The sequence below is a fragment of the Pipra filicauda genome, unplaced genomic scaffold (genome assembly GCF_003945595.2).
Source record: "Pipra filicauda isolate LSUMZ 115617 unplaced genomic scaffold, ASM394559v2 scaffold67_size6003252_pilon, whole genome shotgun sequence".
Taxonomy (NCBI): domain Eukaryota; kingdom Metazoa; phylum Chordata; class Aves; order Passeriformes; family Pipridae; genus Pipra; species Pipra filicauda.
The window spans coordinates 3,803,923-3,876,011 of record NW_024104842.1 but is presented as its reverse complement, the minus strand read 5'-3'; the positions used below and the strand labels follow the sequence as shown (position 1 = coordinate 3,876,011).

The 72,089-nt window shown below is 36.3% G+C and overlaps 2 long non-coding RNA genes across 4 annotated transcripts in view; both read left to right on the top strand.

Moving 5' to 3' along the window:
- The first annotated feature begins 45,231 nt into the window (after positions 1–45,231).
- On the top strand, positions 45,232–54,071 carry LOC113989451. 3 transcript variants are annotated; one of them, XR_003541274.2, is made up of 6 exons: positions 45,232–45,338; positions 47,073–47,143; positions 49,487–49,567; positions 52,660–52,715; positions 53,371–53,433; positions 53,825–54,071. It is a non-coding gene; the product is annotated as an uncharacterized LOC113989451 (long non-coding RNA). The 3 variants fall into 3 exon arrangements; XR_005566257.1 differs by lacking the exon at positions 52,660–52,715; XR_005566256.1 differs by lacking the exons at positions 52,660–52,715; positions 53,371–53,433.
- Positions 54,072–70,412: 16,341 nt separating this feature from the next.
- The window catches only part of LOC120324731, a 3,123-nt gene continuing 1,446 nt past the window's right edge, over positions 70,413–72,089 (top strand). The window contains exons 1-2 of the long non-coding RNA XR_005566258.1: positions 70,413–70,766; positions 71,271–72,089. The exon at positions 71,271–72,089 is cut by the window's right edge and continues 1,446 nt beyond it. This is a non-coding gene — a long non-coding RNA (uncharacterized LOC120324731). The remainder of the gene's footprint in view (positions 70,767–71,270) is intronic.

Below are 72,089 nucleotides of genomic sequence, written 5' to 3'. Positions count from 1 at the left end.
GATAGCATCAGGCTTTTCTGAGTTCTTGGCTATTTAGGATGAAATACTTTATGTGTGGGCTTCTCCATTAGCCTGTGCACAGTGGTCTGCTGGCAGCTGGGGGTTCTGGGCTTGGGGTCCATGAAGGCAACACACATAGTCAGGGCTGCTGTGTAACACATAATGATTATGTTTGCACTGAGCAATATGGGGGGGGGGAATGCTGTTGCAGACAGAATGGAAGCTACAGACAATGCTTATCAGGGTGACCCTCCCATTGAGTCAAAATGTTCAGCAAGGATGCCCTTGCTTCCTAAACTCCTTCTTAGAAAGGAATCTAGCTGTGGCTGGGCCCAATCCTAGTCCATGGTTTATGTCTAAATGATTATATAGGTATAACTGAGCTTTTATATGACTTTGCCCTGTGGGACGAAATATATACATGCTGTGTAGTAAATAATTCTGATTAAAGTATTTTAGTCTAATCATCAGCATCATCAATTTAAACAAATAGTTTATTTTATTCATATAAATATATTTGGGTTGTCATCATTAATTGTATATTATTATATATATTACATATAAATAATGCACTATACTAGTAGTTATAACTATCAGAATTATTTACTACACAGTATAGATAGTTATAACTATTAGTATAGTGCACTATTTATTAAATCAATAATTTCAAACCCATAATAATAATTATTAAGATTGATGTTACTCACTCAGACCCATGATTGTGGGCAAATCACTTTTATTCAGCCTTGAGGAGTAACCTTGAGGGGCGTCCCCACTCAAGGGAGGAATCTCCATACACATGCCTACAAGAGGTGTGCTAGAAGTCTCTGCCATTAAAAAGTGGGACTGGTCTTTTCTAGTATAAAGTGCCTGACTGTAAGTCATATGTTTCTAGGCTGGCAGCTTTAGATAAGCTATCAGTATGATCACTTGTTGATTCCTTTATCAGGAACTTTGTCTGCCACAACCTCACCAGTGCCAGTTTCTGTCAAGAAACATTGGTTTTTACACCCTAAAATTTTAACTTTGAGATTGTTGAGTCAGCCGGTCTCAGCATTCTTCAACACCAAAACCAGTATGACCCTCCTTCTCTATCATTCATTGAAAACTTTTGCAAATAGGGTAAAGTTGGAGATGTTTTCCCCCATTTAGGCAGATCATTCTGCTACAGGTGGGAAGGAAACTATATAATTGAAATGTAATATATTTTTTGCATCAACTACCTTTTTTTCCATTTTCAGCACTCAATGAATGTAAAATACTTGTTGCTTAGGACTTATCATATTGTCTTGGCGACAATACAAAAGACAAATGTGTGCTAATGTACACTCCACCAGAGAAAGCAGAAAATTTGTTCCTATACCTTCAGACAGAGCAAAGTTTAATGTAAAGTGGGATGCAAAATGGTTTTTATGAGTCTTGAAAACTTTGAGATTTCAATATTTCCATTTTTTTCAGCGGTAGATAAATAGAATGACTGGAACACTTTAACTGAAGATGGTAGCTGTCTCCTCAGTCACCTCTCTTTCCTGATATTTAAGACTCTGAGATCCTTACCACTAATACAGTGAGTAGCATTTTTATTCAGTTAATATGATCTGTTTAGAAAAGTAAACAAATATTAGACAAACTGCCTCCATTAAATAGTGCCTCCGAACTGGCCTGCCTTCATGTTTTCCCCTTGGCTCGCTATCTCTGTCTTACTTTTTCTCAGTGAGTTATTTCAGATAAGATTATAAACCCTTAGAGAATTAATCTTCATTTCCACAACACATCTAATACAATGAATCTCTAATCCTAACTGCAGTTGTTTATGATTATTTATAAATAATACAATAGCTTTAAGTTGATACAGTCAGTTTAACCAGCAGGAAGATTGCACCAGATGACCCACTGTGGTCCCTTCCTGCCCCATTCTGTGACTCTGTGAATCTCCATCCTTTACTGAATGCAGAGAGAAATCTAGTGACAAAAGATAGGAAAAGGGTGAAGTACTTAATGCCTTCTTTGCTTTAGTCTTCAAAAGTAAGACCAGTTGTCCACAAGGTACCAAGCCTCCTGAGCTGCAACACAGGGGGCAGAATGAAGTCCCCATAATCCAAGGAAAAATGGTCAGCGACCTGCTACATCACTTAGACACACACAGCTCCAGGGGGCTGATTGGGATCAACCCAAGGGTACTAAGGGAGCTGGCTGAAGTGCTCAACAAGCCATTTTCAATCATCTACCAGCAGTCCTGGCTAACTGGGGAGGACCCGGGTGACTGGAAGTTGGCAAATGTAATGCACATCTACAAGAAGGGCTGGAAGGAAGATTCGGGGAACTACAGGCTTGTCAGCCTGACTTCAGTGCCAGGAAAGGTCATCATTAGTGATATCATGTGGCACATACAACACAACCAAGGGATCAGGCCCAGCCACGGTTTATGAAAGGCGGGTCCTGCATGACCAACCTGATCTCCTTCCATGACAAAGTGACCCACTTAGTGGATGAGGGAAAGGATGTAGTCTACTGGGACTTTAGTAAAGCCTTTGACACCATTTCCCACAGCATTCTCCTGGAGAAACTGGTTGTTGCTGTCTTGAATGGGTGCGCCGTTCACCGGGTAAAAAAACGGCTGGATGGTCAGGCCCAGAGAGTGACGGTGAATGGAGTCAAATCCAACTGGCAACTGGTCACTCGTGTTGTTCCCCAGACCTTAGTGCTGGGGCCTGCTACCTGTTCAAGATAAGAGGTAGTAAGATTTTAGAAGGGAAAAGGATTTTTTAAAAACTAGCCAAATAACAATCAAATTTGCTTATGAACCACACTAAGGAACATAATATAAAAATATTAGACAAATCAAATATGTACTAAAATATGTCATTTTTCAAATGTAACATTAGTCAGGATTTTATGGATAGAACTCCCAACTTTTATTAAATGTTTCAAGTACTCTTACAGCAAGAGGTCATTTTGAGTTCAGCTGGATAATCAAGTAGAAATCATCTTTAAGACTTCTCTTGTCATAAGGGTATGCAGGCATAGTAACTCAGAAATGCTATTTTCTCATTGAAATTTATTTCATTTCCTGAAACACTGTTCTTCTCTTAATTGTTTTCCTTCTGTTTTCTTACATTCTATAAGCATCAGTTTGTATTTCCTATAGTCAGTTTCCCATTCGCAGAACAAAAGCTGTTGTCCATACTCTGTCCATTGTACCACTTCTGTCTATTACTTAGATAAGCTAAATGAAGATAAATTGTCCCCATTTCAGAATGATATGAGATATAAGAGCTTAGCTGCTTTTTGTTTGTAACTTAACTTCTGATAATTTATTTTTAATAAAATTCTGTAAACATCCTACAAATTATAAATGTGACCAATAAATGTTTACAGACATTTTAGGAGAAAAGGTGAACTTTCCTTTATGAGCGTAAAACTTTAAGAGAGTACTTGTAACCTCTATTGGCCAGGGACAACAAAGTGATCTATCTCAGAGCACTGATAAAGGATAATTCTCAATGGTATTTTACTAAAAAAGTTAGCATGTTAAAAGTTTATGGCAAGTAAGATGGTTTAGCATATCAGGATACCATTTATCCTTAATACATTCATGGAGGCTACTTGAAGGGCACTTTCAGTGCATAGGTCTGTATATGTAATACAGCTTTTTATTGTTGACAGAGTCTAGAGCCCTGTGAGTATTTTTACAGTACATTATTTTTTAGAACCAATAAATTACTCATCTGAACTATCCAAGTATAAACATGATTACTTTTTTTCAGGCTTGACTATGATACTATTACAATGAATTATGGATTTTAGTGGTTATTTGGTTTTGATGTGGTGCGATAAATCATGATCATCTATGATTGGTTCTGAACTTCATACAGGCTTTTTCATATAGTCTGTCTTGGTTCCTCAGACTCATACTTTTAAAGATGGTAGACAATTTCAAAATAGCATTAGACTGATTTAAAATTCTTTTAATAATTTTAAACGTATTTTCAGACCTCCTTTCTATTCCATATATGATTCTAAAAAACCCCACAAATAAAGAAAACTCAAAATTCCTAAGTTTTTATTAAAGAACAGGAGACAGTGATATTTAAAAAAAATAAAAATTTTTTAAAAATTGTCTATATGCTCCAGTTACGCAAACTAAATTGGCAGCTATTAGCAGAAGATTCATCTAAGAGCCTCTGGAATTAAAAAATCCAACGAAATAAAAAAAAGGCAAGATATCTTTAGGCCATATGTGATTGTAGCTATACTCCGTATCACAAACATACCCTAAAGGAAAAAAAAAAAAAGAAATCTTCTTAATCTTACCTTCTTTATATGCAGTCTGTCATCTTTTCCTGTATCCTTTGTGTTATCCAGAAATGGCATCACTGCATTAGGAGTTGAGCCAGTCCCTTAGTGGAACTAAGACTTTACCTTAACTCTCATTTACTGTGAACAATTATTCTCCTGTTCTTCTATCTAACATCGAATTTATTTTTTTCTTTTTTTTTTTTCTTTTTTTTTTGTTTTTTCTCCTGACCTTATATATTATTTCTGTCTGGCAGGATGTATCATTCTTTGCTTTAATTTTTTCTTCCTAATTTCTCTACCTTCTCCTGTATTATACTGTGTTTTGTTATGTATTACTAATGGGTTAGGCTCTTCCTCCTCCAGAACACTCAAGTCAAATTTAAGGCATATATCTACATTATAAGGTCACTACAGTAGATGAAAGAAGAATTTTTTTTTTTTTTTAATGTCAGTGTAGCATTAAGTATTCATAATAAAAAGAATATAAAACGTTAAGTAAGTTTTTTCAGAACTAAAATAAAATAATTGCCTTCTCACACCCCCAGATTGATCAAATTCTTGTATGTATTTCAAGTATGTATGACACATAGGACATAGCAGGAGTGAGTTCAGTCCCTAGGGAAGCATTTCTGCAGGCACAAAACAAAATATTTTCTCCTTGTCTCTCATCTTAGAATTTGCAATAAAAATAATTTTTTTTTCAGCACCAGTAGTATCCATCTCAGGTGTTTTGATGCCCTTATTCTCAGAGAGTATTGAGTGACGTAGTCACCATGACAATCTTGTTGCATGCATCTGTGTTCAACACAGTTAAGTGCACTGAATACAGATTAGCAGTTTCTCGGTTACAGTTTACCCCTGCTTTACTTCTACTTTACATTAGCATAAACTATCCATGGAAACACACTGCCTTCAAGTTCTGCAAAGTGGAATTCTTTAAATAAGAAAAAGATGGGCCTTTTCTCAGTTTCCTTCATGACTCAGCATTCTCCTGGAGAAACTATGGCGTGGACAGGTGCACTGTTTTCTGGATAAATAACTGGCTGGATGGCTGGTGCCAGAGAGTGGTGGTTAATGGAATAACATCCAACTGGTTGCTGGTCATGAGTGATGTTCCTCAGGGCTCAGTACTGGGGCCAGCCCTGTTCAATGTCTTTACCAACAACCTAGATGAAGGAACCTCAGACACTTCACAGATGACACCAAATTGAGCGGGACTGCTGGAGGATTGAAAGGCTCCACAGAGGGATCTGGACAGGCTGAATCAACTGGTGGAGGCCGACTGTATGATGTTCAACAAGGCCAAGCGCTCAGTCCTGCACTTGGGTCACAACACTACAGACTTGGGGATGAATGGCTGGTAAGTGGCCCAGATTACTTTCTACCTGGAGCCTATTTTCTGGTAGCACAGGAAAAGTACCGGCAAAAATAAGCATATACTCTATTCTAATGCTTTCCACTGCTGAATATTTAGCACAAAACCACCAAGAAAACAAAACATACTGGAAGGAAAACTCATCCAAGCAGACTCCAATCTCAACAGAAAGACAGTCAACATGATCATTGCCTCCAACCTGCAACCAATGCCTTACTGCACTGTTGCGGTAAACCATCTGGTTGCAGGGAATAATCTCTGCTGGGAGATAGCAGAGGCTGTGAGCTTCTGCATCCTAGTGAGCCAGGTGTTTAGTCCTTCCCAGCTGGAATATGAGACTCACAAGAGACACAGCTGCTACCTATCAGACACAGGCTAAGAAACCAAGTCAAACACTCAATGGGAGTGGATGAATCTACTGTAATTATTGGCAAACTATTCAGCCCTTCACCTGTGTAGGCTTGAAGTCTGTCAGTCGTTCAACACCCTTAGGTTCAAACCTGAGGAATTTAATGTTTCTTTTTAAAGTCCTAAGTGCCTAAACAATTATTGAACAGTTTGATTGTCATTTAGATTATTCTATGATATTTTCTCTTAGAGAAACTCCAAAATCTTATTTTGCTAGCTTGAGTAGAACCAAGATGGACCATTCTTTAACTGATAGTCCTTCGCAGCATGTTTCTTAGTATGACTAATTCTGTCTCTATTTATTTTAACAGTCTCCCGGATTCAACTCTGCATTGTCAGGGAGATATATCAAGTAGATGATTAGAAATGTTTGCGATACTTATAAAGCATAATAAGAACTTCTCTTATTTTCTTCATGATGTCATCAGGCTTATTGTAATTTCTTGACAGGTTTGTAAAGAATTAAGTTCCAGAAAATCTGAATCTAAGAAGGTACTTGGCCTCCAAATTTAATTTAAAAATTCCTGTAAAATAGTTTTGCCCCTGTTTTTTCATCCATAAACAACAAACACTGCAACACTCTCCCCAAAGTAGCACTTAAACATGTGACTTGCTTTGGCTCATGATTTTATCAGATTAAATATTTAAATCTGACAATAAGCTACTGTCAATAATTTCTTAGAAAGCGGAGATTTTATATTACGGTTTGTATTACCAGGACCTCCAATTCCCAGCCTGAGCCTTCCTGATGTGTGTTGCCAAATACACAGCATCTGTACCTCTGACAGTCTCCAACAAATACTACCATCAAAAATTGCTTGCAGCTCACATCTCAGATCCAGTATGAGTTAGGAAAAGAGCTGAGAGTTTTTTAGCATTCTGTTGGCACTTGCAAAATATAAAACCTCTAAATCATGACATTCCCTTTGGAAGAAAACATGTAGATTACTTCAGTTTTCAGTGGCTATGGCAATACCTCAAAGGAGAGTTTAGAATTAGAAGAGCTCTCACTTCACACAGCGCCAAAAGATGTTTGCTATCTCCTAAATAAATACAGATAATCAGATTTGTATAGTATGTACCTTTTGAATGTTGTTCTGAATTTGTTCTTGTTTGCTAGCAGGTAGCCTAAGGAATGCAAGTGTGCCAAGTCTACTTCATCTCCAGAGGCTGGATGCTTTTACCAGCCTTCTTTTTCTCTATCTGACTGGAAATTAAAAAAAAAACAACAACATCTTAATCCCACATGAGGGTATGGAATATACCATGAACAAATAGTTATGGAAACAAATGACTAAATCAGTTACTGGGTCAGCATATCTTAGGGCCAATAGGGGCCCTCTCTGGTACTACAGGCTCACATTAAGAGCCAGGGCCAAGATTTTATCTCCTTTATGTGCCTGCAAAAACTAATGCATGTGGGAAAGGCTGGTTTTCCTCCCCTTAAAAAAGAGTTGCTCTTGCTTTTGGAAAAATGTCAGAACCTGAAAGCACACCTAAGCAGAGAAACATAAACATGAGCCAGAAGAGCTGAAGCCTTGCCTTCTAAGGATCTATCACATGTCAGTTTAACCCTGTAATGTATGGCCAGCTCTTCAATGAGCCGGGCTGATTTCAGAAATATGTATACATTCCCCATTGTGCCTGATGTGGAAGCTTAATTTTTTCAGACTGCTGCCTGAAGCTCATTTTGTTTGTGGTAAAAAGACTACATCAAACACATCCTGAAAATGATAAGGTGAAAAATATGCAATGTGATATAGATAATAAAATCCACTATTTTGTGTTGCTTTTATGTATCTATAAAAGGCAGGTGATACTATTTGCATTATATATGTATATATATATGTGTCTATATATAATGAATGAAAATGAATATATATGTATACATATATTATATATGTATAAAAAGTTTATAACTGAAGCAAGCTCTAAACAATATTCCAGAAATGTAGATATAGTAAAAAAACTTTATTAAAACTTGAGAAGGAGTTCAAAAGAAGTTTGAAAACTCAGACATTGCAGAACACGTTAATCCCAGTTGTCAAAGTCACAGCCACGAGTTTCCTGGCAAAATCTTTCCAACTCACTAGTCAACACTGTCACTACAGACAAACAGCTTCTTGATGATAAATTCTGAAGTGCTAAAGCTAAGAATAAATATACTATGCTCTTTTCAAACCATTATGGCTGAGAGGTTCTTGCTCAGTTTATACTCATCAGCTCTCCTAGTGGCTTCCATGGAAATTAGCTCAAGTAGGGTAAGTAAAGACCAGGCAACAATTTCAGAATAATTAGCATCTTTCAATACTGAATGGCAATGATAAATTACGAACAAAAGGACATGCTCCTTGTCCCTAAATCCTTCAGTGACTCATGAAGTAGAAAATGTTTTGCAAGTGAGCAGAGAACAGGTGCAAGCAAAGGAAGCAATATGAAAGAATTACTGCTTTAGAAAGTTAGGGGAACATTGCGGCTTCCCAGCAGCATAGTAAGTGAAGTTATTATTTCTGTTACCAATAACATGCTCTATCAGAACAGGATTCTGCCTTCAAGCTATTCTTCATAAGCAGAAAACTTTTCAAGAATTTTGGTTTTATTGTTATACCAATAATGGCCCAAATCCTAGAGATACTGGAGACACTGAATTCTCAGGGGTCAAGTTATATGCTTACCTAGGAATTTAGTACCTGTAACATTTTGCACCCATGTTCATACAGGAAAAAGCAGTCATGGCCCCCACATTTGTAGCTATTTTCCTTCAGGAAAAACATTTTTAAGCCCCCTCATGGAATAAGTAAGAATATAAGATAGTACATTAACTCATTTACCAGATTTCTTTTAACTTGTCCTTTACTTCCACACCAGGAATTCATTGTGTGCTACTAACCACACATTTTAGCTGACAGCTGTTATATTTAGTAAAACTTCCTTGTGATTTATTATTCATATCCTCAGAGATAAATTCCAATGAAGCTCAAGGATTCATCTGAATGGCTTCTGAAATGGCATTTCATAGTACAGGATTGTGTTGAACGTGTTCAGATAAATCAGATTCTATGTTATTATAATGCTCTTAAAACACTTCTAAGATATTCTTTTACCAGTAAGATGCATATTATGCAAGACTGTCATCCAACATTATCTTCAGAGGAAAAGTTAGACTCCAAAGTATGACAGATCAAACCGATTATCTGCAAAAGTTGACTAAAAACCCATGGAAGACTAGCAAGATGTTCTAGAACCCAAAGACATAAGATGCAGCCTTATCAATCAGAATTAGTGAGTGATGGGGAAGAAAGCAATTCCTATGAAACAAAACAAGCTCTCTATATTCAGAGCTGACACTGTGAAGTGGTGTGACAAAATTAATGTAATTTTTTTTCTTGCTTTGTCTTTTTCATGGCTTTTCTATCTGCGAAGTCTTTATCTCTCACCAGCAATTTCTGTGGATGGGATCTATAAGAGTATCATGTATGTACAAAATGGTATCTCGTGTTTCTGTCAATGGAAGCCTGCAGAGAAGTATAATTCTGTTCATGTTCCCATGTTTATCATGCTTAAAGGATAGGAATTTTAAAATCTCTGTAAAGGACTTCAGATATTTTTTAACATTCATAGGCCTCAGGTTTATAATATATTCAATAATTTCTTCAGTACCCAGAATAATCTCTGTGTGTGCTCTCCAAACATACATGGTTGACCTCACTTATAAATATAAAAGCTTTACCTTCTGTCATCATAAATATGGACAAGCATATGACTCAGTTCAATCTTTGAACAAATGTTCTCATTATTACTTCCTGCATCTGTGGATGAATCATGGCCCTTGCTCTTCCTTTGCATTGGACAATGAAGACTGGGAATAGCATTCAGTGTGGTTAATGGTGTAAGAATAAAGAGAAACAACTTTTGCAGAATTGTGGTTTTGAAATTTTCTGAATTGTCACCTTGAATATGGCAACGAAAAACGAACAACGCATGCAATGGCAGCCTGGAGGCTGCAGCATAAGAAATCACAGTATGCATTTTATGCAGATTTCTGTACTTAGGCAGCTTTAGTAGTATCACCAGAAACTTACACATAAACAAAATAACAATGATAAATTATGTAATATTTGTCTTTTTAATGTTATTGCCATGACACAACTGTAAACCTCAAGAAAAAAAAATTATTCTTTAGCTACTTATTTCACTAACTTCCTACTTGAAATTATTTGTATTTTAGAAATTACTCTGTAATTATTCCAATTTGAAAATTTTATGGGCAGAGTGTGTTTGGTCCACTCAAACTTCTCCTGAAGTCTATGGCAGACTATTTTTAGCACTCTATAAACCCAGTCTTTATCAAGCTGTTACTGAATGGTAACTGCCTGAGGAGTATTTGTTTATGTAATTGTACATGCCTATCTACAATTGTATTTCTGTTATAAGCACAAGTCAGCAGAACAATTAAAATGTTTCTAAATACATCACAGAGAATTGTGTTCTTCTTTTATTGGAAATCTATTCCATGTAATTTCTTTAGTGCTATTCACTCCCTGCTTCCTCTTAGATACCTCCATGTCCTGCGCCTGCGGTGCAAGAAAAGTATTTTAATTTAGTTTAAAATGTTGACTGTTGGCTGATAATCTCACTTCCCAGAAATATGGTCTAAAGAAGCATTTTTGGGTGAATATATATACTGTCAAGACCAGTTCTACACTGCTTCAGATCCCATCTTTCAGATTAAAAAAAAAAAAAAATCTCTGATTCACATGGATTCATGAATAAACCACTTTTGAATTACTTTGGAAATCATTCTGTTTAAAATCAATTGAAAGTTTAGTGTACAGAGCAATGATGCTAAACCCAGCTCTCCAAGACCAATAAATTACCATTAATCAGCACTAGATCATATGCCCCAGAGGATGGAACATGTTTCAAGTGGAGCAAGGTCTGTCAAGCAATGATGAAATTGTAGATAGATAATAATAAGTGAGTATTTTGGGACAATCCCTCCCATTTATATTGTTAAAACGGGAAAGGTGCAATAGCATCCTGCAGTAGCTGTGGGGTCTCACAATACCTTCATTATGAGAAAAGTGGGCTTTTTTCACCAATCATCTCTAATGTCACTACTGACAATTCATTGTCTATATCTAGACAACTCAATTATGAATCTACCTTAATTGCACTAGTCATAATAAGATCAATTGATAATCATAGACTAGTCATAATTACTTCTAAAGAATTTTCCTTTTAATTCAAAATTCATTAAACTGACATAGATGGGGACTTTGTGTAAAGTACTTTTGCTTAATAATGAAACCAAATCCTTCGATTTTGAGAAAGACTGTCTCTTTTTCCAACAGTTTATTTCAGAAATGATGGGTTTGCTTGTACTGAACATGTTGTTATCAAGAAGTTAGAAGCAACGTGGTGGATATTCAGAACCTCAAATAGACATTTACAGAAAAAGCACTTGTGTTTTTGCCAGAAAAAAAAAAAGTATTTGAGAGAGAAGAATGTAAAACAACAATAAAAAAAAATGTAGATTCTTTTTGGCCACAGTCTATGTTTAAACAATATCCCTGACCTAAGGACAATCATTAAAGGCACATAATTAAGAACATTTTTGATATTACATTATGTTACGTTACATGCTTACCGTGCCCTGTAGAGTAGCATTTATGTTTTTAAGCTTGAGACAAAAGCATAATTTTTAAACTAAAGAAGGCATCTATAGACATCTCTTTTGCTGGCATAGGTATATTTCTTAATGGAAGTGTCTGATCATGGAAATACCTGAAGCAGTGAAAAAAACTGTTGCAAAGACAGCTACTAGCCCAACAAACAATTCAGCAATCAAAATACCTAAACATGTTGAAGTGAAACTCTGATGATTTCTGGAACTAGATAGGAAAATGTAGAGATAGATTATATCTGTTTAGGAATTAAATTGCCTGAAAAAGTTCTGGAAGCTCTCTAATGAGTGAGAGTGGTGTATTCTTTTTGATTTAATTCAAGCAAGCAGAAGTAGCTATCTGTAAGTATTTATAGAGAATATTATTACTATTTGCTCTGGAGGTAGACTGAAAGTACAAGGATCAATTCTGTATTGATGTCTAGTACCTACTCTTTCTTTCAATGGCAGTATAATTATCTGCTTCTGTTGAGAATATTTCTTTTAATCTTATTATGAAACTCAGTCTAAGCATGAGATTATAAACCCGGTTGCATCTGCTTTAGGAAATTAAAATGTCTTTCATAAAGTCATAGAAGGAAAAGTTTAACCTTAGACAGAAGCCTTCAGAGGGATTAAATTTTAGGCAGGTAAATGTCTTTTCCTGTTCCCGAGAAGTTCTGGAGGTAAAAAAATCCTCTAAAATTCAGACTGAAAAGATGAAGAAATATTTCATTAGGAAGAGTAAAATTAAAGACCCCTTCTCATAAAGCACTCTTTTAATTAATTTGAGTCTCAGTGTAAAAATTCTGGACCATTACCACAAAATCGACAATAAACTGTAAATCTTAAAACATTAACTTGTATCTCAGTTCTTTTCTTTAAAAATGTGTTGGATTTACTTTGAACTTATATTTAAGTTACTATTAAGAGAAGTAAAAAATAATGGTAACTGGGAAATGAGAATGGATTGAAGATTGAAAAGTCCCAGTCAATTGATAGTGCAGATAGTGATTTATAATTTATCTTTTCCAGACTGGTAATTCTCTCTCTTTTCCTGAAAACACTGTTGCCTGACTGAGGCCCTTTGTTCATAGGATCACAGAATGGTTGAGTCTGGTAGGGACCTTTGGAGGTCATCTTGTTCAAACCCCTTGCTCAAGCCATCCAGAAGCAGTTGTCCAGGACCATATCTAGATGCTTTTACAGTATCTCCAAGGATGAAGACTCTACAGCCTCTCAACCCCGTGCCAGTGTTCTGTCATCCTCACAATAAAAAGTGTTTCTTGAAGTTCAGGCAGATCCTTTAGTCTGTGCCCATTGCCTTTGACCCTGTAACTGAGCATCACTGAAAAGAGCCTGGCTCTGTCTATTGTAAACCCTCCCTTCCAGTATTTATAATAGTGTTGGGCATGTATGCCAGAGGAGCAACACCAGAGTCAGTACACCAGTGGTCTCATCACCTGCCTGACCAGCACAGCAAATCTTGCATTGCCTGGTGATGCTGAGGCCAGGTGACTTCACAACTGGATCTGAAAATGTTTTATTAGTGGAAAAGTCACAAAGGCACTTTCAGAGTCTACATGAATCCGAAAAAAATTTAGAAATATATTGATGGAAGCAGTCAAGGAGACAAATCCTTTAAACTGGAAAGGTTTAAGCATCTTTGGTTTACTATGGCAAGGAAGAAAAGTTTTTCTTCCATATTATTGGGAAAAGTGGAAAAAAAATTAGAAGCAACGAAAATTTGACAGGAATTAGGATTATCAAATCCAGCCCCTGTTCCTTTTTGCAACCATGTAATACAATTATTTCGGAAAATTACTTCTTTTTAAGCTTAAACCTCCTATGCTTCTTACCCATAGAAGTTAGTTATAGAAGGATTTACAACTTATTTATCATTATCTTTAACTATTGCTGCATAGAAACTCCTTATAGATTTCCTTAACTTAAAGAGTTGTCCCATCTTTAATCACTCCTACACTTTATTTGTGAATCTAGTTGCCTTCTGTTAGACCCTTCATATAAGATAAATTTTCTATTTCTCTTATCAACCTAGCAACATCTATTGCAATTTTAACTCATCTTTCTTGATCATCAGTGATCAAAGTTTATACTTGATATTGAAATTAACAGAAAAAGACGGGCCTGAAACTGGAATGTTTGGACAAGAAATTCTGAATTAAGCTTTTCATATACATATAAGAAAAGATCAATTATTCTGAAAAAAATGCTGAGACACCAGCTCTACAGAAAAAGGATTACATTATTATTTGTTCTCCCGTCAGCTATGGACAGCATATGGAAAAACTGTGACTAGGACTTAAGCAATTAGTGAGAGGCAAATTAGATGGAAGAAGAATATCAAAGGAAGATCATGACTGTAATAAAACCAGCTTCCATAGTGCATAAATGCATCACATGATCATAAAAATGGTGAAGACATTGGCACAGGATAGCACAAAATCTGTCAATAGCTCTTAACAAGCTCAGCACAGGTGCTGTTAAGTTGCATATTGTTACAGTAAAAAAAAAAGAAAGAGAGTTAAAACTATTTAACTTTTTGACATTCAAGCTGTTAAAGATGATTAAATATAATGTAGCAATAGCTATAGGGCACGTAGAGATCATAAAAAGATGAAAGAGACATGGCATGATAACCCAACAGTGCATCAGCAGTAATGGCAGAACAGTAATAGTCTACATATTCTTCATACAGCTCTCTTGCTGCTCAAAATCCTCTCTGTCATGGACTAGATTAATGAAACTGAGAAGAACTTTATAAAGGTAGCACTTTGCTGCTAAAAACTGTTAACTATCTAATCATTCTCTGACACTAATGCTACCTTTTTACATTGTAAATTCTTTCCTAGAAGAATTCTTCATTTTCTGTGTACCTAGAGACCTTGATTATTATAAATTACTTGTGCTCTATACCTGGTAATTTTGTTTAATCTTAGGTACTTATTCTTCTGTAAGTTTACACAGAAAAAAATCCCACACAAACCAAAACCAGAAGAAAGCCACACAAAGGAAAAGACACACAGGACTAGATTCTGATGGCTTTTACTCTTCCAGCCAGAAAGTTGCAGCCTATTTCTGTGAAATGACTTCAGTTTTCTGCATATCTATCTCTCTCTCAGAATTTAAATGAAAACAATATGTCCCCATTGGATTACTTGAAAATAGTCCCTGTCACTTTTTCAAAACCTTATTTAGAAATAATTTTTTTACAAAAGTTCATGAAATTCATGGCATACATGAATTTCATAGATTTCTCAAAAATTAATCATATAATCTTTAAACGTAATTAATTCTAATATGCCACTGTGGTAAACAAGTAACATTCATAAATCTCTTAAATGTCCTTCAATACCTGCTCAAAATCCGTATAGGTTCATGGACTCTGACATGAGCAGTTCTTTTGACACCAGTGGAATTACTAGTACAAAGGCACTCAAGAATCCAAGTTTTGCAGTACTGGCCATAAATTCTTGTAATACTAAATCTCACTAAATACAGAAGGCATTTAAGGGATTGATCTCAAGAACAAAAATAGAGAATCAGAATTGTCTTCTGTGAAGAACTGAATGTCAGTATTTTCTTTTCACTTAATTCTCTCCTAGAGTCAGCATCTATTCCACCATGTTTTTTTATGGAGATCATAATCTGATAGAAGATTCTTCATTTCATGTGCTTTGTCCAACCTTCTCTACCCCAGTATTTGACTTTCCTATAAAAGCCTTATTTACATACATTTTTTCTTAGGGAAGCATGTATGTTTGTTCCTTGTGAGAACTCACCTGTATTGTACATTACTGCCAACTTCAGCTAGAGATGCAGGAATTATTGTGATTCGGAGAGATGGACTGTTGAAGCCCTGAAAGGAACATGGTCTTCCATTAATTTGTATCTGAGTCCTTCCATAATATAATCCTTTTTTCAGCACCTAATGGCACTTTCTATGAAAATACTGTATTTTGTCAGGAAAGTGTAAGGATTTTCTTAACTAAGTTATGAATGAAACCTATCCTTCCAAACATTACCACTTTTATATTAAGTTCACAAGCATTTTTTTTCTGAGAAGATACAAAAGAAGCCAATTATTTAGTCTGAGTTAATGTAATCTAAAGGTGTTCAGTACTTTGGAATCATTTGTTGATCCCTACTATCTTTATAACAGAATAACCCCATGTTTCAAAATGAATGCTTACTGAAAGTCTGTGCTATGGCAACATCTCTCTCTCCATCCTCCCCTCTCTCCCCTTGCCCTCCCCATCTCTTTGTATGTATATTACAACTACCGCTAATCCAGGCTTTATTCTGAGTGAAAGTTTTTAAAGAATAGAGGGCAAACTGTGAAAAAAGTACATTCTTGTATCATTTTTCCAGTACTGATCAGTAAAACCAGGTTAGCAATTCACAGAGATCCTACCTTCCTTCCAGAGATAACTGTTTAAAATCAGTTGGAAACAAAGTTATGCTTTTCAGCTGAGACTGGAACCTGAACTTCTGGAGTTATCACTATTTTATGTCAATCCATTTTTACCTTCTATATGTCACGTAATAAATTTTATTGTAAAATAAACTTCCAAATGAACTTTTGCTTTAGAAAAATTCGTATCTGAGCTTGCCAAGGTAAATGTTGTCAGCTGCAGAACATAGGGGCTGTCCAGAATTGAAAAATAACTATATTTATAATATCTTTTTCATGTTTCACAGGCCGTAATGCCACTCTCTTTTGCCTACAGCTCCAAAGTTACCACTTGACTTACAGTTTCCTTTTCAGATTTACATTTTTATTAACTTTAAGGTGAAAACCTGTCATTTATTGTGTTTTCTAGAAATAATTGAAGTAGTAGATTGACCAACTAAAAGATAAAGATAAACAGAGGCCTATTTGGACTGCTGCCACCAGTGAATTCTCCGTTTGTTTTGTTTAGAGAGAAAGAATGTTTTTTTTTGTGTCACAGTAGCTGTGTATGTGGTCACCTGAGGTGCTGACTAACTAATACCATGCAAGAGGAAAACTACATTCTTATTACACATTTGGGATGTGAGGGGTGGGGGGGGTGGGTCAGGGGGTTAGGAGAAATAAATTGCCATGAAATGTGAAGAGCCTGAAGAATATGTGTTGCAGCTTCATTTGACAAGGGACATTTGTCAAGCTGTCAGTTGTACCAATTAACCAAACAACCACACAGTGTCACTTTTTACCTTTCCTTTTAGTAGAAATCATTATTTTAAGTAGCATTTTTAACCAATGCTCGCTGTTAAAGAGTTCACATTGAAGAAGATTAAAAAAAACCCCACCCAACCCAGAAATTATTCAAGGTCTCTTTGCTTGTATTTCTTGATGTTATTTTTCTTCAGAATTAAGAACTGTGCCAGTTTGCACCAGCTGCAACAAGCACGCTCAGTCTTGCATACTGCACAGTTTATATATGAGATACAGAAACACATAGAAAGGTGGTGTTTTCAAAATGGAAAACAGATAACACAGAGCGTATTTATAGTATGCAATTATGATTCTTATTGCCTCTTCCTTTTGGTGCCCCATCAGCTGTCTCTCCACAGAGAATATAGGTAGGCACTGTATTTTCAAATTGCCCATTTGTTATCAGGTTTAATGTCAAGATAAATAGAGCCTGATCAAGGAATGTTATAATTCAACTGCTCAATAAATTAAATTTTTTCCCATTAGATTTCAACACAGTTATGCAAAAAATAGTCCTTTATTACATTACTAGAGCTGCTGTCACTTACCTCAGTGTTTAAAACTGTTGAAAAATTACAATTGCAATGAGCCAGCAGCTACCTAGAAGTTGCCTTCTAACAGCCAGCTAACACATACATCAATGCCTGTACTAACTAGTCATCCCACAAACCACACCGAGTACCCCTTCTAAAAATTTCTAATACCTATTTTTAGAGACATAGCAATGACAGACAATATAGGTCGTTTCAGAATGCAAGTCTGAAGTTATTTTGATAGTGTTTTGATTTGTTGACCTCAAAACCGGTGGATGTTTCTGAACTAAAGTCAGCATTTCTTTTCATTCTGGCCTTACTGCTGTACTTACACACAAGAACATTTCCTGCAGGCTGGTTTATCTGCACTGATACAAATTTTATAAATCTGTCTAGTGGGTCATCACAGTTGTGACAGCTATAATGTGCAGCCATCCTTTAGTAACCATGCACCCCTCCAGCAATTGCAGCAGTAATGGGAACAATAAACAGAAAGAGTCACTTTTACAGAATCCCAAAAAGTTTTGACTTCTAGTGTAATTAAATGCCTTAAAAACAGGAAGACATCTGTAAAACAGAAGCTCCAGGTCAGGAGCATGCAACTGGTGTACTAGTGTTCATTTCAAATGGAGTTAGCTACCTAAAGTGTTTTCCAAGCATTCGGGAAAATTTCAGTTTGTTACTGTTGTGAGCAATGCTTGTTTATGAAGAGTCACTCTTGAGAGACACATCAGGTCTGTTGATTAGAGAAATGAGAATTAACACAACTCTTAGCAGCTCTAACTTATCCCATCTCAAACTTATTCAAAGTTGTAAGAATATATTCTCATCTAGCACACTACAGAAGAAATCAATCATATAATTACTTAAAAGGTTATAGCTTTAAGGGGTTTTTCAGCCTCAAGGCCCCTTTGTGTCAGAGGCAACAGAATGCCTTCTAGTAAATATTTTACTAGTACACTACGTGCAGTTTTATTTTTTGTCATGAACAAAGTACAATCTTAATTTCTCAAAAGGAATCATAATTCTCTTGTTTACATTTCTGTCACTCAAAGAAAAAAAGTTTTGCCTCTCTGCTCTATTTCGTGTTAAGAACAAATTATAATAAATACAATTCCCCACTGATTTTTCTTTCACTTTTTCCTCAATTCTTTCTTGCTTAAAATGCCTGTCACTACTTTTAACAGTTCCTTGTATCTCCAACAAGACTGGCCTTAGGCTGTAGCTTGACAGAGACACCCAGGATACCTTCATCACTTCATAGGTGGCAGCTGTCACCTTCCTAATGCTCCTTTTCCTGGAAAAAGTATGTAGCTACTCGGACATCCTCTAGGTGTTGTAAAGGCATATAGCCAGGATACTTCAACATCGTACTGTTACACGATCCATCGTTTCTACAGTTTAGAAATAACGACAAGAGTTGGTCCTTCAGCTATACCAACTTTGTTACTTAGATTTCTGGTACTTTTTATAAAAATATTGAGTTTTAACTACGCAATCATTAACACAGGATAATATATAAAAAGGGTGCAAAATATAGTATTTAAAAGGAAATGGAAAATGCCACTTATATCAATACTACCTCATATTCCTCATAGCCATCCTTACATGTACCTATACATTCTTGTAAAGACTTACTATGTCATCAAACTTTACAAAAAAAGTGCAAGGACTTCTTGAAGACAATTCAGTCTATCCACCTAATCAAGCATTAAGAATTGCAAAAAAACCATCCTAAATCATGACAATTTGTCTGAGACTATTATCAATAATGTTCCATCAGTATTCTAAGCAAGGAATCTCTCTCTCAAAAAAAAAAAAAAATTTGGACAAAATAACCATCCTAAATCAGTTCTCTGGATCAAAGTAAGGGAGGTAATTTGAAAAAGAATATAGTCGTACTTATATTTTTTCCCACTACTTGTGCGACAAATTTGGCAACAATAGCAGTTGGTTGCCCTAAAACAGTGTTACATAAGAAATCTCTATTTGTTCGCTCTCCACACATACAATTACTTATGGGTATTTTAAACAGTATAATTCTTTGTGATACACTTCAAATTTAAAAACGTGACAGTGTTAAGGACCCTTTGACTCTGTTCAGAGCTGTTTTGTGGAAGAAGGATCCTATTATTTAAAAATTTAATACAACCAGTGAACTGTTTATGTTTTAAGGCCAGAGAAATCTCTCTTTTTTTATTGCAGAAGTTTATATTTGTCCTAAAGGCAACTCTTTTATTGACAAAGAGATGGCTTAAGCTCTTTGAGATCCCTTCCACCTCCTGAGGGTCTACCAACCAACCAAATGATTCTTTTGCCCATGTTTGACCTGTGAAACAAAAATCCTTGCTGTTTCAATTTAACTTTGAGCTCAACATTCTAATCACTTCCTCTTATTTTAAATGAAAACTAAAGCTGAAACCCAGTTCTCTGAGTTCTTCTGAGATGTGACTGGCTACAAAGGCTGCTGTCTCCACTCCAGTTCCTCTATATTCAGGCTCGAGATACAGTCACTACTGTTTCTTCATTTAGTAACACTGAGATATTATTTAAGAGTCAATAAAATCCACAATGAAAATCCACATTTGTCCATCTTTGTATTTGGTAAGCACAATGACAAACTTGTTGATTTGATACCATGGGACAAGAGTAAAATCAAAGACAGTGGGATGTTTCTACACAGCAGATTATACTAATTACCTTGCAGGGACAAATTTAAATTCTAAGTATTAACTCTTGTTAATCCCAGGTGGGAAAGATAAAACCTTTCTATAAAGAAGTAATAATAAGTAGGTTCCACAGAGAAGCACTGGATTTTAACTTTTTATATGTTTACAGATCTGTATCCTTAAAGGGCTATGTACCCCCATGTAACTGAAATAATTGCTCAATGAAATAATTCTATAAGTAATGGTTTTCAACAGACACCTGTTACTTCTGTGGATGTCATTCTGGTGCCATTCTGATGCCATAGATATAATGTGTTGCCACAACATCATCCCCTCAGTTTTATTAAAAGCCTTAGAAAATAACCCCATTGTACAGCTTCAGGGTCCTTTTTCCCCCCCGTTAATGAGTTATATACTACATATAGGCTAAAAAACCCCTCATTACAAAAAGCATAGGACACTATGACCTGAGCTACCATGTATTCTCAATTCCATCATGCTAATGAGATTTTAAACACAAATGAGCAGACACGATAGCAGGCACGATCTCTGGACCAGATCCTTGGCCTTTGGCTATATGGAAGAGTTATTAAAATCACAGCAGTTTAGAGCATCTCAAGCTTTGGCTCATTGCCATTTTCAGAGTCAGGAGATGAAAAGTAATGCCTTACAGCTTCTGTCTTCTTTCTCCAGATCCCATGTCTGCCAAAGACTCGGATCATCTTAATTTACAATCTTGTTTGTGTTACCTTCTTCCTTTAAGCTTTTAATTGGCTTTGGCCTTGAAACCTTGCAAAACTCTTTAAAATCTGTTGTATGAGCCCTCTTTTCAGGTGTTTGGAAAAAAGAAAAGAAGTTTAGATTGGTAGGATTGTGCAGTGGATTAAACAACTGAATGTGTCTTTCTTTGTAGCAATACCTGTAGAATGGAAAAAAAGAAATAGAACAATGAGGGCAGGAAGAAGGAATATTAATAAGTTAAGCAATCAATAGAAAAGACAACAATAAAGTTATAGGTCTAAGAATGAGGAATTTTATGTGTTGTATTTATGGACTTGCAGTATTATGTATCTATATACTCCTCATTTACTCTACACCTTTCAGTTGACCTTGCTTGACCTATGGCTTTCACTTCTCATGGCATCTGTATAATACTTTAATTAGATACACTGAGGTCAAAGACGCAGGCTTTTAAAGGGTTAGACACTTAGTTGCATTAGGTAAGATGCACTTTATCTGAAGAGACATAAGCTTCATGTTTTACTGAACAAGTGAAAATCAACTGACAGAAGGAAGAAAACTTCCCAAAAGGCAAGTTATTTCATAATTGTTCACTAAGGAATTCTTTTGCCTTTTAGAAAGGATGATGCTATATTGCATCGCAGATAAAATACCAGACTCCACGGATCTGTCTTAAGTGTTTTACCCTGTATTCCAAACACGAACGAGGACTACTTTAACTAACACTAACTTATTTCAGTACTTGATCTCTCAAAACTTTATGACTCTTCTTTTTTTTCTGCACGACATCTAATTAAGGGTGTAAGATCCATTGCCTGAAGCCTATTACTATTTCATTGCCTAACAATGTTACACTGGTAGTAATAATTAAAAGGATAATCATGATATTAAAGTCCATAGATGGTAATTCTACTCATAAACACATGTGAGTTTTTAAATATATTTACCAAAATAAAATGTATTAATAGTAATTCTAGTGCATTTAAAGTGGGATTAATGTACATGTTAATTATATTAGTCATGTTAATTTCTGAAAAAAATGTAAAGGTCACTTCATTTTTCTCTTTTCACCTCCTCCTAAAAACTTCATTTTGCCAGCATGCTGTCAGCTGCCAGGTAGTTGCTTACTACACTGTTCAGATTTTATTGTGCTTACCTTTCTGGCTTTTTCAGCTAATATGTTTGGAATGCATTGATATGAAAAACATATGAAAAAAGATCAGTTTACGGATCTGTAATCTGTACCAATCAGGATCTCAGTACAGATTTTTTATCACAAATTTCAGGTACATTGCCATGAAAATAATAATGAGGTGATATGTTACTGCAATCTACCTTTGAACTGAGAAGCCAGATTGCATACAAAAGAGAAAATGCTACACTTCTTGTCTTCAGCAATGGGAAATATAAATATTCTGGTGAGTAAGCAAACATTGGTTACCTGGACTATCCAATTTCTCTTTATTTTGAAAGTTCTGAACTTGGGAAAGAAAAATATTTTAGTGGAAATGCACGCTGCTTTCCAGGAAAAGATGTAAGAGGCTACATCATCCTTAAAAGACCAACTTTCCAAAATTTATGTGGAAATATGCTCCCTGCTAATCCATTAAATTGGTTTCATCATGCTTTTTATGGTACCACATTAAATTCAGGAGCAGGGTTAGTGCCCAGAAAGGTTCAGGGATGGAGCAAGTCTCTATAGTGAGTTTTATTCAAGGGTATGCAACCAAGTTCCAGTATTCAAGATAGGAGGCTAACCTTACCTTTCACAGGCCTAAGAAGAAAGAGGGAGCATAACCCAAGTGGGAAGCAGCTGTAGCATACCTGAGCTTTCAAAAGACTGAGGCTTTAAAAATAACAGATATAAATTAATATATATATGAACACAGCCTTTTCAGTTTAATAGAGAAGATTGTAAATGTGTTATTTCATTGTACATATTAATAATTCCACTTCCAACCTGCACCATCCTTGAGGTAAAAAATCCTGCATTCAGATTTAACAGACAGTCTCCAAGGACAAGGATACTAGACCCAATATTGCATGCAATTTATTTGGCCTGAAGAAACACACCTTCTACACAAAGATAAGATTTCATTGTTAGTTTTCTTAAAATCTTAATATACATTCATAACCCAAATTGTCCAACTTATATGACTCATTACCAATAATACAGATAAAACAAATGTACAAAAACTTTCTAATGTTTCTTCCCCTTTTTCGGATGTTAATGCTTCCTATGCTACCTGAGTACTGAAATGGAGGGGAGAAAAGGGTATGTGTCATGGATGGGGTCATGCACTTCACTCGAAGCAACAATATACCTTATTGATACAAAACAGTGAGTTAACAAAGTTCAACAGTAACTGCGACAGCAGCTTAACAAGATTCCATGGCAAGGTACACTAGATTATTTACTGCATAGGGAACAGGGTCAGACAAAACCGTCAGGGAGACCCTCCCGTTGAGATCTGAGGTTCAGAAAGGACCTCCTTGCATACTAAATCCCTTCTCAGAGGAGAGTTTGGGTGCAGCTGCATCCACACTCACCCCCAGACTTGGTCAACTGTTTACGTCTAAAGGATTTTATGTGCACAATCAATCCTTTATATTACTTAGCTAAGATTTTAAAGTTAACGTGCTATGAATCACCAAGAACTTGCTGTTGCAAGAGAGATCTCAGCCTCGAGGGGTAACCCTGAGAGGCAGGCCTGCTCAAGGGGAGATCCTGGTGTGCAGCCTACTGCCATGCTGGATTGCTCAGCAGGCCCTGGGCTGTCCACTGTTTATGGAGTAAGATGACTGACTTACAGTCATACTGGAATACAGCAAGACATCTGGGCCACCATCCCAGACAGCTCTTGGCTACCAAATTGCCATCTGCCCCCCAAAGTTAAGAGTAAGCTGGATACAGCCACCACAAACGCTCCTCATGGTTATAGTATAAACTGGAGTGGGGGTGGGGTGCTACCTAACAAGGCTGACCTTAGTACACTCAGCCCCCAGGAACCCTTCCCTTTGGAGCAGCCTGGCTATGCTGCTCCCTGGTAGGTACGTGCAAGAAAAATTCACAACATTGCATAGTCTGAGGTGTGTGGGCAACTCCTTCATAAGGAAGTTGTGGATTCCTCTCCCAGCCTGAGCTTAACCTAAAATCTGCAAACTTCAACTGCAGAAGGAATAAAACTTAGGTTCCCTTGCTATGCAACTGTACTTCCCACTGGCTAACAAGCAAGTTCACCATTTCCCCCCTTCTCTTCTGTGTCCCAGTAAATCTTTAATTATTCTCTGTAAAGTAAAATGGTTTCAGCTAGCAAGGTTAAGGGAGTCCTACAACTTCGTTATTATACGAGTTAGACTTGGCATACAAGATAGGATTGGTAAATTCAGAACCCTTTAGTCAGGTATAAGAGAGTACAAATGAATTATCTAACTACCTTTAGCTAAAATTAGAAGGAATTTCTTCTATGTCTCGGGATTAGTCTATTAGATATTCTTTAAAATATCTGTTGGAGTTTGCAGGAAGGAAGCCCAAAGCTCTACTTCTACTCATTATATTCCTAGCAAAATGTATTTTAATAAAGTCTGACAATGTTTCAGGCTTATGTAGTCATAGGCATGCATAGGGACAAAACTTCACTTGTAAGGTAATTTTATCATTAAAAAAAATACACAATAGTGAGCTTATGGCATCTCCAGGGTCAGATATTAACTGTAAAAGGACTTGTAGATATTTCATATGTGGGTTTACACATTTCTAGAGGAAGACAGAAATTAATTAATGCCCCGATACACTTCACAAAATTGCACCGAATGGCTGCTGAGATTTAAGAGAGATCTCCAGAAAGCAAATTTTTACCTTCAGAACTATTTCAGGTCTTATGAATTTTCTTACCAATATCAACCAATGAAAAAGTATTAAGTGATGTTCCTCAAATCAAAAGTTTAAACTAAAATATTCAAATGTATACCAGAACATTAACTATTATAATAATGATAATTCTTTTATTTCTTTTCCACTGTCTTAAAACTTTTCCGTGCATTTGTGTTATTCCATAGAGATATTAGGACAAAAACGTACTTTTGAAAAAAGTAACTAAAATTTTAGAAAAGTGGCAAAACTAGCAATGCAAGACTTATGATGTAAAAACCCAGTGAGCTGGAGATGTAAAACTATGTTCATAAAAACTAATCACATTTCTAAAATGTGAGATGTAAAAGTAGTTTATGTATTTTTGATGACTAAGATATAAGGTAATATTACTGAAATTGCAAGGTCTTATTTTAAATACTTAGAATTTTATTATTGAAGTTGAGGCTTTGTCAATTAAGCATACTTAGTACTATTAAAACTGCTAGTTACATTATGCAGTAAAGCTTCCCATCCAACTTGCTCCTGCCAAAAGACTTCTGGTCGTGAAGGTCATATGCTTCATGCAGTACAAACTAGATGTTTCTTTTCACAGTGGGAAAAAGAGGTTTTAAGAAACTGAAGTTACCTTTAGAGAAGAAAAATAGAAGGATGTCTCTCTCTCCCTATGCCCTTTACATCCCATGGGAACTCTACAACTCTTGGATAGGTTCAGATGAGTTTTGTCTTTGCATAATGGTATATTATTCCTGCTTCTCTTCCTTTCCCTGCAGCCTATGATCCTTCATATCCAGACCAACAACAGTATGGGCTTTTCTCTACCTAGTATTGCCAGGTTTCTAAAAGGAAGAGGAATGACGCTGAGCAGGAAGGTGCATTGAGTTTTGCGGAACACTGGCTTGCTTCAAGTGCAGAAGGCAAGGCTTGAGGTGTGAGGAGATTACATACAATCAATCCCAAATTAAGGCCATAATGCTACTAGGCAGTGAGCTGGAGGAAAGACTGGCACGCTGAATGAAAGAGGGGATTAAGCTTCTCAGTAAAAGCGAATTGCTACTTTGTGTTGAATAGTTAAATAATAGAAGAGTGGGAAAGAAGACAAGAAAAAGGTGAGCCCAGAGTTCAAAGATCATCTAGAGCAAGGGTCTCTCTTTCTCTCTACTGATGGAAATACATTGTCTCTGGTAAGTAGAGACTTCAGGCTTCTACCAGTCATGAATACAGTCAAAATTGGGAAACAAAACTTGACTTTTCTCACAGGGGAACAATGAAAAGCTCTGTCAGAGACAGGTTTCCCATCTTCTGAAGAACTGACTTCCCCAGAAGAATAAATAAATGGAGACTAGTAATTGAAAAGAACTTATCAGATTCCCAGGCAAATACTTCTCCTCCCTTCCTGCTCAATACCATGCAATGTCCTAGAGGTTGCCTGTGAAAAAGAGAGCTGCCTGTCCCTTACACTTCTCCCAACAAACGCTTTTTATGCACTGTAGAATATTTTTCTGATTATTCTTCTGCTGTTCACAATGATAATAACACAGTAAACAGAGAACAGGTTTCTATTAGCAACTTCACACACACACACACACACACAAACATATCTTTTTGTGTCAGGATGCAGCCACCCTTCAAATACAGTGTTAAGCAAACCAACCCAAATTTCAGGGGAGTTTGATACCTGTAAGTATCAGGAATTCTGTTTCAGACTTCATACAAATCCAAAACTTTTAATATGTCTTTGCACGTTAGTCTATCAAGGGACTTAATTTACAGTACTTTCAAGAATGATTTGCATCTACCAAGTCAATACTATTTTCTTCAGTTGCAGCAGTTGTCTTGAAGATCCCCTACCCAACTAGCAATGAGATCTGCATATTCAGTGTGCCTGAAATAGTGAAATAATCTCTATCAGACTACAGTTCTACTCCCCTAACTAATAGGTTAATTTTGTGTAACCAACCTTTTGGAGTCCCATGGTGATCAGTTCTGCTCTATTGATGCTCCATTTTATTTATGGAAGCTCATTGAAGAAAACTAAGTTGCACAGGTGTAAATAGGAAATGTTTACAGACAGGGCTTTTAGGGTCACTTTGAAATTGTGACAAAACTGAGGAGGTAAAATAGGAGCAACTCATAGTTCACTATTTTTCAAGTAAGATTTGATAGAGGGTCTTCAATAAATGCTATATATGCATATTAAAAAACACAAGGACACCGTACAATTGTTTTTAAATTCAGTTTTATAAAAGAAATTATTTTAAAGATTCCTACCAAGCAACACTCTTCACATGCTCTTTCTGAACAGTGAGTTAAATCCACACTCATGAGTGAGTTAAATGCACTGGGCTACACTGGTGTAAAACTCAGAGTATTATAGTTAACTGTTTAAAAATTGGTACTGTGTGCACCTGTTTAGTTGTGATATATTTCTTTGTAAATATGTGTATGCACACATAAAAAATAATTATTAAAATAAAAATGAGATAGGATCCTTTTATTATAGACTGTGTGACTAAGAAAAAAAAGAAGCTAATCCTACTTTAGTATTTATTAAAAATTGTACCTTTTAATTTCTCTCTTGCACTTTACAAAATGACATAATTCTGTCTAGAAAAAAGACAACAAACTGATTTGTGTTTGTTAACTGAAGTAGCCAAAATATATAAAAAACTGAGATCACTGCTGTTCAAAGGACATTAGGATACTTAGAATGAACTTAAAATCAGGATTTTTTGCTGATAAAATTCTGGATTTTTTTCTTTAAGCCATCTGTCTGTCTCTGAATTGGTCTGTACTGTCAAGTTATTAGGGTGGATCTGTAAGTCATTCTACTCTTTAATGAAATCTTGCAGTTATGAACACAGAGAATCCAATTATCTCTCACCAAACATATATGTTGTTAAATCTAGAAAAAAACAATTGTGATTAAAAAAATAGAAACTCTGAAGAGTCAAGTCACAATAGTTATGCAGTGCCAAGAGTATCGTTTTTGGTTGATCCTGTGTTTGGTCCCATTCCACATGTGCCATGCAATAAGGTTTTATGTTCACACACTGGTTGTTCTGATCTGCCACGATGATTATGAGACCTGGATCCCAGCTAGGAGCATGGTACCATGACATAGCCCTATGTGTAAGCACATTTGTGGGGATTTTTTTCCCTACAGGATAACTGTTTTAGTCATTGCAAAGGGCTGACATTTTTTCCTACCCTGCCCCTTCTCTTCTTGATAATTTCCTATTTATTTTAATGCCTAGGTCCCTTATAAACTCCCATATTGGGTTTTCATAGCAAGGTTTTTGTAGCGGGGAGGCTTCAGCAAGAAGCCTCTAGAAGCTTCCCCGGTGTCTGATGGAGCCAATGCCAGACAGCTCCAAGACGGACATGACACTAGCCAAGGCCAAGCCCATCAGCAACACTGGTAGCACCTCTCTTTTAAGAAGGGGGAAAAAGAAAATTGCAGCAGAGCAGCAGCCAGAGAGAAGAGTGAGAATATTGGTGCCAGCAACAGCACCAATGTGCAGACACCAAGGTCAGTGCAGCAGGAGGGGGAGGAGGTGTTCAAGGCCAGATTGGATGGGGCTCTGGTTTTATGTTAGCCCTGTATACGTGGGTTTGACTGTGAAATTTTCAAGTGCAACAGGAACAGTCTTTTAGTTGATATTTGTACTGCATCATTTTATGGGCATCCTGTATGTCAAATTCTAAATAACTTAGCTGGTCTAGTGGAAGGTGTCCCTCTCTATGGCAGGAGGGTTGGAATTAGATGGTCTTCAAGGTCCCCTTTCAGCCCAAACCATTAAAAAAAAATAAATTAGAACTAATGTTTAATTTTCACCAGACAACCATTGACCTTCCACAATATCTGATCTTCAGAATTAAAAAAAACCTTCATACCTGATTACATATACCTTCAACAATAGAAAAAAATAGCTAATAAAAAAGCATATATTGAAAAATTCTTGTCTGAACAATATTCTCAAATTCCTACTGATGGAATAAAAAGCTACCTTAATTACTCTATTAGTCACTTTTTTTTCACATTTCCACTTTTTGTTGTAGTAATTTTCACTTTCACAGATACTAGAACAAAGCAAGAAAAAAGAAATACAAAATCAAATTATATTTTTTTGCATTGATTAGAAGTCTAATCAATAATGAAATATTATGTAGCAGGGATTGTGATATTTATCAGTACATTGCACATCAACTATTGAAGTGAGGTTTCACTGGTTGTATTGGAAACAGTCCTCAGAAGTCAACAGCAAAACTTCTGTTGATTTTGATAGAAGCAGAGCTGATCCCATGCTCAGTGACTTGCATCAGAAAATTATCAAGATTGTACCACAACACTGCTACCTTGTGGCATGACATAAAGCAAAATCATTATTGCTTTTGTGACATGCCTCTCCCTTCACTAACAGGGTTGCCATACGTCACACGTCATCTTACACTTGAAGGTACGATTCCCTTTCCATTGTAAGCCTTTACATCATAATTAGTGGAAAGCTATACCCATTTTACTCATGTTATGACTCCAAAGTTTTAGAAGATGATGCCAAATCACTTTTCCCTTACAGTTCCAATTCATAATGTATTCGTTTGTAAAGATGCTAATTATCTCACAAAATTTTGTAACGCTGATGTTAGGAAAATGGATAAAGTTTTCCATTAATGACCTGAACAAGTTTGGAACTAGTTTGTAAATCACAGATAAAAATACCCTTCCCTATTCCACTATATGTATGTCTCATTAGTTTATGGATCTAAAGCCCTCCAGGGATTGTCACTCACAAATCCATCTAATGTTTATGAGCTCTAAATTTTGCATTTGGACCTCCAATTTATGGAAAATCATATAGATAGAAAGCTCCCTAATGCCTACAAAGTTCTAGGTTTTAATAGAGAGGGCAGAAATAGTATAAGAATAATGTTTAATATAAGCATGATGCTTCTCACATTAGTGGTAAGCTAAATGTAACACGTAGGAGGAAAGACATTCACTATATTTCAGATAACTGTAATAGTATTCCTCCCAGAACTGTTGGCTTGTAATGATACAGAGTTTAGTATGGTTGTGTGTTAATGCCATCCAGTTCCTGTTGAAGAAGTTTCCTTAATGGAACATTGTCAACACAACCAGGTGAGGATCAGCTATTTTCTAAATTGGTAGCTCTAAACTTTGGGGACCAATGGGGCACTGTCATTTCTCCAAATTTTTACAGGCCGCCACATATAATCAATACGTTTCTTTTAATTGCAAGCCCTATACAAACAGGCCTACCATAAATATACAATAATGGCAAAAGTTAAGCACATATTACTCCAAAATTCAAATCTACATAGAAGACTGAAAATGTTGTACATTTATTACTATTCTATCATCTGAAACTTCTATTAAACATACAAAAATTTAACCATTCTTTCAGTTTTCCACAGCATAACACATGGTGCAGTTGATAGATCCTAACACATGTAAAGAACTACCCTCTTTTCTACTGATACTGATACTATTGGGCATATAGTACCTCAAAACAATATTGAGGTATCTATGAAGTAAAATATAAAATTGATTTTTTCATCCAAAAAGAGAGCTATGTTCTAACAGAATGCATGAGGCTACAATGCAAAGTTTGGGAAACTGAACTGGAAATGGAATTTTGCCAAGAGAATAGATTTAGGAATGGATAAGAAGATAAGGGATAGGTATTTAGCAAGACCTTGTAAAGGCTGATTGTCAGCAGCAGTGTCTTAAAATAGTGAATGTGACATAAAAATTCCCAGTAGACACTCCAATTCTGAAATTTGGCTAAACTAATAATGCAGTTTAAACTTAAATCCACCTGTCCTGGCCAGAGGAATTTAGAGAGATAGTAATGTCTCTACCTCATGATTACTTGGGCATTAACTGTATATGAGATGTTTTCTCCTATCAAATAAAACATTCAAACTAAATGGGAGGACCTCATAGAAACTATTTAACTGAGTGGTTTTTACTAGAAAGGTGATATGTGTCTTAGGTCTCCTTCATGTTTAAGATCATAATGTCTATTATACTCCCTTTACTCACAAAGATACAACTGAGTAGATATTTCCTGGATGATTAAAGTTCTTCTTTTTCTTTTTCTTTTTTTTTTTTTTTTAACAGAGATTGAATTTTTACAGGGATTATTTCATTCATGCAGAAATTATATGACTGGTAAACTGCAATGTATCACTTGTATTCTCAGTTCAGCCCTGTGAACCAGAAGATAGATGCTTACGTTATTGTTCTGCCTGCTCTGTGTTAAGATGAATTCAAATATAGTATTACTGCCCTGATAAATATATTCTGAGTTGTATAACATGCATAATATACACATCTATACCATAATTCTTTGAACTAATACTGATGCTAGTGGATTAGGTGTTTTATAAAAGTAGTATTTGTAATAAAACTTGCTGACACTAGCAACCTTACAGCAGATGGGGTTTTATAAAGAGCACATAATGATGATTCATTGCAGTAAGTACATGTGGATCCCTTAGATCTTCTTTCAGTTTAGTTTGTTCTTTGATTTATACAGTGATTATCTAGCTACATAATTATTTGAAAAAGCAAGGAAAAGTGATGTCAACCATCTGCTAAAGTACCAGTAGATATAAGGAAGCTTTATCTTTCGGAAGGAGATTCTTTTCTGCAATGCCACTTACTGATGTGAAATTAAATACCTGTAGTTTTCACCTGATATGTTCTCTATTGTTAAGTAAGAATGTGATCACTGACTGAGAAAATACATTCAAAAAATGTATCAGTGGGGAAGAGAGTGAGACGGTTTAATGATTAACATACTGAACTGAGTTTCAAAACCTGGGACTGCTATTCACAAACTTCCTACATATCCCTAAGCATGCCTCCCTCTCTGTCTCAGTTGCTCTGACATAGAAATAAGGCCCAAACTGCCTTATGCAACAGAAATACTGTGGAGAGAAAAACTCTCCTAAATAACTGATAGATAGGTTAACCTTCAATAAATTATACTTTGCCATGTTGATCCTACTCTATCTCCTGATATAAATAAGTAAATCAGTTCCCTCTAATAAACTGCAATTACTTAACACTAGGAGGAGTATTTGAAAGTGTTATTAAGAGTTTATACACTCTTTGCATTTTTGTATTCAGACTCCCTGTTCTTGAGACCTGCTTTTAAGTTTTGAAGCAATGGAAAGTTTTCTGTTGAGCCTCAGCTCCATCAGTTCTGCTACAGACATTCTTCCAGCCTTTTCCTCATCCCCAGCTGGCCTGCAGGAATTAAAATAAAACTGAAAGCAAGCACAAAGAAGGTGAACCCAGGGAACATATGATATAAACTATGCAGACCTGAGTTTTGACTACCTGAATGTTGATCAGTTTTCAGTTCAATCACATTAGCGGTTTCCCAAAGCATCTTCTTCCCTCAAAATATCTGAAGTCACCTATAAAAACAAACTATAACTGGAGGAACATCTGAAGCATATGTTGTTTTTCTGAGAGAAGTGGAAGATTAAATATGGGGGCTTTGCAGACGCTTGTTTCACTTCAACAGATTCGTGCAGTCTCTGGTGGAGTAGTATTCACAGTGTCTGTTTCTAGAGGGAAAGTATTCACAAACATTTTTTTTTCCAGATTAAGCACCACTAAATTCTTTCCCTACTTATTTTTTACAAGCAATTTTAAAAACAGGTTTGAATTTATTAAGCAGATCTTGAAGATCGAGCTTATTTTATGTGTATGAATACCATTTTTTCAGATTTTATATACAAGGCAATAATCAACTGAAATGAAAAGGATTTAACTCATTGCTAGCTTACTAACACTGATGTCACTGGATCTAGCCAAAAAGGGATCTGCTCCCAAATTACTACATGGAACACTTTTCTGTTTCTGATTGAGACCCTGTATTTCACTCTTTTATCTCAATGTAGGATCATATTGGTGAATTAAATGATAAGTCAATCACAGATGAGAGATTTTATCTGAAGACGGAAGGAATGTTCATGACTTTACAGTTAGAGTAATGTGTAAGAAGAAATACATCTATCTGGAAGAGTTTTACCTAAATTTGCTCAAAATCTTGACAGACTTCATTTATATAAGATTATTCAGGTTACCCTTTTAAATCTGACTTTGTTTTTAAGAAATATATTTTATCTTTTGTTTAAAATGTGTTATATGTTTAAGAAATAATGTCCTATTAATAACCAGCATACTGCTCAGGTCAACAGAACCATATGTTTGAGGCATATAGACAACAGATGGGGCAACTGGAGTTAAAGTTAGATCAAGTTTGAGGGTTTACCATGTTAATTTCAAATCTGCAGAAACTCAGACATAAAAATAATTAAATATTTTTACAATAATTAAATATCTTCTACTGCTATTATAAAACACTTGAAGTTCAACTGAAACCCTCTAATGGAAGCCCTCATCAAGAAGGAAGTTTGAGAAAGCATATTAAAATTTCTGTCTATACCAACAATTACTTTCCAAGTATTCTAGCTACAACTGGTAGTGTTCTTAGGCAGCATTTCTTATTTTGAAGCACATTTTTCCCTCCTGGCTGATAAACAAGAATCATGATAACATACTTCTGCTACCAAAGATTTTGCCGCAAAAATTATGCCGATATCCCTACTTCCTTTAATCCTTGACCTCATAATATATCCTTTTATTATAGTATAATGAGCCCACTTAAGCTGGAAGTATTGCCAGCTTTCTGAGGTTTAATAATAAAAGATTTGCACATAATATCTACATCCCTAAGTTATTTAGAATTTGATGTACAGGATGCTCATAAAATGATGCAGTACAAATATCAACTAAAAGACTGCTCCTGTTGCACTTGAAAATTTCACAATCAAAATCACGTATACAGGGCTAACATAAAACCAGAGCTCAAAATGGGATTCCAGCATATGGCTAAATCATCATGATAATACCATATTAAAATATTTATATGTTTATTTTTGCATTAATCCGTTTCAGGAAGAAAATAAGAAGTTAAGCTGAGGAGGGAGGAGAATAAACGATGAAGTTGAAGGATGAAACTGAAGTAAATTATCTGTATGGAGGGGAACTGAAGGCAATGGATGAAAGCAGCATCAGCTGGCACAGGGCACAAAAAATCTAGTTAAAGCTGTTGAGAACTCTGAGTGAATCCTTCATAGAATTCTCAGGGCTATTGCCTCCAGCTGACAGTCCTGTTTCTGCTCAGAAGACTAAGTATAAACTGTCTCTAAAGCCTCTCCTATATATCTCTGGATCCATAAACAGTGTGGTCAAGTGGAAAAAACAGAGTCCTGGAATACAAAGATCAGCACTAAGTTACTGGTCATTGACTGCATAAAGACTTGGACACAGTCAATTTTCTCTCTCACATCTGGTAGGTAAGTTTGAAGGAGAAAACCTGGTACTCCGATTCACTCAGGAAAAAGAAATAGAGTTAAATCTTATTACTATATATAAACAGGCAAAAGTAAAGGCAAAAGAGTGCCAAAATTAAAAGGGCAAGACTAATGCAAAAAAGCTTCTTAGTGTTCCACATTAGGAAAAAAAATATTTACCAAGTCTCATTAATTTGTACAGTAATCTTCCAGGCTCCGCTTCAGAATTCCTCTTCCTCATGGACTGAATGTTAGGTCACATGGAACTGACAAATATAGAGCTCTGCTGCCAGAACACCAAACATCCAAATCACTAAAATCCTGACTCTGACTTAAGCAATAATTGGAATTCAAAAAAAAAAATTAAAAATATGTAAACTAGTTATTTATGTGGAATGGAGTTTATCTTCCTTATTTATTAAGCAAATATCTTATTTCCCTACAGAAATCCACACTAAGTTCATTTGTTGATTGATTTTTTAGGTACATGGTAAGCACAAAGTCACAGGGAACTCAGTGCAAGGATAGAATTTCTTTTCTTCTAGGAACACAAGTCATCTTCAACATAGAGTTTTAAGTCATTATTTATAAAAACAGTGTACCCCTGTTGTCATTAAAATGTGCATAAATTAATTCCTCTTTTCTGATGAAGAAATTTTTTGGAATAGCAGTTCAATGGAACATCCTGGAACATTATTTGCATCAGTTCCCTACACAGGAATGACCCTGCATTTCTGTTTGCAGAATGCCTGCATTACACATAAGTCCATGCACTCTAGTGCCCAAATCTCAGCTGTCCACCCTCAGGCACAGTCCAAACTGAGTGAATGGGTAGTGTTTCTTACAGACCAAAGCCAAAATCTTGATGTTTCAAATTCTCCAGGGGGATGCAGAACAACGCATTTGTGCCCCTTAAAACTACTAAAACACCTATAATATTGCTTCCAGATTATGTCTATTATACTGCTTTAATCACAGCTGTCTGAAATTGTTTTGCCTAACCTGAGCTTTCATTCTACTAATTTACAAAACATTTCAAAAAAATGTATCTACAGGCAACCAGTAAAAAAGGGATTAATCCATAAATGCATGGCATCATCTTTGTAACGAGAGTGCTACTGCAAATAGCAGTAGCAAAACAATTGTTAATGATTCCAAGTCTGCATCACACACAGTGATTGTATATTTAAAGTAATATCTTGTAAAGTACTATTTTTTTTTTTGGTGTGGACTTCCATTAGGACTTAAAGAACACAGTTAATTGTCTCAAAACACTGTAAAAGAAGGAAATTTGCATAAAATAAGCCACCACAACAGGAACTTTAGATAAGAGCAGATGGCAACAACAGGAACCAGGCCTGGTAAGGCAGATCTGAGTAACCTATCTGGACAACCATTCCCACTGTGGAAAACTGTGAGAAAGGAAAGCATTAATTCCAGACCTAAATGAAGGTAAAGGTTTGAAATTAGCACACCAGATAAAATATCACTGTGCAAACTATGGGAAAGAAAACACCCATGCCATCCCAAGTTGTGAGAACATCTGAAATGCCCTGTGAGTATTGAGGACTTCGACTATATAAAACTGGTACTCCAGAAGCACGACTTTGGGATCCTTATCACCAAGACCAGAAGAAGAGGGACCGGTGGGACACTGTTGGAATCCATGTGGTGGTATTATCTTTATCTTTTTACCTAACCTGTCTCTCTCTCATTCTCTCTCTCTACCCTGTTCTCTCTCTGTCTTCATATTTCTATCTCTCTCTCTCTACATCGTATTTACTGTCAAATAAAATCTGTACTATTGTCTTAGGCATATGGTCTCACTTGCACCTTAATTCGGGCAGAGGCATCTTTTAATAATCAGATCCTAACAACACTGTATTTTCCAATAAGGCATTTCTATGGGGTAAGCCCATGACAGTCCAGCTGCACACTAATATTTGTACATTCCACCTTTTATCTTAGAAAAAAATCACAGAATCATAGTATGGCTTGGTTGGAAGGCATCTCAAAGATCATCTAGTTCCAAATCCCCTGTCATATGCAAGGACACCTTCCACGACACCAGGTTGCTCAAAGCCTTATCCAACCTGGACAATGAACTACATATAAGTGAACTATACATATATATATCTCCAAGATATCAAATGAAGATAAGCATAGGATATATCACATTTGATCATCAAACAGTAAAGCTGTAAATTTCTTAAATAATAAAAATGTGCATAACTGCTTTTTATCAATTGCTGTTTTGTTTCCAGTCTCTGAGAATGTAAAATTTCATTCAAATGAAAATTATTATGATTTCATTCATAAAAATGAATCTGTGAAAATGTACTGTACACTGTACTGAATTTAGCTTTTATTCATATAATAAAACCTAGAGAAACTACTTAAAGATTTTGCTTTCAGAGAAATATCTCCGTGGCAATAAGCTTAAAAAACTCCTTGTTCAGACTGCTTTGACTATTTTTAGCAGTAGACCTTTGTATTTACTACTAAGACAATTTCCATTAGAGCTGATGACAGTTAAACACAGAATAAAAGCTTTACATTTAAGTATTTCAAGGTGTAATAGCACCTTCTTTAAAACTGCTTTGGTATTTGGAAGTGACAAAAATGCTCTCATTTCCTGGTCTCCTGTGCTTCATAGTAAGAGACTGATGTACATTCTTACTTGCTGCTTTTGACGTTTCATGTGTACTGAGCACAATCCATCCTTGCAGAGGATTACAGGAGTTTTTATGTCCCTTTCAAACACTGAGTTTTGTGTTCTACTGAGTAGCAATTGCAGCACTCTCACTCTATTCAGCTAATAGAGATAGCTGAACGTTTCAGCTGTACGTAACAGCTGAGCTTAGAAACTGAATTATGAAATTTCAGTTTATGAGGAGATATGTTACAATTTCTGGCAGAAAAGTCAACAGTATCAAAAAGATACCATGCTATTTAAAAAAAAAAAAATATGTGTGTGATACATAAAAGTCCATTAGAACGTTTGATTTTTCCTTTTTCCCCTTTTGACAGATACAATTTTCATTGAGAAAATGATCCCACAAAGAAAAGAAATGGAGATGAATCCAGTGATTCAAGAATGTTTAGGAAATGTCTTGTGCAATGGGAGTAATTCATACAAATAGGTCCTTAAGGAAAAATCCTTAAAAACATCTATATGTTTAGAAAGACATTATTAAGACCTATTACAAACAAAGTTGGAACCTTAGGAATTTTTTTAAGGTTACAGCTTATGTTCTTGTAAAGAGAACTCTCACTAATTTCTAGTCACTTCTGATCTTTATTGCCATATGTTTAGTGTCCATTCTCATCTAGACTACATGAGCAGGGGAATTTCTTTCCATAGTGGATAGAACCTTATCTCTACAGAAGGGAACATTAGTGCACTTGAGCTTGGTACTTTCCTTTTCCCATCTTAATTTGTAACCTTCGTCCCAGTTCAGTTAAGCTGTAAGGCATCCTAGATCAATCCCCTTATGAATACAGATGCACCATCTTACATATTTCAAAGCATTCAATAGCTGAGGTACAGAAGTGGGAAATATAGTATATATTTGCATGGAAGCTATCCTTCAGGAGGATTCTAACTTCCACAAAGACCAATAAAAGTGAAGAATTTAAGTATGTTGTTTGCCTCAGGTCCAAAAAGTTAAATCACGACTTCAGTGAAATCTTAGGGAATTTTCCTAAAAATCTACTCCAAGTAAAAGAAAAGCACTAGACTATCCACTAAAAGATAACCTCCACATGTTGCAAATGCTTTACCTGCTGAAATCATGCTATATCAGTATTTTTTTAATGTCTGTTTTTAAGGAAAATATGACATCAGGTTTAAGTTATACAGCTGAAAAATGAGTGGACATGCAGGCGTTTTTTTAGCACACTATGATTTTAAACTTTTATTCTTATTTAATTCTGACTCTTTCAAGGAAGTACAAGAGTACACTAACTGTAAAGTAGAAAGAATGTAAACCACTATTTTTTAAAAAACAAACAAAACAGGGAAGACAGACATCTGTCAGGAATGAATTTTGTATGACTGCCCTTGATTTGGTGGAGAATGAGAGAAGACTTGACTGAATAGCCACTTGATGTCCCTATTTGTATTTGTCTACAGTCATTGTATTTTTCTATGATTTCTATGAAAAATAAAACAGTGAAGCAAACTTTAAGAAACTGTTTGCATTCATAATAATACTTCTTTACATCTGAAAAGCAGCTGTTCTAGTATTTAAATTACCATCATAAGGCACATTTTTTCAAGAAAAAAGTCACCTATAACACAAAGGTTTTCCCTGGGAAAACCTGTTTCCATTATTTAAGAGACATTACTCTTTAGTGTGTGTATATGAAGGTGTTTATATTCACTGAATAAGAAATCTTTTCTAATTCTGTGGCTGAAATACATTTAGGGAATGCTAAGCTTGCAAATACATTAACTCTGTTTTCTTGCATATTTGCACACAAATATAGGACAAACTTTGAATTTCTTACAAAGGTACATTCTTCTAATTTCCAGAGAGACAGAGTAAGCCACCCAAGCAGAGATTGTGGGCAACAGTTGCATAATTTATTATATGTCATCTAGGGACACATAATAATGTAATAATAATGTAGGGAAGAATAAAGTAATATGTAGAATATAATATAATATAACATAATATAAGTAATATAATATACCTATTATATCTTGAAATATTTTAAATTATTGTTCACTTATAACAACTTATTCACTGGAACATTCTATTCTATTTAAAAAAGAAGGCAATAATGTGATTAATCCCATTATATAATGAGTTTCCTTATCCAAACCCACAATTAAATGACCAGTAGTGGTCTTGTTGGACTGAAAGAACTTGTTTGAAAAATACTGCTAATATTTGTCAGATTCAGAGGTCCTTATCTAGTAGTGAGGGATATTTAGGTGTGGAAGTTAATACCAACTTTTTAGCCACTCCATTACTGAAGCTAGACAATCTAGAGGTTGACATAAAATTCCAGTAAGTGCTCAGAAGCTTTCAATCTGTGACCTCATTAAACTCAGGATCTTAGGAAATTGTCTGTGCTCATAGTAACAAAGTCTGTCTCTATTCACAGGAAATGAAGGAGAAAAATCTCACCAGCTCTGTCGCATATGCCAACAACTTTTAATGCAGGTTAAACTGTAAGCAAATCAGTTCTCTGCCTGATTTAAAGCTTTTAATTTCTTTCAGAATTCACACTAGCCTGAGGGGATTTCACAAAAAGGCAAATTAGAAATCAGTGCCTTATCAAGCATAGAGGACAGGAAGGGGAAAGAGGGAAGGAGGAAAAGAGAAAGGGGAAGGAAAAATGTTACCAACTAGCTCTGTGAATTTTACATTAGATGAACAATGTCTAGTATACAAACGCTTTGGGGAAATACTTTTATCGATGCATTTTTAAGGCCTATTAGCATAATTTATTTTTTCACATTTTATTACCTGGATCAGGATTGCTTGTTTTATATGATTTATTTGTAGTACCTAGTATAAGTTGAGACAAAATATTTGATCATAAAGTTGAAAATTGTCTGAAAATATAAGCAGAGAACAAAGTAATATACAGCCTAAGTTCCCATTTCCCCACTTTACAGTCATCTTTCTATCAATATAGTTCTTAAATGGAAAGTAATATTTTGCTTTAACTATTAGTGTAAATCAAGTAGTAGGTCAGAGTAAAAAAAAACTCTATATTTCTTTTATTACTAAAATTCACAAACACAATTACGTATGAGTTATGAAAAAAATGCTTACCAAAATACCTAAAAGATGTACCTTAAAGTAGCAACCTATAAGGAAAAATTCTGGGGAAGACTAAACATGTCTTCAGCATGTTTTGTGTTCCAGGATTTTCCAGAGAGTATTGGAAATGTATGCAATAGCTATTTTATAGTTGTTATAACTGTGTGGTATTTTAATAGATAGACCCAACAATGTGGAGGCCAATACAAAATGAAAAAAGAATATAGAATTAATTTGTCAAACTAGTTGAAAACTGATCAATGAACAACAAAAAGAATAGTCCTGGATTTTTCAAACAAGATTTTTCTGCATTATCCTGCAAACTTTTGGGAAACTTGTTGAGATATAAAACAATAAGGTGCCTCAAGATTCCTCTGCCATGGTACGTAAAATTTCAAATCTTCTATTGATTCTTCCTCTGTGACTCTGAAACACATGTGTTTCTGACTAGGAACAAATGCAGATCACTCAACAAAATTTTGTTATCACTACTCTTTAAGACCATAAAAAATTGAAAGGCAGAGGTCTCTTGGCAGGTATTTACATCACACTGTGAACATGCATAGTTAAACATGCATTTACAAAATAATTGCCTGATTTTATTACACAGAATATAACTTTTGGTACCTTACAAAAACATAAAAAGCTCAGTGAGGTTTACTATTTTACAAATATCAGCTTTCAACTCCAAGATCTTTTTGTAGTAAAAGAAAATAGAAAAAAAAAGCTGCAAAACCAACGTTACGCTTTGAAAAGTCTTTTTCTTCACTTAAATTGAATTGGAAATCATCTGAACCATTAGGCGAAATAGCACCAGGGACAACAAACACCTTAATTTCTGAGTAAATGAGAGACATACCAAAAATATTACAAAAGATTAAATAATGTGACTAGAAACATGAACTTGTAAGTATGTTCTTTGACAATGACGCATTTTCAGGTCTAATTTACAATATATTTTTTTATTATATTAAGATTCTTACTGATTGAAACTAGATACTGCAGAGTACAGCATTGTAGCTAAAGTGATACACTTTATTTTAACGTTTAAATGAATGGAGCTCTGTTTTTGTAAGGAAAAATGAGCTTCGTTCAGTTATGTGGTATTTCAGGCTAATCTTCAGAAGCACTGATTAAGTAATTGCACTGAAAAAGAACCCATGTTCTGCTTTTGACTCCAAATGACATTTACTTCCTAAAATGAGAGAAAGTTTTTCCAAGAACCTAAATCTCTTCTAAAGATTTTTTCCTTAGAGGTCACTTGAAAAGTTTTTGACCTTGAAAAGTAACAAAGGTAAAATTTTTCTCATTAAAAAAAAAATAAAATTGTGCTTTCTGGTACCTTATCAGCATTTTTTTTGTGTCATGTTACATGGCTCTCATGGAAATTCTAATCCATCCAGTACAATGTCACGTACAAATCACATATAATCTATTATTTTCTACCAAAGGGTGTTTTGATTCTACTGAATGATGGCGGTTGTCTTTTAAACGTGTAGTATCTTTCTGGATATATTTTACCACAAAGTGTAGGCAGTGATTATAGATAAGCTTAAAAATAACACATAAAGGACATGGCAAAATACCACTAAACATTAAATTATGTTGTATGATTTTGAGAATAATGGGGAAAGCTGAAAGCCATAGTTACGTTTATGTTTTCTGTAAGCAATAGAAAGTCACACAGCCTCACTGGAGATTCAGAATAAAAGTGTCACAATGGGGAGAAAGGAGCACAGAAAACAACTTAGAAAAGCACAACAATCTAGATAACAATCATGGTAAAGTCAGACAACTGTGAACCCCAGTTTCAGATGTTAGAATAGCTGAAAGCAACTATTGTTGCTTCTATAATAAAGGCACTTCCATATACAGTCTTGATGCTTAATGGCAATTATTAGGATGGTAGATGGAGGAAGAGAAAGAGCAAAAAGTTATCAGTCCTTCAGCTATCTGCCCTTTAACAAACCAGTGGTTCTTCAGTGTGTTGACAATCAGAATGGTATTGCAGGGACATATTTCAACACAACAGGGTAGTCTCCACAAGAAGAAAAGTAATCAGGAACTGATTTGACTCAATAGACCAAATCCTTCCCTCATGTTACTTCAAACCACTCATATTTTCAGAACAATCTGATACACTAGACGTGCATGTTATCTCTGTCAAGAGAAGGTGGTCTACCTGTAGAAAGAATTTTCAAAGGCTTATCTCAAAAATAATGAAGTACAAACCTCATACCAAAAGAGTACAGTTTTGTTTTATCAGGACAGAATTTTAGATTATTTCCTCTTCCTAAGTGAAAAGAAATAAACCAATTTCAGTCTTCTGTAAGATGAAGGATGGGGAGGGAGGTGACAAGGCTGATTGGTTTACAAATGGTGTAATGAAGGTAATATGACTTTTCTGAAGCCAGACCAGAATCCTATTTAATCACACTAGGCACTAACTAGGAACTAAATACTTCTGAACTTGTAATTTGTACTTTTTTCCTGCTAAATTAAATGCAAAGGTCTAACCATTGCATAACCAAAAATAACGGGAAAGTTTGAAATACCTGAGCAAAAGAAGCTTTGCAGATACTAAATATAAGTTACACTGTTTTACTTATGATGGACTGAACATACGCTTACATGTGAGCATATACCTTAGTGTCAGCTGAAATAAAGACATTATGAAGTGTTATATATTTACTGGAAGTTAACCCAAGTGCTAAAATTCTGTGTGAGAAGCAATCAATCCACATACTGGTAGACACTGCTAATTCTTTGTAATATATCAAAAATCCTCCAGTTTTATTTACAAAACCTAAAGAATGAGAAGAAAAGCCAATGTAGTCAACAAAGTAGCACACTTAAAGGATATTGAATGTATGGACCAAACCATAAAGGTGGTCCTAGATATTTCCCATGACAGGGAAGGAAAGGTTTCTTTTAGGTACACAGATAAAATACTTGAGATTCTTTAGAATTATCCTAAATTCAATATTTAATATTGAAAATATATATGTCCTTTATTCATTTGTTTATGTATTTAAAGTATATCTCTCCTTTGTGTGTACAAGCATACATGTATATGTAAATATATATAGCTTTGGATGTGTACATATATGAATGTGTATGCATATATGTCTATCAATTTTATTATATATTCCTGTACATATCTTATTTTTGAACCATCTGGGTTTTAACGGGTTTTTGCTTACTGTTTCTTCTTATCCTTAAGTTACTGATATTGTTTCCTAATTTTAAAACTAGTTTAATCTAATAACTTTTGAATGGCAGTGGCTGGAGAATTTGAGAACAGAATAATTTTTCCTTACGAGTCATCTACTCACAGTGAATACAGAACACAGGCAAAAACATTACATTAGATAAAATATATATGAAGTGCAGTTTTTTAATGATGGATCAAAGTTTATTTCAAATCATTGACCAGCATCAGCATATTGTTCTGAACAGTAATTATTTAATACAACATTCAGCCAAACACTGAAAAATCCTAGCACATTCATAATCACTGCCATGTAGGAAATAACTTATAAAACAGACTGTGACTATAAATAATATGAACATATAAAAAATCTTGCCATTCTTCATATTTGTACACATGAAAGCTTCTAATATATTTATTATAAAAATTATTCTGCATACAGTGTACACATCATGTGAAGAAATATATTCAAGCTATTTACAGAAATCAGAGATCAATTTAGGCCACTGTGATTTTCCAAGGAAAATGTCTTCATTTAAATATATATATATGAATAGCAGATTGCAAAACTGAATAACTTAGTCAAGTATTAATACCCAGAGACAGTTTCAGAGCTCTTGAAATGTGCTGATGACTTTTAGTGCACTCCATCCACAAGGCAGCTTTATTTTTCAGCTTAAATAATTTGTTGAAGTTATAAGTTGTTTATAAAAAGACTCTTTATTATACAATCTATCATGAAAAGACCCTTTATAATACAATATACTTTAAAGAAAATAATAACTTTTCAATCATTTTCCAGACAGTTATGAGGAGATTTACAAGAAGGACAAATAGATGTGCAAAATATTTTTCTTCTCTCTTGAACTTTTCTTGTAAAGTTCTAAACTCAAAAGATTTGAATGACAGTACACGAATTCTGACCTTTAACATTTCCCAAAAATCTGAAAACAATATAGAGTAGTCAACTTCTTGAAAAGTATTGCCTATGCAGCCTTTTAATTTACATCTTCAATCTGTGCTTATTATATTCTTACCAAAAAAAAAAAAAAGAATGATGACTACACAAATGTGATAAAAAAAAGGGAAGATCTTACTCCCTTCTTGACCGAAAAACAAGTGAGTGATAAGAGCATGAAAATATCTCTTCCCAGCCCTTTGCCACATGTGATCAGCTGGAAGGCAGGAGGGCTCTGCAGAGGGACCTGGACAGACTGGAGAGTTGGGCTGATTCCAACGGGATGAGGTTCAACAAGACCACTTTGGCCACAACAACCCCCTGCAGCGCTACAGGCTGGGGACAGAGTGGTTGGAGAGCAGCCAGGCAGAAAGGGACCTGGGAGTTTGGATTGACAGGAAGCTGAACATGAGCCAGCAGTGTGCCCAGCTGACCAAGAAGGCCAATGGCATCCTGGCCTAGATCAGGAACAGTGTGGCCAGCAGGTCCAGGGAAGTGATTCTTCCCCTGTACTCAGCACTGGTGAGGCCACACCTGGAGTGCTGTGTCCAGTTCTGGGCCCCTCAGTTCAGGAAGGATATTGAGGTGCTGGAGCAGGTCCAGAGAAGAGCAACGAGGCTGGTGAAGGGACTCAAGCACAAGTCCTATGAGGAGAGGCTGAGGGAGCTGGGGTTGTTTAGCCCGGAGAAGAGGAGGCTCAGGGGAGACCTCATCACTCTCTTCAACTACCTGAAGGAGGTTGTAGCCAGGTCGGGGTTGGTCTCTTCCCCCAGGCAGTAGGACAAGAGGGCATGGTCTTTAGCTCTGCCAGGGGAGGTTTAGGTTGGATATTAGGAAGGAATTCTTTACAGAGAGAGTAATCAGGCACTGGAATGGGCTGCCCAGGGAAGTGGTGGATTCTCCGTCCCTGGGGGGTTTTAAGATGAGACTGGATGTGACACTTAGTGCCATGATCTAGTAACCACGGCAGCAGTGGATCAAGGGTTGGACTTGATGATCTCAGAGGTCCCTTTCAACCTGGTTGATTCTATGATTCTATGATTCTATGATTCTATGATTCTATGATTCTATGATTCTATGATTCTAAGATTCTATGATCATGCTCAGCGATTTTAGCTGGAGTTGACAAGTCACCTTTTACTGTCTCTATCTCATTTCAAGACCTCTCTTGAGGTAGACCAGCTTTGAAGCCTCTTTATTTTCTCAAGGTGTGGTAGTCCAGGCTTGAAAACCCTGTCAAATATTAAGCTTGCCAACCCTTGCCTGATAGCTATAACGTTATGATGAAATCCTAAAATAAATGTTTCATCTTTCTGTATTGATTTAAAAGTAGTACTAAGTTTAATTTTAATTCAATTTTCAGAATCTAGCTTATTAGTATGAGCAAATATATTTCATGTTCCTTCCCAAAGTCATCCTCAATTATTTGTTTTGGATCCTTACTCATTAAGAACTAGTAAGTGAAAATTACATTTGACAGACTGGTTTGTGGTTTTTATAGTAATTGTTAATTAATTCTGTCCATTATTAATTATTTCCCACCTCTTACTACAAACATTTCCTGTGTTTTCATCTCTCAGAACCATAGCTGAACTATTCATCCTCCATAGTTTGCAACTGCTCATTCAGTTGCAGGGATTTGATCTCATTTCAGAATGAGTGAAACCTTTGGAAATGGAGACTAATGAAAAGGGAATAACAACAGAAATCAAAAGAAGACTAAAGAAAAGAGAATAATAAAAACAAAAATCAAACACTCATGTTTACACGGGAATGTTCTGTTTTAAGATCATTGTTGTCTGTATAGGAAAGAGAAAGATCACTGGTGCCAAAGGTCACAGAAAGCTCACTTAAGATGCTGGACAAGTATCAATATATTTTTTTCCTACTGTCATGCTTTCCCCTATATCCTGTGAGAAACAGCAGATTAGACTAAGTGGATTCATGCTTTCACATTACATATATTTTTATGTTTTGTTTCTACCACCACCCATTCCCAAATCTTTGTGTGAGGAAATGCCTATGAGCTAAAATCTCTAAGTACTCCTGCATAGCAAGTAATGCATGAACACAGTAAAACTGCAAAAATAGTTAAAACGTGGGCAATTAACAGCATTCAGCAAATTTTCTCTATGATTTTTAAACAATTTTATCTCCTCCTTTGAATTCAAGTTATTGCAGTACAAATTAAATAATGCTGTAATGTTCAGGCTGATGGAAGAGGAGTATTAGCCACGGAAGAAGTAGTGGAAATTATACCTACTTCAAATTGTTAAAGATGTTAATTTAATAAGCTAGAAAATGGAATTTTAGTATTTCAAGGAGCTTTATCTTTTTATTAGATAAAATTTTTGTTATTAGACTCTGGGTGGAATTTCTGTAGCTTTTGTTTTGATATTAAAGTTATTTAACTTGCCTTTTCTATTCTCATTACCAGAATATTTTATGGGTAAATCCACTTAAGGAACCTATTGTGCTTTCTGATCAAAGTGGAAAACAAAGCTAGGTTATAATTAGCAATTTAATTTTTAATGAGCTGATTGAGGCCCAAGGTCATAACAAAGGGCACAAAACAACCAAAAAAAAAAAATTCAAACAACAATAAAATTTCTAGCACAGAACACTAATGATAGCACCCTACACATGACCTGGGCAAAATATTATTTGGCAGAGTACATCTAACAGCTATCCCAGTTGTATTTTTTATTTTCTTTCAGAACTCTAAGTCTAAGTAAGGTGTAACATATTAAATAATACAGAAGCACATAAAAATGCATGAGACTTGTTTTCTGAAAAGAACGTAGCAGGGATGTTTACTGAATTTAAATTTCCCAAGCTCAAGTTTAAAAGTTGCAGCTATAAGCCGAACATTTAACTCTCTAATATCTTTTGTAACACCTCAGAAGGTAGTTAACTACTATCACGCACTATAATTCTTCCAGAATCCTGCATGTAACTTCCACTGAAGTTCTCGGGATTTGGCCTTTCAGTCTTCAGAAAAAATAAATCATAGGTAAGTAGAATCTTTACATAAACGTGATGTCCGTGCTTTCTTTGCAGTTTGTAAATTAAATCATGAAACTTTATTATTTTTGAATACAGAGTTGTTTAAGATCTTACTTAGCATATGCTTTGATTTTTACTGGTGGACTTTCATACAGCTTTCTCTAGCAGTAGAAATATTTATGCCACTAAGCCCTCTAGTAAGCACTTTATGTCCAAGACGTACATCATTTTATCCCGACAAAACTGCTTTATATATTGCAAGTAATGTCCTTATGAAACACACTCCATCTCATTAAAGGAATCTAACATTTAAAATTAAATTAAATATACCTTTACACCTAGCAGACTATAAGCAATAGAGGAGATGCTAATGAGTTCTGCAAGTTCTACAGGTAGTCCATGGATCAAGTCCACCCACAGGATGCTTTCATCTGCTTTAGTGGCTTTTTTCTAGGGAAGAGAAGCAACTATTTGAGCAGCTAATTGCTGCTGGCACAGCCAAGCACTTCATTGTGGTACTGTCACTGCCTCTACTCTCCCAACAAGAGGGCAGAGGAAAAAAGCAAAGACAACAGACAAAACTGCCCCCATTGAAAGAGAAGGAGAAAAAGTAACCCTACAGAGCTCCAAAATAATTCTTTCTAAGTGGCAGTAGCGTGAAACACAGAAGAAGGCATGTGCTCATGCTGGTGTCACCTGGCGGAACCACGAGCTGCAATTTTTATGAAAGTGGAAGTGTCTAAAGACAAAGAGTGAAGTCCAGCTCCTGTGGTTGCTATGTTGACTCTGCTTAGAAAGTTTACAAACTGCCTCAAAAAAGTTTTTCTTAATAAAATGTTCCTCCCTCACTTTCTTCCCATTACTAAAAACATACACCAAATCAGTTCAACCAAGAGTTGGACAACACACCAAATATAAAAACTGGCAAGATACTGGTAAAGTATTATTGGAAAAGTATGTAATGTATTTCCTCTATCTTCAGGTTAGGATTGGAGGAGGGCAGGTGGACAACTGTACTAAGTGCTAAAGAGGTTTCCTATGGACCACAGCACACAGTTTGAGAACTGCTGACTTACGTGGTCATATATCAGTCATTTAAACACATACTAATATGAAAAGCATAAAAAGGAATGTCATTTTATGTCCCATTTGTATATTATGTTACTCATTTCAGGTATGTTGCAGAAGTGTAATCCCACTTGATAGGTATGCAAGACCTAAGCACGGTCCTGATTTCTCCTGGTAATAAGAACAGTTTGTTATAACAACTGTATATTCTGAATTTCACCAAACAATGTTTTGCTATTTCTTTGCCTGGTGCTTTTCCTCTGGTTTCCTCTAAAAAAAAACTTAGTGGTCATTGCCTCTGAAATTTTGTTTACATAAATTCTTAATTCCATTAAAAATGACAAAGAAAGAAAGGAAAAGAAAACTGAGAAGAAGAAGGAGGAGAAGGAGAGAAAAAAAAGGAATGTAAAAGGAGAGAGGGAAGAAGAAAGGGAGATTGATTCTCAGTGAGGATGTTCTGTTTGCAGAAAGAATTTAAAAGAACAAGGAGGGGGGAATGGAAATGATAAAAAATATGAGTAGGTTAACAGAGGACTGAGAACTCTGGAGATAATACCAAGTTAACCTATGCCTTTAATTTGTTGTTTCAATAGAAATGATACTGTACAAAAAGGTGTTAGGATATAATTTAAATATGATGTGCATAGGCAGATTATCCATTACTTGCACAGTGCAAGTTTCTGTACTGTATTTTATCTATATATTATTGTCATAGTGTGTTACTCTACTGCATCTGGGAGGGACATCATCAGTAACTCACCAGAAATACAGTAACAGGATTGAAAGACTGCTTCAACTTCCTTCTTTTGAAGGTGCATAGAGATGGACAAATTGCTTCACACCCTTTTGGGGAAAAATTACACAGATCAGACAACTCTGATATAAACCATAAATGCATTTGTATTTGCCAAACTGATGTTAAAAAAGCTTTACAACAGTTTTACACTTGCTTTAAAAAAACTTTAAAAAATTCATTATTAATCACTTAGTTTTGAACTGTTTATTATTTCATTCAACATATATGTATGATACATATTTTTACTTAAGTTGTGCCAGATATACTCTGATTATTTTGTTTGTTTCAGCCTGAATTAAAATTACATTTTATTTTGTATTTGGAGATTTCATAAGAAGAACCCTCTTTCTGGTTTTGTTCAGATAGTTATGTAATTGTGATAAAAAAACTCCAGACTATTTCCTCAATTTAAAAACCAGTAGACTGCTTGCGTCTATTTTCCCCTCCAATTCCTCTAACTTATCCTGAGCTCTTGTCAATTTTCAGAAACGATACCTCTGTCTTCAAGCATTGCCATGAATTTTGGATTGTCAGCTGAAAACTCAAACAGAAAACCAGCAGTTGCAGGTAATAAGATTTGATAGTGGCACGAATTACATATACAACAGAGGCCCAAGACTGTATTGGACATGACAGAAGTAAGTGTTCATTAACACAGAATGTAGTCACAAAATGGTATAAACACACTTTAAATTAACATAAAAACAATATCATTCCTGAAAGCACTCTGGAGTAGCACTGAATCTAGAGAAATCAATACCATTCACTAGACAAAAGATCTTAAAACTCAACCTGTATTTGTCAATATCAGCCTACTCAATGCAGTTTCTGTACCTGTATTATATACTCCTTGCATAGGTAAGAGAGTGACAGCACACACATCTTTTCACCTGTTATAGCATGTAAGCTCAACAAACTTAATACAATACTTTGTCAGTATGAAGTGTAGAATAAAAAATCCTTAGTCACAGTTCTGAGAATGACAGAAATTTGTCATAGACTGAAATTTATAGTCTCCTGTGCTCAAAATGCAAAGATGACATTTCAAATTTTTCAGTCAAAAATGTTCTTTTTTTTACAAAGTCTTGACATCGAAACAGTACGCTCAGTGACTTTGTACAATACAGGCCTGGAAAAGAGACGGCAGTAAATTACATTTGAAAAAGCAGCATGAACACCACGTGGTCTTCTCACATTATATGAAAGCAGGAGGCAATTTCACAGCAATTCAAAGACACCAACAATATCTATTACAAAAAATCATGATGCAAATTGTGAACATTATTCTGGCATTTCTCTTCTCTTCTCTGATGCTACGAAAACCCTAGCATACCTAAACTGAGCAACTCAAGTTCTGTTTCATGTAATCTGTCTTCCCAAAACTTCCATGTGGACTTATTAGGAAAGTAACACTACACACATGATCCTCTTCAAATAGTATCAGTGCAAGTTACAGTCTTTGCTTGCTGACCACCTGCCTAGTTAAAGCTTTTGACAATGTGAATTATAAGCTTTTGCAGACCCATGAATGCCCCGCAAATTTTCTTTCTGACTTATCTAAGCCTCTGTAATAAGATGATGGTTAGATAGGTGGAAATGGCAAGATCTCTTTAATATCATAAATAGTTTCCATACTCCTTTACATCTCCTTTCTGTTGTGCAGAAGGAAGCCACTGGCAGAGCTATGTTTGTTCAGTTTCATACTGATGCAAGTTGTTCAGTCAGCAGACACATATGGCTGATTTCTTCATCAGCGAGCTTCTTTTTGCTGATGACTGTGAGTTGGTAGCTCACTCAGTCAATAACATTCAATTTAGTATTGATGACTTTCCTTGTGCATATTATCCCTTTAATTTTTCTGTAAAGGTAAAAGACAATGGAAGTACCAAACCAACCAACAGAGACACAAGCACAGGCACTCACATTTTTGCACTTAGCAAAACTATGGTACGCTCTTTTTTGACATCATTCAGATACAGACACACTGTGAAACTGCTGTCACATTGCTAATTTTAACTCTTAATTTAAAATATTAGCATACTAACCATGCAGCATCAAGGCCAGTCCCCAAACATGCACTGGACACTTATTCTCAGAACACTTTAGCGTGTTTGTGAGACATAGAAAATTTGTTCTTTCCACAAAGGAAATTCAGTTGTATAGGCAATGCCTCTACTATGCCTGAAAAACGGAATGACTACATCCTCCGAACTGTCCAATCCTTAAATAACAACAAATATTCAAACTCACATCCTGATCCCAAAAACTTGGTTATAAAATTATTAGACAATATGGCCCAACTCGCAGATAGCTATGATTATAATTTGGTGCCTTCTTCCAAGATAGTTGAGGCAAACTGCACTATCCATTGCAACATGATAGGGGTATACTATGCAAATCTGAGCATAAGGTAGTAGCAGCAGATTCAGTATATTGTGGCTAATTTTAGTTAAATTATGATGCCTTTCTGAAGTTTCATAGTGGAGTTTTTTGCATCGCAATGCCATCGCTTCCCTTTTCCTTAAATGGAAATGAATTAATTTTTCTGCACTTCCTGGGCTGACCAGAGCAAGAGAAGATATTCGTGGTCTTTCAGCCAGCCTGGAGTAAAGACCAGGAGTTCTTCTTAAGGAAAAGAGCTGCACAGAAACCTGGACTGTGTCCTACTCCTGCAAATACTCTCTTCTGCTATGACATGGATTCAACTTACAGACTAAGACGTGACATTTATTTTGGAACTGCTGGGATAGCCCAATGGCTCCTAGAGACCATCAGCCAGATGCCCAATCATATGTGAAAGAAGCTTCAAGTCATACAAAATGCAACACAACATTCAGTAATTTTCTTGCAGCTTTTCTCTCTACACAGATCAATTCCTATGTTATAAACCTTTCTGCTAATGACAATAGAACTAATGAGCTTTGCTACACCATATGTCTATCAGCTAGGTTGTAACTACCTCCTCTGTCTCCTGGTATTAGTGGCTACAAAGCAAGAAGAAACATTATAATCTTTTAAAAGATTAAAGATTTCATTTCCTCCAAATTAACTCAGCTAAAATCCACACACATTCTTCTGAGGCCTGTGAGAAAACTTCCACAGTTTAAATGAATAAACTGACTGTTTTCTAAGATTAGATCGCTGATACCTCAGGATAAATCATTTTTATCCAAGTTTATTTCCTGACTCTTTTCTGAGTGATACAATAATATCAATGTCTAATGGCTCTTCTTTTTTTTTTTTTTTTTTTTTCAATTTTAAATAAGTTGCCTTTTATTGTATGACTTGTCACATCAGCTTGGTGACTGACTGAAAACATAAATTTTCCTTGCATGGAATCAAAGTTTGTGTGGTAGTAATTTTAATTATTATTTGACTAATTATTTTCAGTGGAATTAAGTCATTTAGGAAAGCACTATTTCTTTATATGGAAATTTCAGGTGCCTGAAAATTCTTGAACACAAAGACATAGATATGTTGAAATTCTGAATATAACTATTGCTACATTTAGTATTGTCTATCTCATCCATGCCCATTTGTTCAGACTTCCAGATCCAGTATTTGATGGATACTTCTTAAGAGTTATCATGTTGTCTTTGAGTACTTTTACATTACATAAAATAAAATACTCTAAGTGACAGAATTTATATCTTTTACAGCTTTCAAAAGTTAGAGAGACTAGAGCTTTCATTTCACAAATAGTCAATGTAAGCAGGTAAGGAGTATGTAAGGAGCAGGGCTGCACTCTGCAGAACAGAAGCATTACTCATGCAAAACCATGCAGGAAATCAATAGAAAATCCAGAAATAGAATTCTTAGCTGTTAGTTTTATGTGAGTGTTAAACATATTTTTGCAGTACTTCAAATAAAAGATAATTATTGCATTCTTTACCTTGCATTGACTTGCACTGAGCAGTTAAGTAAGTGGATTATAAAAACATGCCAACTGATAAAAAACAATTTATAAAACATTTTCCTCCTATAAAGCAACTTACTTTCTGAATTACATGGTGAACAGAAACAAATTCTTTAAGTTGCAGTTTACGATACTTTTTTTTGGTTTTAGGAAAGCATTTTGCACCTTATTAGTGCAATTCTGTTAAAGTCTGTTTAAAGATTGTTAAAGACTATGTATAGAAATATTTCTTAGAATTGGTTAGAATTATTTAAAATTGTTTGCAATAATACATATTTATATATGTCCTGCTTTGAAAAATAAGATGCTATTCTGACTGTAAGTGTATAGAGAAAATGCTTTCTGAATCTGAAGGTATGCTTCAGGAAAAATTAGTTTCATAATTTGAAAGAGGAGTTTGTTAAGTATAAATTATCTTCCGAGGATGTAGGCTCTTCTTTTTTCTGTACTACAGAGCATCACGCAGACAAAAAAAGACTGTAAAACATTTACCAAAAGGAAAAGAAGATATCTAAGGGTATGTTTTAAACAAACCTTTGGAAACAGCTTTCGTTTTCCAATTCTGCTGTAATCAAACTATTCCACCATTTTTTCAGGTGCAAATTTTAATATTTTCTCTACTGTTTCTGAATATATTCCCACTTGGAAACAGAGAAGAAAAGGCAAGGGAAAGATAATTCCTTTCTATGATACCATTTCATAAACAGAAATTAAAATCAGCAAATTTCATAATTCTTCCCTTTGAACTCAGACACAGAGTTGGTGACACCAAGAGATTCATGCAGATTTTCTTTCATATGTCATTTATATGTCTTCTTTAGAATTTTGTCCTCTGGTAATCTTTTTGGGGTTGTTGGAAAATTTTTCTTTTGCTAAAATATTCACTTTTTTTCTTACTATTCTTGCAGTCCAGAGGCAATATTTCATTGAAGGAAGAACCAGATGAAAAAAGAAAATAAGAAATCAGGAAGGAATCCATTCCATTCCAAAAGCAAGGGGTTTTTGTCCTCTTTAACTTTAGTGAAGACAGCATCATTACGTTGGAACATGCAACACACACCTTTTTCTGGAGGACTTCCAGCTAGATTATCTGAAGATTTTTGAAATTTAATTTAAATTAATGACTGTGTGAGTAAAGAAAACTCAGGTTCAATAGGTAGTGTTTGGGAATGTTCTATCACTGCCTACAGACATTCAGGCAAAAATATCCTTCTGATTCTTTGATGTTTTCCAGTAACGAAAGAGGGAAATTAAACCATCAGTGCAAGGAGTTTTAAAGCAGAGACTTGACTTTCCACTTAGGGGAAAAAAAAAAACCAACCAATGAACCCCACCACATTAAAAAAATCCTCTCAAAACAGAAAAATAGAATCTAATAAAGTTTCTTATAATATGCAAAGTGATAACATCAAAAATTAGATAAGCAATTAAAGAAAAATGATCCTTCACACTGTGTTGTAAAGATCTAAAATGATCAGGGAGTCTAAAAATATTTGACTCAAAAGTTATGTGCTTTTAAACTACACACATATATAGTAAGTACTGCATTTTGATAACCTTTCAAATCTAAGCATAGTTGTCTATTTTTTCTATTTTTTCTTCAAAAATTACTCTATAAACTCCTCAATATTCTGTATGTGTTCCAGAATTTAAACTATGAAAATGTCTTCATTTTTTCCCCCGATTTCATCAAACTAGTGAAAATAATTTTTTTTCCTTTTAGTCATTAAGAAAAAAACAATGGTTCATCAAAAACAGAAGTGGAAAAAACAAGATATCCGTTAAACGTTAACAAAAAGTGATGTCTTCCTAAAGACTTCACATGCAGATCTGTAGCTCCACCTAGAGCAGGAGTAAAAAGCAGAGAAGGGAGGTTAAAGTGTCTTATCACCTGTAAGTACTGGTTTTAAATCAACATTCTTGTTTCTCAGTATGTGATAGATTGTATAATGCTCCCTGTTCTGTGAAAGAAGAAAGAAATACTCTGACAAACATAAATTCCAGTGGGAAAAAGAAATGTTTCCCAGAAATCCTAAGTATGATTTCTAAATTCTTAGATGTTCTTAATGATAAAATTTTTTTATATATTTTGTAGGTACAGTAAAATTGGATCTAAAATTGTAATTAAAAGTAAATTAAAAAGGTTTTATTCAATAGTACTTTATCTATTGATTTGATTTTTTATATGACTTTGACCTTTAGCCACTTTTAAAATGGAAAATGTAATATGTAAAATATATACATTTGTTTTGACATAAAGATAAATTACCTTATTTCTGTAATCTGTCTCAGCCTTGGACAGACAGGGGGAAATTCCTGAGAGGCAGCACTGGGTCTTTGAGGCAACTTGCTACATTTTGAAAGTCAGAACACAAATAACCTTGATATGAGAAACAATAATGGTCTCTTCCAATTTATTAAATTACATCTATTTTCTACTCACATAGCTTCACTGGTCTGGGTTAAGCTTGAAGTGGCTCTTCCCTCAAATTCTCATTTCTTAAGCACATTCAGTCAGCTAGTGACAGCTTTATCTCTTCTTTACAAAAAACACAAGAGTTGGGTATCAATATATAGATTTAATATAAACCTCTTATTTTGGGTAACTTGGAGGTGTTAAAAATGTATTTTGAATTGGAAAATAGACAGCTTCAATCAACATGAGACAGGTTTTGAAAGGACTCACACTTCTTTATTACCTTCTTAAAAAACAAAATGAAGAGGAAATTTAAAAAAAAAAAAGCATGAGATATGCAGAAAAGCAGTTAGTTGAAGGATCAGCATGTAGGACAATGACTAACAACTACTGAATGTGGTAGCTTGAAAATGATTATACATGCAATGTTTTAAAAAAAATAATTGCTAAGCCAGATCGTTTCATTACACTCTGCATGATCACTGGCAATAGTACATTGGTTTTAGTGTTTGTTTTTTAATACATTTAAGAATCAGTTTAACAATGTGCCATACAGTACACAGCACTGGAATAGTCCCATTGTCTCAGAGCACATCTGAGCTTTTCAGTTTTAATTTTTTTTCCTCTTGCTCATGACAGATTTTTTCAGTCTGCGACACAGTAGAAAGGTGGAAAGGACAAAAGGGGATAAAAGCAATTAACTTACTGAAATAAAATAATCAACTTAATACCAAGCAGCAAGGGGTTTCTTATGTAGCTACAACATTACCAGTACCCGAGTGAGGAACTTCTAAACTATCTGTTGCCACTCTGCCAAAACACTGATTGTATTAAAGATGTATCCCAGATGCTTCGCGCTCCACTGATGCAAAGCAGTCATATGGAACAGTGTGCAGCAATCGGGACAGGCACATGAAATGAGATCTCTGAGAGTTTGTATATAAATTCCTGATCTGATAATAGTACCAGCTGTAGAACAACTACAGTCATTGTAATTAGTCCTAAATCTGAACCAGCTCTTTTATTTCCATTACTACGACAATTCCTTTATAATCTTTCTCATTGCATTGTATATAGGTATTACCACAGAGCCAGATCCTGTATAACAACACAAATCAACAGAAGTACCAGTACACCAAAACCTTTAATTGGTTGACCTCAATAGCTTGTAAGAACATTTATAGGGAAAAATATTGTGGATGACATACACACGACGCTTCTGAAATTTAAATATTACATATTTCTATGGTGGTTTTTGTAGTGACACTGGGAAACCTTAACTGGATGTCGAGACATTCAGTTCTGTATTTGCATGTTAATACACTTTTATCCAACATGACTGATTTCAATAGCAATACTATGGCACTGGATCCAGCTTGTGTACATTTTAGTGAATTTTCTGCTTTGAATTCAATTAAAGTTCTTTGCAAGAAGAAGAATCAAAAAATCACAAGCAATATAAATATGTGTAAACATTTCTACATACATAAAAATATAAACATACATTTTAGAAGACCTTAAATAATCCTTATATAAAAAGACCTTACTATATGTGTACAATCATTCCAGAAGAAAAATTCTAATATGTAGCTTGACAATGTAATTTGCATAAACAAGTTATGAATTGCAAAAGGCAGTGCAATTAATTTATGCACAAATAATATATATAAATATTGTCATTTTCTTGCACTTTTCTATGATTACAGAATGCTTGCCTTGGTCTAAAAATATGTATTTTAAGCCATTTACTAATTCAATTCAGTATAATCTGTTATATATATAATTTTCCCTGATTCTAAAGAAACTCTCATGTTCTATACATTTTTTGAGATCTACAAGGCATAATCTTTAAGTATTTTGATATTTTCTAAAATTAACATGATTATTAGCAGAATTTCCACTTTCCTCTGCACTTTACTAGAATGTTCTTTAATCCCTATTTTTCTGTACATCAAGCACTTCCTACAGATGGAGAACAGCCCAGTGGAAAACACATATGTGTAGAGGACATAAAGAGAATGATGAAGAGGAGATGAAACAGAAATTATGTCAATCCAAAAATTAAGGAAAATATTACTGACTTACAGGTGTTATTCCCTACAAACAGTCTTCCCTTAAATTCAATTTGCTATTGAAATAGCAAATATCACATGACTTTTTATGTTACTGGCAGACATTTTTCATTTTTGTTTTTTGACGTCTTCCAAAAAAGCTTTAAAATGTCAGTCCACATGATCTATGGACAAATGTGGAAGGACTAGATTTGCACACACGCTTTTAAAGTACCTCATATTAGCATAATGATTCTATATGAATAATATTACTTTCTTAATGCAACTAAAGATGAATTTACCACACTTTTACTCTTCTTCCTATTAAAAAATCCCAAAGTGGAGCTGAATTAACAAAGTGGGTGGAATTTGAAACAAAAATTCAACTGTTGTCTCCTGGAAAAGTCATATTAAGAAAGTTGCTTCCCAGCCAGATTCCCCTTCATCCCCAGTACAAAGTAAGTTTAGAAAATTATTGAATTTTTGGTAAGAATACCTAAGTACTATAAATCAATGAATAAATATACTGATCCATATGTTATAAGCATAAATATACTATTTGCTTCTGTCAGTGACGGATACAATCTTTCTTTTGTATTATTCAGTTCTTTTTCCCTAGAAAGAAGTGTAATTTCTGGCAGGTTAAAATGTAAGATGTAAATTAGGAGAACTCCAATGCAAACCATGAAAAAAACATATAACCAAAGGCATACACAATTCTTGAAAGGGTAAATAAAGGACAAAGGAAAGTCAAGAAAGGAACGGTGGTATGGCTGGATTTTAAAATACAACATGGCAAAAAAACCCAGGTAAAGGCTTTATTTTGTCACTTTTCTCCACAGGATGGAATAAGTCATGTACAAAGTTTCTGAACATTAGAAGGAAGAAAATACTGGAACAAACAGATAAATTGAAAAGCTGTACTTCATTAGGCCTACATACAGTTATTCATGCATTCTGCTGGAGCCTTGGAGTCATCTGGCTGAACTATGAGTTTTAATGCAGTAGTTGACAGAAAATGAAAAAGGCTGCTGGGTAGCAAATCTACTTATCCTATGTTAGCTACAACTCAAAATCATGGATAATTGCAGTCAAAAATTATTGCTTTTTTAAAAGGGGATGATATAGGAAAATAGTAAAAATCAGTTACTAATTTCTGCCTAATTTGTACACTGAAAGTGCAACAGGCATCTCTTTTGCTAAGGAGAGCTAAAATATATAATTAACATTATATGATATTAAAATTATATAAAAATATAATTATTATTTTTTGTTTTCAAAAGTTCTCAATAGTAAAACCTGGGACTGTTCATGAGACAAGAGGTAGAGTTTTATCATTGATTAAGCTATGGTTAATTGGAAAGAGACAGAAATGAGAAAGTCCTCAGTTTTCATTATCTCTAGTAGTTAGCAGGTTAATGCATTATTTACTATATGTTTATTCCTTTAAAGGGTCAAGCAGACACTGAAATTTGCAGAGAACATAGACTTATATGAGTTGTAATATCAAGGTCATAAGTGAGTGAAGAAAACAAATGAAATTCAGTGTTAAAAGATGAACTAATATATACCAGGGGCAATATTTTAAGCAACGCACAAACAATGGATGGTTATAATTATCTATAGCAACTCAGTTAAAAATAAACTCCAGTGTTACTTTTCTGGCTGGCAGCATGTAAAGTTTTGCAAAGTCCCTCCCCCCCAACTCTGCCCCCCAACCAACAAAAGAACAAACCTCTCAATAGAAGTAGCGTTATATACACACACATATACATGTATCAATACTGGCTGGGAGATGAACAGATCAAGAGCAGCCCTGCTGAGCTGGACTTGGGGATGCTGGTGGATGAGAGGTTCAACATGAGCCAGCAGTGTGCATTTGCAGTTCAGAAAGCCAATTGTATCCTGGGCTGCATCAAAAGAAGTGTGGCCAGCAGGTCAAAGGAGGGGATTCTGCCCCTTTACTCTGCTCTCATGAGACCCCACTTGGAGTACTGTGTCCAGCTCTGAGGTCCCCAAAACAGGAAGGACACTGACCTGTTGGAACAAGTCCAGAGGAGGGCCACCAGGATGATTAGAGGGATGGAGCACCTCTCTTATAAGGAAAAGCTGAGAGAACCAGGTTTGTTCAGCCTAGAAAAGAGGTGGCTTTGGGAAGACCTAATTGTGACCTCCCAGTACCTGAAGGGAGCCTGCATGAAAGATGGAGAGGGACTTTTTACAAGAGCATGTATTGACAGGAAAAAGACAAGGGGGAATGGATTCAAACTGAAAGAGCGTGGGTTTAGATTAGATATAAGGAAAAAAGTCTTTACTGTGAGGGCAGTGAAGCACTTAAAGAGGTTGCCCAGAAAAGTTGTGGATGCCCCATCTCTGGAAGTGTTCAAGACCAGGTCAGATGGAGCTCTGAGTAAACTGGTCTAGTGAAAGTTGTCCATGGCCATGGCAGGAGGTTGGAACTAGATGATCTTTAAGGTCCCTTCCAACCCAAACCACTCTGATTCTATATGCATTCTTACAATTGCTTCAATGCAATTCTTTTCATTACTGATTATTCCATCTTAAAAAAGACAGAGCACTAACAGAAGGGATTGGAACTGAAGATTTCACACTTAAACATTTTTTTAAGGAGATGTGCTAAAGATTCTTAGCACAAGGGCATACAATGAAACCATAGAGAATGACAGATGTCACAGAGGCAGAGCAGCATTTCCTAATATAATTATGTGACTTTAACCCTTTAAGTTTAATTTCCAAGTGTCCAAGGAATTTGAAATGCAATATTTAAGACTGCTAATTTGCTTAGGTCCTCAGGCAAATTATATATAAGAAATCAAATTTTTTTTCCTAGAATGAACATTGAAAGGCTCACTGACATTGAAAGGCAACAAAATTAAAACATAAAGAGACATTTATAAAAATATATCTACATTTACACACATGTGTGTCTAAATAAAATGCATAATTGACTTATGTAACAGTGCATTCAAATTTCATGGTAGAAGAGTAGAAATATACATAGAAGAACAGGATAAAATCAGTAAGACGTAACTATGAATAATGATATTTCTCACAGTTACCGTAAGAGAGGAAAAACGTTGCATGTCAGCCTTCTAATCTACTTAGTGGTGAGTTTGCAGAAGCAAACTGAATCCTCTACAAAGTAATATGGGCAGAAACTCAGTAGATGACAAAAACATGTACATTCAGGGAAAGAGAAAAGGCACCTTCTTTTCTCCTGAGCAAAACAGCTTGTTTTCCCTTAGAAGTAACTACCAGAAATTCCTTCTTCCAACTGACACACTATTTTACATGAAACAAATCAGTCATAAAAGGTGTAACGCGGGTCCATCACTAGATAACATTAAATGTGTCGAGGATTTCTTTTTTTTGTAGCAAGACCGCAGATTGCTAAGTCTCATGGAAAACATAACTGGAAAAATAATGTTTAAGGCTTGAAAACAGACTGATTATGTCTGATTAGAAAATGAAATACAAAAATCCTGAGCACTGCAGGTTAGCCATGGGGGCTGGACATCAGACCTTAACTACTTCAGTCAAAAAGACTGTCTGGGTAGAAATCTGAGGTTTTTTTGCTGTTTGTCTCAGATTGACTAGGACAGTTTGGTGATACAAAGAACAGAAATTTAGAAAATGCAGGGCAAAGATACCTTGATGGGAACAATAAAGAAATACAAATGACACAAAGCAAACCATGATTTTACACATGGCTACTGGGCATCCTTGGTTGTTCATTAATGAGGGTGAGGTATCAGTAGAATAAATAATATCCTTTATGGGGAACTTACTCTGCAACTACCTACTATAATATGTCTTGCCGATGGAAAATGGGAGTGAAAAAACATCTTACGATGATGATCTGATCTAATATTGTATTTTTTTACTTTCACATTATTAAAAGTGAAATTATAATCCTCTAATACAAGTCCTTGCTCTAAAATTCAAAAATGTAATAAAGTACCTCGCAATGTAAAACTTTAACATATCTATAAAATAATTTAGTATCTATTCTAATACAATATTAGAATATTTAGTACCTATTTTAATTTAATATTAGACTATATGGACATAACTGATCAGTTTTATACATATGAAAGGTTTTAGAATCTTCTAAAATCTTTAAAAAATATTTAAGGGAATATTAGAAGGTGAAAGGCGAGCATGACTAGTGTTAGATATATCAGTACAGGAAAAATGTGTCACATGCAAATTTGGTGCTAAATAATGTGAGTTAACACATTGTTCCACCAACCTGACTCATACAGACTTATTTTAAAGCAATTAAAATTGTGTATTTAAAAATCACATTGAACAGAGATTCAAGGACAGAAAAAATCAGGTATATCATAGGCCCTTGTATTTGCCTGAGAATTACGTTTAAATGTTTTATTTGATTAAAGCATCTGCACCTGATTAGACAGATCTGGAGTTTATTTGAGTGCCTGAAGGAGTGCAGAATTTATCACTGTTTCTGGGAGTTTGTTCTTATAGTTGATCTCATAATGAAAAATACATACTATATTCACACTCTAAAGAGTTTCAGTGGTAATCTCCAAAAAGTCTTTCTCCATTGCAAAGAAAATTAGACATTTTCTCCAGTTTCCAAGCACTTAGGGTTCTTTTCTGTAAATTTTCTACTTTTCGCTTTCATTTTATTGTCTAGGCATAAAGAGCTGACACAACATTCTTTAATCAGTTTTATCTATACTATACATGTGAACAATTTAATCTCTATTCTCCTAACCACTACTTATTTCTACATATAACAAATAAAGAGAAATGCCGTGTGGTGTTGTGTGTATATAATAGTGGTTTAGCTACCTAGTTTATGACCTTTTAATTATTTTCAGAATAAATATTTTCAAGGGTAAAATCCCAATTTTGAAAGCCTCACTTATATATCCAATTTCTAAGCATACAACTATCTAGGCAGCCGTACAAAAGCACTTACTTTTATCAGACAAACTTTTAACATTCTCGGAAAAAGAACTCACATTTGTTTGACAAGACTTTATCTTCCAAAAACCTTCTTTGAGTTCCAACAGTAATTCTCTATATTCAAAGCTTTTGAACTGTTATGTACAGAAACCCACCTCACCATTCTATTAACTTCTCCTTTACAACACGGGTCGTGTTGCTTGGGTCATTTTTTATTTTTTTTTAGCTTTAATATTACATTCACTGCTTCCAGGAGTTTCTAGAGTATTCCAAGGTTCCCCTAAAATGAATACAGCATATATCTATTTCCGAATTCAGTTCATCTGAATCAGCTGCTTTCAAATATTCGTCGTAAAAATACTGCTTAATGCCTTCCTTAGAAACTAATTGCTTGGAAAATACTTCACCATCGTTATGAAGTATGAGTGCACTTTCCTACTTCTTTTCAGAAACAGTAGTGAAACAGATATTGAACACTTTCCTTTTTTTCTGTCATTAGTACCAATTTAGTTTTCTTATAATTTTAATGGTGTCATTTATACGCATGTAAGGAGATATTCCTTTTTTAATCCCCTAATATAATGCAATATATATTCTATTGTCCTTAGCTAAGCCAGTGATTGTTCCTTAGTCTCACATCCACTATACATCATAGCTTTTAGTTCATATCAAATTATATTTTCCTTCCCACTTTTTACACTGTGATATTATATACATGTTTTTTCCTAACTGATGTCCTCATATTGTCACCCAATATATTCGATTTTTAGAAGTTGCTTTTCTCAATCACAGTACAGTGGCTATTTGTTTGGTACTAAGCTTCCTCTTCTTTAATTTACCTTTCAGTCACAATATCATATCTACTTACACTTTAATCTCCAAAGAACATAATTCAGAACATGTTTAACTTTGAGAAATTAGTCTCTTTCAAGAATCAGTTCTCCACATTAATGCTAAGGACCTTCCACTGTTTACCAACAGTATGAGCAATTTAAAAACACTGGTCCCTAGGTAACTGTAAACTTCCATTACAATGATTAATTCATCTTTATCTAGCCCAATTAAGTCTAAAGTGAAACAAGTGCAGATAGAGTATCTAGCTATACATCTCCTAAACTGAATTCCCAAATAGCAATTTCATTTTTCTTAAGAATGAAAAAAGGGAATTAAAAATAAAATAAAATTAAAGAAATAATATATTTTGGGTTTAGAAGAGTAAATATTCTAACCATCTTTTTCCCCCACAGCTAAACAAATTGTCTAAATGTCAAATTTCTAGTAAAAAAAAAAAAGAGCACGTGCATAAATGTTTGAAGACTAGGCAGTCCATGAGCAAGGAAGGGGTTACTAGGATTTGAAAAAGATATTGATTTTGAATATCACTATTATAAATGTTATAGAATGTAGGTCCTTTATGTGGCAACCCGTTTTTTTAAAACTTCACTATATATATGGGTCCTGTATTTATATACAATTTTGCAAACAGTTCATTTTAGCAGGTGTTTGGCTGCATACACTGGAGCCATACAGCACCACAAGTATGAAAAACATATTAGTTTCAGATTCAACAGTGCTGAATTAAAAAAAGTGTGTAATTTCATTCCTCAATGCAAAGCCAATAGGTACAATAATTTCAGAAAGCTAATATGAGCTTTCATCTTTAAATTTTGCTTGTTAAGTTCTTACTATTACAGTGACAGATTATTTCCATTGCAACTTCTTGATTTCATAAGTTCATAATCCTGTGAAGCTTTGAAGCTGAATTTTTCTAAAAGAGGGTTTTTTTTCTAAAGCATGTATATTATTATAAAGCACTAAATAAGAACATTACAATGAAATATCATCATTTATTCCAGTATAAGTTGTAGAAGAGGTTCCAAAACAATGTAAGAGCTGATAGACTGGACAAAATCAAAGACATCTCTCACATTAACACCCCTCCTTGTCAAAAAGCTGTTTGCCATGCAAGGTGAAATCTAAGCATAGTATAGCATACAGCAATTATTTACTTGAAAACTTTCTCAGCATGTGGCACTACATGGGTAAAACCAGAGCTCAAGTCAAAGATGTTGTCTGTGTTTATACCTTCACTGAATTCCTTCCTCAAAACATTTAAGCACAGTTAAACTGTCAGCATTCACCATGTCCTATTGTATTGTTTCAATTAACCTAGAAATCACAACAAATATCCTTTGCTTTTGGTTATTTCCCTATTCCAGAGAATTAGAAAGATCTTCATCTTCTCTTGGATGTTTAGATCAATTAATCTTTTGAGGTACCCTGCTTAATAGGGGTATACCTATATATAGGGAGTGAGACCCCCTATATATCTTTGTCAATGACATGGACAGCGGTATTCAGCATACCCTCAGCAAGTTCGATGGCAACACCAAGTTGTGTGGTGCAGTTAACACGCTGGAGGGAAGGAATGTCCAGGGACCTGGACAGGCTTGAGAGGTGGGTCTGTTCAAACCTTATGAAGTTCAACAAGACCAAGTGCAAGGTCCTGCATGTGGGTCAGGGTAATCCCAAGCACAAATACACGCTGAGCAGAGAATGAGTTGAGAACAGTTCTGGGGAGAAGGACTTGGAGGTGTTGGATGAGAAGCTTAACATGAGCCGGCAATGTGTGCTTGCAGCCCAGAAAGCCAAATGTGTCCTGGGCTGCATCAAAAGAAGTGTGGCCAGCAGGTTGAGGCGATTCTGCCCCTCTACTCCACTCTCATGAGACCCCACCTGGAACACCGCCTCCAGCTCTCTGTTGTTGCTTTCTGCATCTTATGTTTGGGGTCCCAAACATAAGAAAGACATGGATGCTTTGGACTGAAGGCCACCAAGACGATTAGAGGAATGGAGCACCTCTCCTATTAGGACAGGCTGAGAGAGTTGGGGTTGTTCAGCCTGGACAAGAGAAGGCTCCAGGGAGACCTTATAGCAGCTTTCCAGTACGTAAACAGGACCTGCAAGAGAGATGGATAGGGACTTGTTACAAGAGTATATAGTTTTAGGACAAGAGGGATTAGCTTTAAACTGAAAGAGGGCAGATTTATATTAGACAATATGAAGAAATTCTTTACTCAGAGTGTGATAAGACACTAGAACAGGTTACCCTGAGATGTGGTTGCCCCTTCCCTGGAGATGTTCAAGACCAGGTTGGATGGGACTTTGATCAACTCCGTCTAGTGGAAGATCCATGGCAGGGGGTGCAGGGGGAGGGGGGTGGAACTAGACGGTCTTTAAGGTGCCTTCCAATCTAAATCATTCCATGATTCTCTGATACCTCTATGATATTTCCCACTGCTTAGGATCAGCAGAACACTTATAATCCAACTCACATCAGTTTCAACTTCAGGAATTCAGCCATGTTTTGCAGCAGTAGGCCACCCATCAACATGCTCATAAACTCATCAGTTTGGAAGCTTTTTGGTTCAGCTCTACAGCTCTGACCTGGGCAGCACTATTCCCTGAACAAATCCCAGAGAATCATGACAATTACAATGTATCATTGCAGTGAACAGTATTCAAGCATCCTCAAAATACACAAAAAAGTACTCTTTTCAGCTCCCTTTATGACATACATAAAAATGGCCCATATGAGATCCCTATCTTTCATAGAACAGGATCATAGAATACCTCAAGTTAGAAGGGATCCATCAGGATAATCAAGTCCAAATCCCTGTTCCTTGCAGTAATACCTAAAACTAAACCATATGACTGAGAACATTATCAAGATGTTCCTTAAACTCTGACAGGCTTGGTGCTGTGACCACTTCCCAGGGGAGCTTGTTCCATGTCATACTCTCAGTGGTAAACCTTTTCCTCATGTCTGACCTGAACTTCCCCTGACAGCTTCCTTGTGTTGTACTTGTGTTGTACTGGTTCATGTCTCTATCAATAGAGAGATCAGCACATGCCTCTCCACTGCCTCCCTTTAGGAAGTTGTAGACTGTTATGAGGTCAGAAGACGAAGATCATCATAGTTACCAGAACAGAAGTAGATTTTAAACAATTCCCACTACCAAAGGCAGCCTCTTTCTTTTTTATCTAGAAGCCATTGACCTCATGTGTGGTTATATTTTTCCTTAGAAGAAATCATTTTCCCGCTACCAGAGGTGGTCAGACCCAGAACTTACTATAGAAACGTATTCATATCAACTCAACTTAAAGGTTTAATTCACAGGGAAGCAAAATCTCTTTTTTCAACAGAACAACTTGAGAGTATCAACATTTCCTTAAAAGGTTACAGATTTTCTTTCTTTTGTCCAGTCTTTATGTTTTTTCTCTCTTCCATATCTGTTTATTGACATGCATTCCCTTTAAAATATGAAATCTTAGCACACTTCTGATCAGTTTTATATATTCATCTTTGTTTATATAAACTGGAGAACAGTCCAAAGACGCAATTGTCTAGTAGCCCTTGGATAGGCTAAGGTAAATGCCACACATTGCTTATTGCCTCTGAAAAAGGGAGAATTCCTAGCTTTTCTTGACTTTGAATTGCTCATAGTAGTAAAATATTCCAAATCCTGGCTAGCTGAAAAACCTATTCCTTAAATCTGTAAAAGACCATAATAGTTAGGTAAGATTTCATAATATATTAAATGTTATCCACCCATAAATTTAACATGCAGTGATGTAGAATTCTTGAGTCTTTATAACACATGCCAGCGTAAGGTTTTTTTTGCACAACTTTAAAGGTAAAACTGTCCGATATATTCTTGCTAGTTTACTCACAGCTTTGCCTGACATATTTATAAATTGTGATCAAAAGCATTTCAGCTCCCAAAGAGAAATTGAAAAAGGAGGGGAAACTTGCTTGTTCAGATATGGAGGAAAAATCTGTCTTTTTTAAAAAAAGCCTCCTGCACAGATAAAGTGGCCAAGGGCAAAAAACAATGTTTGTTTTGGAGAAACTCCTTATAGACGAGCTGTCTCTCTTGATATTTAAATAGAACTTGCCCACATTTGACTGATTTTAAACTATTAACACATACATTTGATTTTCTGCTGAGATCATTAAATGGATTTCTGAAGTACAACATGCTACACGGGATGCGTATCAGGAGCTACATGGAATGTTAGCAGCTCTTTAAGCCCTCAGAAGTATGATTTTAAGAGTACAGACAAAAAAGAGTATATGAGAATAAAGCAAGCTATTTTTAAGGTTGTATCAGTATTGGTGGGTGGCAGTGGGGACTGCTTTTATTTATTTTAATTTTTTTTAGCAGTCTCAATCTGAAGCCCTTTAAAACACCAAAATGCCAAGTCTGAGATCACAGGAATTTCAATTATGAAAGAAGCCAAATGAAGGTAAGTAAAAAACACAAGATGAAATTTTAAAAAACATAGCCTTGCTTTCTCTTTTTCCTTTTTGTTTTTATTCCTTTCTTATGCCTGGTTTTCTTAACTTAAGCTATTTATTCCTAGCCATCTTACATATTTCTCAGCTATGACTCTACAACACAGAATAATATTCTGCTTGCATAACTCCAGTGAGCAGTCAATATATTAAGTAGCCACTAAATTCATTATTAGCTTGACTTAGTCAAATCAAAGTCCTATGGAGCTGTATCCAGTGACCTAACAAATTAATTTTGACGGAAGTAGATCTAATGTGCTAGTATATGATCAATCTTGTTATGGGCTTTACACAGTGCTTCCTTTTCTTAGAATGCATACAAAAATAAAAGTCTTGGTTTACTCATAATGAAATTGCTTCTTAAGATTTTAAGAAACAGCTGAAATTTCAAATAGTGTATTACAGTATAAGTGTCAAACCAAATTTAACTGAAATCATTCAGTGTCTTCTCACTGACGTTTACAAGTATTTGTTATAGGCCCATCATTAGTAAAGTAGTTTCTTCATTAATCTCCTATATTTTGAAAATATAGTAGTTTATTCCAGTGGAAGACACTCTCTGCTCTTCTGAACAAATACTTGCTGAACACAGAGTTTACAAATTAAAGTAACAGTCAGACTGTCAACTTTTTAATATTGTTAACTAAACACTACCTAAAGTTGGTGGCATTCTTTCAGGCAGGGAACACATTTGTCATTTGCATTTCATTGACCTTGAAGCTTATTGGTTAGAGATGAAACTTCACCTATTCAAAGCAAGCTCTTTAAAATATTCAGATAGATTTTTTTAAAGTGCTTTTCACTTTTTAATTTCCTACTGTTCCTCTTCCACTGAGAAAGCACTGTCTGAACCCAAAGGGATTTCCACATCTAGCTTTCATGCTTTTTGTTGCTACATGGCAGTGACCGCTAGATTGGTAAACAGAATAGTTGCCTTTGAGAAATTTCTTTAAGGATGTTAAGAGCATGAACTTCATTCTTTTTAAGTAGTTTCTTAAATAAAAGCTTCAAAACAAAGTCAACTATTGATCTAATTCTTTGAATAAAAAGTTCTCCCCATTTGACAATAGGATTTACTACTGAAGACAAAATGTACATTAATCTTTATTGTCTTCAGTTGAAAAAGGTAGAATTACAGAGTTGCAGCACAAGAAAGATTTGTAATGTCTGTTTGAAATGACGAATGTACATAAATTCATTGACGGACTTAGAATAAAAGCACTCTTTACATCTCTATGTCTTGTCACCTGAATAGAGGTATAATTTAAGCTTTATTTCCTAGTAATACTGTTGAATAACTGTTTAATCTCTACCCACATTTTTTATTTCCTTGTTTGTCTATTGTTGTGATGTATTTTTTTTTCCCTGGAAGTAAAAAAGAACATCCAGAATGTCTGTTTACTGCCAGGGGAGCAGGGTGGAAATTTTATCCAGCAAAAACCAACCAACCAAATAACCCACACGCACACTGCCCCCCCCCCCCCCCCCCCCAAACATTTGGCAGAGTTTGTACCAACTTCACAGATTTTAAACTTCTGTCTTCTACCACTGGGATATCTAATTTGAACTCTAATTTCTAAAGGGAGAGAGATGGGAGAGAAGACAAGAATGTCAATATTGTGTCTGTCACGTGTGTGTATAGCGTTATAAAAACAGCCACTGTGGGACAGAAACGTTTTTTTTCCATTGCCAGCTGCAAGGAGAAGCCGAGCTAGGACGGATACTGCAGGTGCAGTGAAGGAAATCCTTCATGCAGTCATACCTCCGCAGCTTTTAACTAATGTTTCCTTTCCTTACGATAATCGTAGTGGTGTACTTGGCCCTCAGGAATGGACAGGTGAGACCTACCGTGCTGCTCGAGTTGCATGTGGATTTAGGGGACGGGGAAAGAAAAACGCAACAAAACCCAGCAAACAAAGGTTCAGCATCCGATAAGACAGAGGTGAAATAAAGCTTGCTCTGCACTGATCACGCATAAGCTACAGCAAAATGTAAAAGCGATGCATACCAAGTACACTGCGGCTACAGAGCCTGGGGTCTCCTTGAAAGCAAGCTCCGTGCAACGTTACCTGAGGCACACGTTCGTGAACACACAGAGAAACATTTACACACACACTCGAGCCTTCCCGTACGCGCACACCGCGAGAGCGGCATCCCCTCCCGTGCCCTCGCTCTCGCCCGGCGCTGCCGCTCCCGCACCGCGGTGAACCCGCTCCCGCCGCTCCTCGGCCGCCGGGGGTCCCCATGGGCGAGGGCCACAAAACAACGCCGCGGGGTACCCCGGGCTCCTCGCGGCAGCCGCCCGGTACGCGTCGGCCACCCTCCTTCCCGGCTCCGGTCACCAATCACCCCCCTGCCCGGCCGCCCTGTCCCTGCGGTGACCGGCGGCAAGGCGGGGATCACCGTCTCGCCTCCGCTCTCCGGTGCGGGGGACGGGGCGTGCGGAAGCATCTCCCTCCCGCTCTCCGCTATCGCCCGGCAGTGGTGCGGCGGCTGCCCCGCTCCCGCCCGCCTCCGCTCCCGCCTCCCCGCAGCGCGCCCGCCCCTCGCTCGGCACCCGGCGCTGCCGGCGGCCGCAGAGGAGCTGCTGCTGCGCTGTGCGGCGCGCAGGGACCGCGGCTGTCTGGGCGGCGTGCAGGAGGGGAGGGAAGGCCGGGGCGGGGGGAGGGAAGGGGAAGTGGAAGGGAAAGGGGGTGTGTGGACGGGGGGGGGGGGGGGGGGGGGGGGGGAGGGAGAAATCAAATAAATAAATAACCTCCGCACCAATAAGAGAGGCAGCGGCTGCCGAGCAGTCTGGGATCTGATGGGAGAGGTCCTTCCTGGGCTGTATTTGTTTGTTTGTGACTGGAGCTGCAAAGTTCAGAGCCAAACGTGTTGCTTTCCGGCGGCGGCGACCTCCCCGCTTCACCTGCTCCTCTGACGGGTGCCAGCCCGGGTCGGCCCCGCCGCTCTGCGGGCCCTCAGCCCGGCATCCTGCCCGCCGCTGGGGCCGACGGACGGGAAAAAGAGCGCGGGGCTGTGTCTCTCTCCTTTCCCTCCACGGCTGCCGGAGGGACAGCGGACAGGTGAGTGCTTCTTTCCCGCACTTCTGCCCGGCCGGGCGCGGAGGATGCCTCCGCTCCGTAGTCACCTGTCACCGCAGGAGCCGCTCATTCATCAAACTTTGCCTCCTGTCGGCTCCCGCACTCCCTGTCTCGTCTTTTGCAGGAGGGCGACCGCTCGGGGTTAATTGGTTTTGCGCAGAGGGAAGTCGGGGAGGGGGAGAAGGGGGGTCCCACTCTGCGGAGCGTAGCTCAGACCTTGGCAGGAGAGGGGGCTTGTCCGAGCCGCGGGTCTCTGCCGCCGCTCGGGGCCGCCGCCTGGAGCCCCCACGCGAGTTCGCGGAGCGGGGGCGGTGAGGCCGCCCGGCGGAGCGAACTTCTTTTTGCCCTGCAGGGAACCCGCGGGGCCCGTGCAACAGGCACCGTCCTGCGGAGGCAAAGCGGAGGGGCGCCTCGCCCGCCGGCGTAGGGCGACTGGCGGTGCCGCGCAGACCTGTGCCCTTTTAGGTAATTTCGCTTTGTTTCCAGGTCCTCCAAGGGTTTGCCTTGCGGGGAGCCTGTGCCCGGCGGCAGCTTGCGAGAGCCCGGCAGCAGCCCCCAGAGGCACGTCTCCTCCTAGGAGGGAGAGAAACTTGCTGATCCGGAGGAGGGACGGATACGGCGCTTTCCCTTCGTTGCGCGGAAGGTGCGCGCTGGGGCGCCGGGTGGCTTTGACCGCCCCGCGGTGGCGGCCCCCCGGGGAAGGAGGAAGCGAGCGGGGCGCTGCGGGGCGCGGGCGCCCGGCAGGTGGAGCCGTGGGGAGCGGTGGCGGTGATTTATTTCGGCTTAAGCAGCGTTGCGAGCAGAGCCCCGTAGGCGCGGTGCGAAGTGGCCCGGTGCCCCTGAGCCCACACCTCGGCGGCCGGAATGGGTCCGGGATGGGTGGATGCGGCGGGCAGTGCGCGGAGTGCGCCGGGCGGTGCGCGCCTTCCTGCGGCGGCTACAGCTGAAGACGGTGTCCTACGTCGTTAACGTTACCACTGGTCACACGCGTATTTTATCGACCATTGATCGTCTTTCTGTTTGTCACTGTGTGCTGGAAATGATGAGATTCTAGGCGTAGTCTGTCTTAATTAGCACAGAATGTATAAAAGCGTAATTGCTAAAATTATTCAATAGTGGTTAACAATTAAAAGATTATCCCAGTACTCAGCAGCTAGCAAAGAGCAGACTGCACTAATTGGATAGTTAATGACATTTAAATAGGCAGTCTTTCTTAAAATAGTAAGCTCCACTCTTCCAGGGAATTGAATAGAGTGTTAGAATATTTAATAATTACATTACAATGATGGTAACACTTCTGAAAGG